At 42.4% G+C, this 72089-nt stretch overlaps 1 protein-coding gene across 1 annotated transcript; it reads right to left on the bottom strand.

Annotated features, from left to right (window-relative positions):
- Positions 1-17318: 17318 nt before the first annotated feature.
- On the bottom strand, positions 17319-36917 carry LOC115195828 (5-hydroxytryptamine receptor 5A-like). Its single transcript, XM_029756122.1, has 3 exons — positions 36822-36917; positions 23062-23855; positions 17319-18080 (listed from the first exon to the last, which is right to left on the bottom strand). Exons 2-3 carry the CDS (start codon positions 23788-23790, stop codon positions 17748-17750), a joined length of 1062 nt encoding a protein of 353 aa, XP_029611982.1. The 5' UTR covers positions 23791-23855; positions 36822-36917; the 3' UTR covers positions 17319-17747.
- Between the last annotated feature and the right edge of the window lie 35172 nt (positions 36918-72089).

Here is a 72089-nt window from a genome sequence, read left to right as displayed (position 1 = left end):
CAGACTATGTGGTATATGGCCAAGCATGATCCTGATTTAAGTGATAGTCTGGTTGTCCTGTAAAGAGCCGAGTTGTTTGGCTTGGATGAATTCAAACATAACGCCGAAGCAAGAAACTCATAACGATGATGATTTTTGTTCCCCGGGAGTTTGATCTTCTTCGTCTTGTTTGCTCTTCTGTCTCGTATATATCCCAGGAGGTCGACGTTAAAAAGCATGAGATACAAGTAAAAAGAGAAGAAGCATACAAGAACTCTGAATCTGGCAATCAAACAACAACAGAGTAGTTAACAGCTGAGGGAATGGAGCTGAAGGTTGGGACAAATCACAACAACTGATAACAAGATAACTAATGTACAACATACAGCTGAGGGATAGAGCTGGAGACATGTAGCCAGTCTCAAATTCATAGACAGAGCAATGGATGCAATCACTAATCATGTATGAGATCAAAATTCTGTTTTAATTCTGTTTTGAAGCTATAGAGTGTTTGTTCATAAACATTGTTTACAAATGATGGAGTAATCCTAAACGAAAAAAAACCACATGAATTTCACCTGATCACGTGATCTCGGGTGATCTCACGTGATCACGTGATTGTATTTGAAGTTAATGTGATACCGTTGAAAACATGATCTTGTGAAATAAATGACACGTGTAACCGATGTGAAATGGCTAGCTAGTTAGCGGGGTGCGCACTAATAGCGTTTCAATCGGTGACGTCACTCGTTCTGAGACCTTGAAGTAGTTGTTCCCCTTGCTCTGCAAGGGCCATGGCTTTTGTGGAGCGATGGGTAATGATGCTTCGTAGGAGGCAGTTGTAGATGTGTGCAGAGGGTCCCTGGTTTGAGCCCAGGTATGGGCGAGGAGAGGGACGGAAGCTATACTGTTACACACGTCTATGCAAAATTTCAACATGTGATAACATGAAACTACACGTGAAAACCCAGGTGTCAAATGTCATTGAGAATATTTTACTTTAATTTAAAGTCATGGTCCACTAGTCCCCGGGACATCCCCAAGAAGATTCTTTAGAACGTTGTGTCATGGTCCCCTGGATTACTTGGGACTCAACTCACAACCTCTTAGTTACTAGGTACCAGATATGTCACGTCCTGACCATAGTAAGATGTTATTTTCTATATGGTAGAGTAGGTCAGGGCGTGACAGGGGGTGTTTTGTGTTTTTCTATGTTTTGAATTTCTATGTTTTCTATTTTTCTATTTCTATGTTGTTGTTTTTTGGGATGATTTCCAATTAGAGGCAGCTGGTCCTCGTTGGCTCTAATTGGAGATCATACTTAAGTAGTTTTTTTTCTCCCCCACCTGTGTTTGCGGGTAGTTGTCTTCTGTTTAGTTTTCTGTACCTGACAGAACTGTGCACTTTCGTTTTCTCTTTGTTATTTTTTCCTTAGTGTTCTGAGTTAAAATAAATATTCATCTTGAGCAATCAACACACTGCGCTTTGGTCCCCTGTCTATGACAACCGTTACAAGATGTTCCTGCTGTGCCACCAGCTCTGGGTCCTACTACACCACCAGGTCTGTGATCATAAAACAGATATGGCTACAGACTTATTGACAAGAATAAATTCCTGCACTTTGCTAAAAGCTGCCCAGAAACAAGTAAATAATGATCCAATTATCACTACCAACGTTACATCAACATAGAACTAGCAGTGCTCAAGGACACTTCACATAGAGTATACATGACTGCTTGGGGGATTTGAACTTGCTATTGCTTGGTTTAGTGCTTCAATGTTTCTGTAGTGCCACCAGGGTCATACTTATTGCTTGGAACATGCTAAACAAATAAGGGTATGATTAGGGTACAGTGTTGTTCCCTGGGGTACAAAAAAGTCAAAGGTACACTTCACAGGCACATACTGTATATGAACTCACATGGTCCAGTTTGGCACCTTGTAAGTATAATTGGACAACTTTCTACCCAATATTTGGAATATAAGACACCATCATCACTGAGTATGTGCCACTAATGAACTGCACAGTGAAGTGGTTATTGTGCATTTGCCAATAATTTAATGACAACTTGTTGCTGTGAATCTGTCTTTTCTTAGCTGGAAACCATTTGGCAGTCATTTATTGTAGAATTCACAACAGCTTACAGGCAACTGGCTGCCACTAGCAATACATGCTAGTAACCTATTGTGCCTTCACTGACTCTTCTGTGGACAACATGTAACACTACATGCTAATTGGCAGAGTACTATCAGAATATTGCAGGTGTGGCTTATTGGAGGAATGGCTTTTTGAAGGGGTGGCTTTCAGCTAGCTCTTTTTGGTCTCCCATGAGAGTGAATGTCATCCCAGTTAATTTGATCTGTTGTATTCTGTTCAAAAACATTAAGGTCGTATACAGGTTAAAGGCTGCCATTCAATGCCTTCAGAAAGTATTCACACCCCTTGACTTTCTCCGCATATTGTCTTAAAGCATGAATTTTAAATTGCTTAACCAAGAACAATGATGTAACTGGCCTACATACAATTCTCCATAAAGTTAAAGCCAAAAAATGTTTTCTTTTTTTTTTCTTACAAATTAATTACAAATAAATCTGGAGTGTCTTGACTCAATAAGTATTCAACCCCATTGTTATGGCAAGCCTAAATAAGTTCAGGAGTAAAAATATGCTTAACAAGTCACATAATAAGTTGCATGGACTCACTCTGTGTGCAATAATAGTGTTTAACATTTATTTTTGAATGACTACCTAATTTCTGTACCCCACACATACAATTATCTGTAAGGTCCCTCAGTCAAACAGTTAACTTCAAACACAGATTCAACCACAAAGACAAGGGAGGTTTTCCAGTGCCTCGCAAATAAGGACACATTGAATATCCCTTCGAGCACATGGACGTTATTACACTGAACAAAAGTATAAACGCATCATGTAAAATATTAGTTTCATGAGCTGAAATAAAAGATCCCAGATATTTTCCATACCAACAAAAAGCTTATTTCTCTCAATTTGTTCACAAATTTGTTTATATCCCTGTCAGTGACCTTTCCTCATTTGCCAAGATAATCCATCAACCTGACAGGTGTGGCACATCAAGAAGCTGATTAAACAGCATGATCAAATCAAATTGTATTTGTCACATGTGCTGAATACAACAGGTGTAGACCCTTTACCAACAATGCAGTTCAAGAAATCGAGTTAAGAAAATAATTAGTAAATAAACTAAAGTATAAAATAAAAAGTAACACAATGAACAACGAGGCTATATACAGGGGGTACCGGTACCAAGTCAATGTGCGGGGGTACAGGTTAGTTGAGGTAATTTGTACATGTAGGTAGGGGTAAAGTGACTATGCATAGATAATAAACAGTGAATAGCAGCAGTGCAAAAACAAAGGGGGAGGGTACGATTGAGATTGCGTCATCTGTGGATCTGTTGGGGCGGTATGCGAATTGGTTAGTCTAGGGTTTCCGGGATGATGGTGATGATGTAAGCTATGACTAGCCTTTCAAAGCACTTCATGGCTACCGACATCAGTGCTACGGGGTGGTAGTCATTTAGGCAGGTTACCTTCACTTTCTTGGGCACAGACTTTCTTGGGTATTACAGACTCGGTCAGGAAGAGGTTGTAAATGTCAGTGAAGACACTTGCCAGTTGGTCCATGTATGCTCTGAGTGCACGTCCTGGTAATCCGTCTGGCCCCACGGCCTTGTGAATGTTGACCTGTTAAAAGGTCTTGCTCACATTGGCTACGGAGAGCGTGATCAGTCATCTGGAACAGCTGGTGCTCTCATGCATGCTTCAGTGTTGCTTACCACAAAGTCAGCATAAAAGGCATTTAACTCGTCTGGTAGGCTCACGTTACTGGGCAGCTCGTGGCTGGGTTGACGCTTTGCCTGTTTGATTGTTCGTCTGAGGGCATTGCAGGATTTCTTTTAAGCGAACGGATTAGTGTCCCGCTCCTTGAAAGTGGCTCCTTGAAAGTGCCTTTAGCTCGGCGCGGATGTCGCATGTAATTCATGGCTTCCGGTTGAGATATGTACGTACGGTCACTGTGGGGACGACATCATCGATGCACTTATTGATGAAGCCGGTGACTGAGGTCCGCATTGGATGAATCCCGGAACATATTCCGGACTGTGCTAGCAAAACAGTGCTGTAGCGTAGCATCCGCATCATCTGACCACTTCCATATTGAACGAGTCACTGGTACTTCCTACTTTAGTTTTTGCTTGTAAGCAGGAATTTGGAGGACAGAATTATTGTCAGATTTGCCAAATGGATGAGGAGGGAGAGCTTTGTAAGTGTCTCTGTGTGTGGAGTAAAGGGGGTCTAGAGTTACTTTTCCTCTGGTTGCACACGTGACATGCTGGTAGAAATGAGGTGAAAAGGATTAAAGTTTGCCTGCATTAAAGTCTTCTGCATTAAAGTTTTCTTCACGCAAACAGGGATTTGGGAGAAGCAGTATATCCTTTACGTTGGACTCATTAAGGAAAAAATCTTCGTCCAGTTCGAGGTGAGTAATCGCTGTTGTGATATCCAGAAACTCTTTTTGATCATAAGAGATGGTAGCAGCAAAATGATGTACAAAATAAGTTACAAATAATGTGAAAAACACACAAAATAGCACAGTTAGTTAGGAACCCATAATACGGCAGCCATCCCCTCTGGCCCTATAAATGCGCTTGTCCACCTTGTGCTGGAGACTAAAAGGCCACTCTAAAATGTGCAGTTTTGTCACACAAGACAATGCCACAGATGTCTCAAGTTTTGAGGGAGCGTGCAATTGGCATGCAGGAATGTCTACCAGAGCTGATGCCAGAGAATTGAATGTTAATTTCTCTACCATAAGCCGCCTCCTCGTCGTTTTAGAGAATTTGGCAGTACGTCCAACTGGCAGGTCCACTTTTGGATATGCTGAATCCTTTCAGCAAGGTTGTTTCCCCTCCTCTCTAAGGAGTGCTTTAATTACTCTTATTCTGAAGCCTGATAAATCCCCAACAAAACGTGAAAGTTACAGACGGATTTCTCTTCTGAACTCCGACTCAAAAAATATTGCTAAAGCATTAGTCAGGAAATTGGATAGAGTGCTCCCATATCTAATACTTCCCTGTAGCTCAGTTGGTAGAGCATGGTGTTTGCAACACCAGGGTTGTGGGTTTGATTCCCACGGGGGGCCAGCACAGAAATGAAATGTATGCATTCACTACTGTAAGTTGCTCTGGATAAGAGTGTCTGCTAAATGACTAAAATGTAAATGTAATACGCCGTCAAGGTTTTCACAATGTGAGGAGAGTACTAAACATAGTGCACATATGTGAAGGGTCCCCTGATACTGCCATACTCTCACTTGATGCAGAGAAGGTATTCAATAGAGTTGAGTGGTCTTATTTATTTGAAGTGCTTAAGAGATCTGGGTTTGGGAACTACTTCTGTAAATGGATTAAGATATTATATACCGACCCCACTGTTGAAGTTACCACTAACAACTTGATTTCACAACCTTTAAAGCTTTTACGGGGCACGAGACAAGGATGTCTGACCAGTCCAGGACTCTTTTAACTATAGAACCCTTTGCTATTGCAGTAAGGTCCCACCCGTCAATTAAAACATGGGATTCTAAGAATTCTATCTCTTCCCTCGCCAAGATAATTAATAACTTTGGTCAGTTTTCTGGGTTTGATATCTTGGTATTAAAATCATACCAGAAATTAGCTCCTTGAGTGTGTAACAGAATCCATCAACAGATGGACATCATTGCCTATATCTATTATTGTAGAATAAATATCATTAAGATTAATTTTCTGCCCACATTTCTTTACCTATTTCAGTCAATTCCTCTGGGCCCCACCACCTTCATTTTCCCCAAAGATCAGAAAGATACTCTCAAATGTTATCTGGAGCAACAGAAAACCAAGGCTTAGACTTTCTCTTCTTTATTTGCCCTATGATAGAGGAGGGTTACAACTTCCAAACCTACAGTGGTATTACTGGGCTGCACAACTTAGGGCTGCAATGTTTTGGTTCTCCAAGAAGCCATATTTACAATGGCTACAAACTGAAATGCTGTCCACAAAAGGCTTAACTTTGGATGGATATTTGTACTCTGCTCCCCTTAAGAAGCTAAAGAAGAATACTACTAATCCATTTGTTAAAAACACCCTAACTATATGGCACGAAGTACAGCAACATCTGGGCGAATCCCCTGTATTATCCAGTTATACACCAATTTGGGGCAATGACAATTTCACACATGGTAGAAATGACTTGGGGTTTAAAGAACGGGCAAGAAAAGGTATTGTAAAAAGTAATGGATTTATACAATGAAAAAGAGCTCATGTCATTTGAAGAACTAAAGGATAGATTTAACTTACCACAAAAGCATTTTTTCTAATACTTACAATTGAGGAGCTTTATTTTTTCCAGGCTAAAACAATCTGCCCTACAACCTCCTTTGACCCCTTTAGAAATGCTCTCTGTTAAGATGGGTTATGGGAGAGGTCAAATTACATCATTTCAAGGGAAAAGGGTAGCTTCTCATAAAGAAAGCTCTGGTAGTAAGATACTTCAGTGGATACAAGATATGCAAGGAGATATTTCAGCAGAGGACTGGGGTATGATATGCTCTAGAGCTCAGATACAGACAATAAAGATTGTTGAGATTGTTGCAATACAATTGGATAATGAGAACATATATCACCCCTGTTAAGCTCCACAAATTTGACGCTAATATCCCAGACCTGTGTGTTAAATGTAACACGCATTTAGGCACGTTGTATCATTGCCTGTGGGAATGTGCTGAGATACAAAAGTTTTGGAGCTCAGTACTGCACTATATCTCTAAGATTACCTCTACCCCAATACCATTAATCCCTAAACTTTGCATCCTAAATCTTTACCCAGGGAATATTTCTTTACAAAGGAGAGAGAATAAAATGTTTGATCTCTGTCTATTACAAGCTAGACGTTCAATTGCTCTCCATTGGCAGCATGTCAGCTTCCCCTCACTTGGTCATTGGTCAATAATTAACATCAAGCCTGGCTCTTGAAAAATGATCTTATAAAGCGAAAAAGAAAGCCCCAGAGTTTCATGATATTTGGGATCTGTTTTGTGAGTTTTTGCAAACCGGTGATATTGTAGAAGCATTGGAATTGTAAATCTGTATATTCTCTTTTTTTGTTGTGAATATTGGCTATAGTCAAAGCGTAATCTGTATTATCTGCAACTACATATTATACTTTTTATGTATTTGTATTATTAGAAATGTGAGGACTTGTCTGTGAATCTTTGGTTATGTTTTGTCTCTTTGGGTTGAGGGGGTGTGTATACAATGTGTGATTGTCCTAATTGTCTATTTGAAACTAATAAATATATGTGTTAAAAAAAATAATCTTAGAACCTCCCTTTAACCTAAAAATAAATGTTCCCAGAACAGGAAAGATTTTCACTTCTGTTCTCAGGACGTTTAAAAAACGTTTAGTTTTACCTGTCAGGAAACGTATGGCTTCGTTCCCACAATCAATGTAAAACCAAAAACATACGTTCCCACAACTTCCAGGGAACCAAATGCGCTAGCTGGGTATACTGTACACCAATCACTTTGTCCCCCCATGCTTGGGGAGGTGTGAGCATGCCATACCTGCACCTCTACTCCTGCAGTAAAGCCACTAGAACCATCTGTGCAGTAATATAGATGCCAGGCCTCCTGAATTATCAAATTTCCATTAGTCTCTAAGATCACGTGCTCTCCCTCCCTTCCTCCGCAACCGCTTTCTAATCTGACAGCTTGTGATCCAATTATCTCTCAATGTATTTTTCCTTCCCCATGCCAGCAGCAGGAGAAAACGCAGCGTTAATATAATAAGTAATCTTGCAGGGAGACATGCATGGCTTTCAGGCATCATCATTCATTCTAAAGAAATATTAATTCTAAAGAAATAGAGCTGTGTAGAAGTCCACTGGAGATCCATAACCACACTGTCACTCACTGTGAAGACACTTCACTGAACCACTGTATTCTAACACTCACAACACTCACAACTATTACACTCACAACACGTTCAACACTCACAACAATTACACTCACAACACTAACAACACTCACTTATACTTAATCTCTAATTTATTGAAGTATGAGTATACATTTCTGAGTACAATAGCACTTCTATAATGATACTGGACTTGTGGACCATGTTTGTATCCAGACCTGCTGGAAATGAAACAAGTAGCCTCTAGGTCAGTGGTGGGGAATATTTTGGGCTCGAGGGCCACATCGGGATAAAAAAATTCAGCGGAGGGCCACACAGATTTTCTTTCGGAACAATTTGTTTTTAAAAAGCAATTTGTGGGAAAGAAATAGAGCAGTTATTTGAAAAAGTATAGGTCCATTATAATTTCTAGATACTTTATATCTAGTTTTAGACTATCAGAAGTGGCCTGAAGTGTTTTGCAAACCCAAAATAATAATTTACCAAAATAATAACCCCCAAATAATATATTTTATATACATTGTTTTACCCAAACTTCCCACGGGCGAGATTGAATGGGCTCGTGGGCCGTATCTGTATGTTGCCCACCTCTAGGTACAAGCATGATTCCCAATTTAATTTCCGTACCACAGATGGTCTTTAATCCCCAACAACAACAACATAATTGGCTGGATATGAAACAGCAAAAGCTTGCTCTGTTTATGAATTAGGTGAGAGATTACATTTCTCAACAGTTTCTTTTTTCTGCTTCATGTCTGCCAATTTTGGAGGTACTGAGGCTTGAACATCCTCTGTGGGATATGTTTAGCCCAAATAACTAGGATGAGTTTCTATGGCCTAGCCTGTGGACAGAGTGGAGAGGCTGTATAGTAGCTTGACCAGTCACATCTGTGACAGAATTATTTATCTTCAGGACCACTTGTGTCTCTCTAGCCTCATTCATTTCAGCGTTTCACCATCCACGGGCAATGCAATCAACACATGAGTTGACAATATTCAATGGGTCCCATTCATATTGTAATGCTTTCAGATCTTCAGGGGAATTTAGACTAAAAGCGTTCACTTCACAATTCCATTATGTATTCGACGATAAAACACCATACATCAAAGAGGCCTACTTTATAAAAAAAAATGTATTGAAATGTTGGACATTTGGTGTGGAATTTAAATAAAAGAAGAGAAAGAGGGAAATAGTGAGGAAGAGAAAAAAGATACAAAGCATGCTAGCCACTACAGAGACGTCACCATGATGCCACTTGCCCTTCTAAAATGAATGATATTGTCACACATACTACACATTCTCATTTCAAATTAAATACTACCAGCACTCAGTTGATATGAATATATTTCATATCCCCTCCAGTGGAGGCTCCTCAGAGGAGGAAGGGGAGGACCACCCTTCTCAGTGAATTTCATAAAAATAAAAATTGTGAGACATTGAAAAAGTTCAACTTTTTAGATAAAACTATACTAAATATAGTCACGTCACCAAATAATTTATTAAAACACACTGTTTTGCAATGAAGGTCTACATTAGCCTCAACAGCACTCTGTAGGGCAGCACCATGGTGTAGACGGAGGACAGCTAGCTTCTGTTCTCTCGGTACATTGACTTCAATACAAAACCTAGGAGGCTCATGGTTCTCACCCCTTCCGAAGACTTACACAGAAATTATGACAACTTCCGGAGGACGTCCTCCAACCTATCAGAGCTCTTGCAGCATGAACTTACATGTCCACCCAATCAAAGGATCAGAGAATGAATCTAGTACTGAAAGCATAAGCTACAGCTAGCTACTAATGCAGTGCATAAAATGTGGTGAGTAGTTGACTCAGAGAAAAACAATAGTTAAACCGTTTTTAACAATTTAATTTCTTCAAAAATTAAGATGCAAGAGAGATTTTGTAATTTTTTTCACTTTCACTTACAAAGCTAGCAAATGCAGCTAGCTAGTTTAGCCTACTCGAACACCCGGTTCAAACAGAGGGATGCTATGTTATTTAGCTGGCTATGACTATCCAACACAACACTGGAACTCTTCCAAGTCAAGGTAAGCTTTTGGTTTTGCTAATTTATTGCCACTAGGGCCCGCCGGTGTAACTGCTTACTGACTGTACACTGTAACGTTACTACATGATTGTAGCGAGTTTACTAACACATTAGTTCTATTAGCTATGTTGACTATGATGTTTCTTTAGCTAATATGGTTACAACAATGTAGGCTATGTGTGGCGGTTATGATATGGTTTGGCTTGGAAAGGTTTTTCCGCCTGGTCACATACAGCTGATGTGTTGTGCATTGAAGTCCACAAGTGAAGGGAAAAGGTGAGCGGAGGAGAGCGCGTAGATGAAAGAAGGAATACAACGAGCTGTTTGTATGTGGCTATGAAAGTGAACTGTTTGCGTGTGATCAGGGGTGTGTTCATTCCGCCGATTCTGTTGAAAAACGTTTCTTAAACGGAAATCAAACGGAACGAAACCGGGATAAACATACCTGAATTTGTCCTAATCATTACACCCTAGATCAGTTAGAGACAGGCAAGAGTGTGCATGGCGGTATTAAATGTGTCACTGTCTGTCCATGTGTAACTAGCCTAAACCTATCGATGTTCCATTGAACTGGGTGAATGGAATATGAATGGCAGCCATCCAGTATACTGTAGAAATAAGGCCATGCTCATGAAAAAAATATATTGTCCTCCCTCATCTTAAACGGCACCGACCGCCACTGATCCCCACATGGGTTTGATAGTATAATCAGGGCTAGCTGGCGACGGCACCTAACATATTGCCTTTCATCTGAAATTGCCTTTGAACTATCATTGCCTTTGAAAAATGTTTCTTTATATCAATGACATTTAAAGATGCTACATCTAGAATTTCTGTGGAAGCTAGGTGAATTGCAACAGCACTAGGCTATATTCAAAACAAATATCCCCCCTCCGCCTGCATCCCATTTAACATGGAGGAGACTAGTGCTTGAGCCTTTAACTTTTTGTTTTGGTCCACCAGCTTCAAACAGCTGAAAAAACAAGATTTTTTTGTTATTGAAAATATATTTCACAGCGATTTAGTTGGTACATTGCTTCCCTACACTATTCAGTGCCTGTTCTCTCACATAAACTAAAATTGAGTGAACAGTGTAGAATTTTAGCAAGCAGGAAATGAAAGAGTGTTTTCTGCACTTGACCTGATTTCCACTAGATAACACAACCACAAAGTCAAAACAGCTTTCCTATTTGCCGCTCCAGTGGGAGAAATCAATAGACGAATATCACAGCCAATCACAATACTGGCGTGTAAGTAATACTGTGAAACACTATCATTCCACTATTACTGCAGATATATTATGGACATTTTCTGAAATTACAATGTAGCACCTTTAAACATCTCCAATTTCATATCAATGATGCTATATATTCAAATGCGAATGCAGTACTGTTTGTCACTGAACAGTAATTGAGAGAGCCTTTGCCAGTATACCCCCTACTTTTCCATATACCAGACAGATGAAAAAGAAATAAGGCAGTCTATTCTTTCTAGCACAAGTACTATAGTCAACCTCATATACAGTATCTCTCCAATGACACCAAACACTAAATCTCAGGATAACCAGAAAATGTTCGAATTATCTAGGTGTCCTTGGCTGTAGAACTAAAAAAAGGTATCGACACTTTAATGGTATCATGACTCCTGCCATGCCTGTCCATGCATCCACTGATTAGTAAAAAGATCTAACATTGACAGGCCAGATTCCACTACATAAAGTACATCTATTAGTTGTCAGTTAAAATGAAAGATGGTTCATGCTTTAAGGGTCATAACAATGGATGTTTTATAGAGAGAGAGAGAGAAAGAAGGAGAGAGCAGGGGATTTATCGAAGAAACAAATCTGCTCAAGATGTGCACGTGCACTCACGTCAGAAGGATTACAGACAGATATCCTTGACTACAGACGTTCATATCAGAAACCCTGGCCCTGACACAGATCTAGTGATCTGGGGATCTAGTGCTATACAGGATTTAGGGTGCCATTTGGGACACAGGAAGAGTCCTCTTCGCACCACAGCATGGGGGCAGGCAGGTGGCAGACGTCTCATCCTACGGTTTCCTAATTACCCAGTTCAAGCAATCAGTACACTGATTGGTTCAGGTCTGATTATCTCTGCTCTTGAAGCAACCCAGACAGCGGCAACATCTTGCCCTGCGTGCGGTCCATTCAGAATCACTGATCTGCACAGAGTATTGGATGAGATTCTATTGCTATGGTCTAGCCTGTGGACAGAGTTGAGAGGCTGTATAGTAGCTTGACCAGCCACATCCATGACGAAATGATCTACAGTGCCTTCAGAAAGTATTCACACCCCTTGTCTTTTTCCACATTTTGTTGCTTTCCAACAGACACTGGGAGACAAATTCACTTTTCAGCAAGACGACAACACAAGGCCAAATATACACTCGAGTTGCTTACCAAGAAGACATTGCATGTTCCTGAGTGGCCTAGTTATAGTTTTAACTTAAATTGGCTTGAAAATCTATGTCAGGACTTGAAAATAGCTTTCTAGCAATTCCTGTTATTAAGGTTCCTTTCTGCTCTGTTTCCCAAATGGCACCCTATTCCCTATATAGTGCACTACTTTTGACCAGGGTCCGTAGGGAAGGTAGGGAATAGGGTGCCATCTGAACATACCCTGTGTTTGTCTTGATTTATCTGAGCTTGTTGAGATGTAAAATTGAACTGCAGACTGAGAAAACATGAAAGATAACACTACCTTTTCCCTCCCAGTAAAAGGTTCTTCCACCTCCAAATGAATAAAACACTAATTTCATCTAGATTGTGGAAATGCATATATTATTTTCCCATGTGGCTTTCTATCATTTCCAGGACGAAGAGGTAGTACTTTGGTTGATGAGGCTGCACACGTTGGGCTTTTATTTCAATTGTCACACAGCCAGAGTTTATCCTAGCCTGGGCACCAGTCTGTTTACAGTAACTAACATTGCAGCCCTTGTACTATGTGTCATTGAACAACAATTTGGCGATGGCAGTACATGGAGTGGAATGTCAGCTAAAGAGACTGGTAGCCAGGCTAAGTTTATCCTTATTCACAAACATTGGAGGGGGCATCAACTGAATTTTAATGCGGTACACATGCATTAATATTCATGGTCTGCTTGGTATTGTTAATAATGGCAGTTGTAGAGAATGGCGAACAAAACCGGAGGGAAAATGTAAAGGATAACTGGATAGGAGGTGATCGGGGGATGGTAGCTAGTCATTAGCCAATAGTTGCTACTGGATGACAGAGGTGGGTTGTGAGTTTGAAAAAGGTGAGTCTCCTTTAAGAAGGGATGGGTGTAACTGGCGGCCCCCCTTTTGAAGACCCTCCCAGTCGGGGTCTCAACTTCCTGTTGCGCGTTAGAATAGTAGACGGCACAAGGTGCAATTTAGAAATGTGGTTGTACATCAGCAGTTTTACTATTGTTATGTCAGTCACTAATAGTCAGTCAATTAGCCCATGTCAGCTAACATTTTGCAGGAAATTAGCTGTAAAACAGCAAATTTTCCTCTCCGCCCCATGGCAAAATTAGTAGAATTGCACGAAATTAGTTATAAACTTGCAGAATCTTCTCTCTGCCCTATGGCAAAATGTGTAGAATTGCAGCAAACTTGCTTTAAAACTGCAACATTTGCTCTACACCCCATGGAAAAATGTCTAGAATTGCACGAAATTAACTCAAAAATGTAAAACGTTTCTCTCTGCTGTCAAGAAGGGGGCCACTAAGATGCTTTGCTCTCAATGTGGGGAGGTATATGGATGTGGGTACTCAGACCCGTGAGCAACTGCGGCCCCTCATGATGACTTTTTTTGTGGCCCCCACCCCCATAAAATTGGCTCAGCCCTGCCCTAGAGACTGTAGTTGCACTCCAAATGGCATCCTATTCCCTATATGGTGCACTACTTTTGTCCAGAGCCCTAAAAGTAGTGCACTAAATAGGGAATAGGGTGACATTTTGGGATGCAGCTGTGTGTAGGAGTACTGAACTGTGGCTCATGTCTCATAATATATTTCCATTTATTACAGAATATCCAGTGTCTCCACTATTTCAGTGATTCCGAAACATGACCTTGAACAGGAGACGACACATACAAAAGAGTTGTTCAGAACCCCAAACTGCACTGTCTGTTCACTGGACAATAAAGGTTATTTCAGGTTACTCCCACTGCAAAATACATATATTCAATATCATGCTGTTTCCTCTCAACTGTCTTGGCCTTGTATAAATAAATGTATAAATGAAAAGAGAGTGAAAAAGAGAATGGCAGAGAACATAATTGTGTTCAGATAAAAATGAAACAAGGCCAGAACATGATTATCAATTTTCTTTGCCTCACTGTAGCAACATGTCCTAATAAACCATGTGCTCATATTATCGGCTTGCCTCTTACATTTACATTTTAGTCATTTAGCAGACGCTCTTATCCAGAGCGACTTACAGTGCATTCATCTTAAGATAGCTAGGTGGGCAACCACACATCTCAGTCGTAGTAAGTACATTTTTCCTCACTAAAGTAGCAGTCAATCTTAGTTCACGAAAGGCAAGTCATTTTTTTTTTTAAAGCACACACAACTTACTGGAATCAAACTGGCATACTGTAGGGGAAGCACTTTGATATTTTTGAGCTAGTTCCTATAACTTAGCTAGATGTGGTGGTAGGATCTTGGCATGCACTTGCAGAGAGGGAGGGCATCTTGACAAGTACAGTTATGGAAAGAGGGCAGGCTGGCAGGCATTTTAGCATTGCTTTTTAGTTTTTCATTTAGTTTTATTTTGTTTGCACTGTACATGGCAGCTAAAAGCTGAATTGCGCATACAATTACAAACAAACAATTACAAATATAAATCAAAACATTGTGACAGTAAGGAACTCGAAGGGGTGATTTACATTAACATTGAATGTAAAGTATATATATATGTGTCGCTTTATCTGTCTTCCCAGATAACATAACAGACATATGAGATTGCCAATGCTTACTCAGTGCTTGAGGTTTGACTGAGGGTGGGCAAAGGAGAGATGACGCCATCTGATGTTAGCTAGCTTTACCTGGCAAACTCCCTAGGTCATGCAAACCCTTCCTCGGTATGTGGTGTGTGAGACGTTGAGGAAGGTGCAAGCTGAAACGTACGCGTGTGGTTTATTATCGCTTATAATTCATCATCAAAATATTATCAATTGCAAATCATATTCAAGTGTGGACCTTTTTAATTTTTTATGATTTTGGTTCGATCCAACCACCCCTTCGATTTGTTAATGGAAGATGCTGGTTTAGCACGTTATCTTTTCCTTTACTGAATATATTATGTTGACACTCTCTGGATCCCCTCTCTTCAATAGCCTACTGTTCTGTTAGGAAACACCTGAGCGGTAGAGGACACGGACAGCCAGGTAGATGAGTCAGACAACCCAATTCGAACACCTCTCCCATCCGCCGTCCCACTCTACCCAAGGAGGAAGTGCCGTATCCCCTTTGAAGTGGAGATGTGAGGGACTGTTGCCGGAGGTAAGGGCCAATGGTGGGTAACCCCCTAATCCTCTATCTCTCTCTCACACACTCATGCACACACACACACACACACACACACACACACACACACACACACACACACACACACACACACACACACACACACACACACACACACACACACACACACACACACACACACACACACACACACACACACACACACACACACACACACACAAGTACATGCACACACACTCTAATTTTTGCTCTCCACCATGCAGCTGACACAATCACATCCCCCATACTATAAGGATATGTTGTTGTGGGGATGGCTCACTGGGCATTTCCAGCTATTTGCATTTCCAGCTGGGGATCGGAGTAGAGCCAGAGAGTAGATGTGGTAAGTAAATATCAGCTATCATGGGGGAATGTGTGGAGTCATGAGAGGCACTTCAAATGTGACAGTCCGTAAGAAAGAACGTTGGCTTTCCTCTCTCCCGTCACCAATGTCTCACTAAAACCTACTACTCTCAAACTAGCTCAACCAATTCATCTGTGTAGGATCAAAGACACTAGAGGAGTACAATGCCTGTCATACTCAATATCCAACTTTGTGTTCAAACAATTCATCAACAGTCAGAGTAGATTTCTCTATAATATGAAGACACCTGTGACATTTATGAACTCAAACAATTGAGAGTAAAGATTATGATCAACCCCTGTTTCATTTTGATACGTTTATTTCATTTTTAATACAGTATTATCTTATTTGGACAGAGCAATCTAAAACTGTACTTTCTCAATATGGTGTATGTCAGTTACAAGATGATCACAATAACGCTTGATGAATTCAGTTTGTGGACCACAATCTGTTTTATTCACATTGAAAATCAATAGTTCTTAAAAAGCTATGGAGTGAATTGACGGTTGTCAAATCCACGGATTGTAATGTGGTTCCTAGTTTGTTATCTACTCCATATTTTACAATGTAGTCCACGGTTTGTTGATTATATACCCATCTAGCACATAACGTTCTGAGAACCATATGTTTCTTAGAGCTTGGTGAGAGCGTGGTTGTCCTATAGTTATTTTGCATACAACCTTCCCATAACGCTTCCTACAGGTTTCCTCATGGTTCTATTAAAAGTCATGTTCTCAGAACATTCAGATAACTTCAAGAAACAATATTCTTCTGTGGACATGTCAGTACTTCAGCATAACGTTTTCTACAGGTTTCCTCATGATTCTATTTAAAGTCATGTTCTCAGAACATTAAGAAAACATTCCATAAAAAAAACACAAGAAAACGTTAGTAACGTTCCCAGAACGTTCTAAGAATGTTATTTAAAAACATATACATTCCGTTCTCACAATCAACAAAAATCTTGTTAAGTCTGTTCAGGTTTGTTGGCCGCACCTACTAATTAGCCCACACCTGATCTTGAGGGCTTGTTTCCTTTGAAATAGGGTCTGTTTAAATGAATAGCTAGTTCCATCCTGGTGGTGCAGTGGACAAATTCCATGGATAGAGAGCAGAAGATCATAGGTTTGAAACTCACTGACGTCATGCCACAAGAAGAAAGAAATGAGTTTGCATGATTAATGCCTGAGCAAATGATGTTCCATCTGTGCTTGGAGTTAAACTAGCAGTGTTATTTAACATTCAGGGAACAATAGAAAAATGTTCTCAGAACCTCTCTGCAACCTAAAAATGTAAGTTCCCAGAACAGGTGAAATTTTCACTTCCATTCTCAGAACGTTTAAAAAACATTCAGTTTTAACAGTCAGGAAACGTATGGCTTCATTCCCAGAACCAATGGGAAACCAAAAATGTACGTTCCCACAACTTCCAAGGAACCAAATGTGCTAGCTGGCCATGGTTTGTAGTTGAGTCCTATGGTTTGTAGTTGAGTCCTATGGTTTATGAGATCACCATATTTATTTTGTTTTCAGTCTATGGTGTATGTAAGGAAAGTTACCCCCCTCAAAACCATTCCTGTGACATCAATTTGATCATGTGATGGTGTGTTTTTTCAAGACAGCCCCATTCTCCACCTCTGCCTTATCCCCAGCCTCAGCCTTAGTTTTAAATTAACAGAAAATGATGGCCAATGTTCTGTGGTCAGAGACAATTGAACGGCCACCCGCTGATTTTAACCACTATTTGGCATGATCTGTTTTGTCCTTTAGCCCTCGTTGTCCTTTAGCCCTCACCTTTAGCCCTCACCCTTTAGCCCTCAGCCTCAGCGTTGACGGGAGAACAGGTTCCTAAGGGCGTTGTTGTAGTTCTTGTTAAAGGCGGTGTAGATAAGCGGGTTGAAGAAGGAGTTGGAGTAGCCCAGCCACAGGAAGATGCTCTTCCAGATGGGCGGGATGTCGCAGTGGCACAGTGGGATGATGAGCTCCGTGAGGAAGAAGGGGATCCAGCAGAGGACGAAGACGCCGATCAGGATGCCCACCATCAGCGCCGCCTTCTTCTCCTTCTGCTCGCGCCACGTGTCGCCGTCCGTCTGGAAGGTCACAGTGGCGTGGCGCACTGTGAACACCATCTGGGGCTGCCGTGACGTTTCCTTCACCTGTCAATCAAATCAGTCAGCCAACCAGTTAGTCAGTCAGTTAGTCAATCAAATCAGTCAACCAATTGATACTCGCATTACTAAAATAAGTTAAAGAACAGACCAATCAGTCAGTGTTTGTCGCCGGCTTTCAGTTTTACCGTTTTTGAGACACTGTAATCCACAATTTATTTTGTTCTCAGTCAATTAGTCAGTTAGTCAATCAGTCAACCAATCGATACTCACATTAGTAAAAGCCACGAATTAGTTAATTGAGCAACCAGTCAGCTAGCTGAATCCAATAGGCAAATTAACAAATCACGCAAAATAGCCTCTAATGAATCAATCATTGAGCCAAACGATACGTTTGCATAAACTACAACCCCCTGCCAGAACTCAAGCCATCAACCTTCACTTGTGACTCATACAGAGAGTGCTGTTAAATGGAAGTAATGGAATGAAAACACCATGCTTCAATCTATCCTCCCATTTCTCCTCTCCAGACAGCTGCACTGTTATGTTGAGCCTGATGGAGTAGTGTTTCTCTCTACACCTGACCCCTGCAGGTCATTCTGCATGAGCTGTTTATAAACCTACACTTTCCTCCCAGCAGATCACATCTGGGGGGCTGCGTCCCAAATGACACCCTACGGGTCCTGGTCAAAAGTAGTGCACTAAATAGGGAACAGGGTGCCATTTGGGAAGTAGACCTGGTCAATTAAAACAATAAAACAAACAATCAAAATAATCAATTTGCAGCAGAGGGTAGGAGGTTAAAAGCACAGTGGCTGGGGGTAAGTTGCTGATGCCAAATTGAAGGGCAGTGTAATATTGCAGTTTAAAGGGTCAATCTGGCATTGACGCATCAATTTGTGTACTTCGAAATGAATGATATATAGCCATGGATTCTTGAAGAATATAAATGATAAAATGCCTCACACGCTTAGTTTAACTCTCATACCACACATCACAGCCCAAAATAAATGATGCACATAGTTTTAACCATCATTTTTGATCCCATGCATGGCCAATCTGGGACCGTGATATATGAAAGCCCGACTCCAGTCAATAGATTAAGGTTTTCTTGGCAAAATGTAAAATGTACTTTTTGTTTGTACAAAGAGGAAGCTAACTAAGTTACTGTTGAGTTTAAGACATGCAAACTTAAGCCATACACAATACATAAGCAATAGTAATGTTGTTTGATGTTGTTTCATAGGCTCAACTGGATTAATCATAGCGGTACCCTTTCGCATACTAAGTAATGGTAGAATAAATATCAATATCATTTCCTATTAGATCACAGTGGTTCTACTCCACTGAGCCACACCAGGGGGTTAAGGGATTGCATTTAGAGATAGGTCTGACCTTACTTTCAACCCACCTCCAATCCACTCAGAGGTAGGCTAGGCTACCAGAAATGTTCATGTTAAAACATGTTGGAAATACAATAATTACATTGTAACAAATTTCATTGTAACACAACTTGAATTGTACCGCGTAAAAAATGTATTAAACCCGTCTTTATATTCACAAACACCTGAAAAGCTATCTTTTTTTTGTTCTTAAATACATTTAAAATGCATTGGAAACAGGTTAATAACATGGAACATGTTAGAATTGCAAAAGGAATGTGCACTATAGGCCCAAACTGGTTGAATCAGCATTGTTTCCACTGTCATCAACATAAAGGAATTTCTGTATTTTTGGTATTTTTATCACCCAACTTCTAAAGTAAAATCAATGACATGGTAAAGTTTTTGTTGATTTAATGTTGAATTCATGTTAGTTGACAACTCAATCAAATGTCAATCAAAATGACTTGTTGAACTGACATCTGTGACCAGTGGGTGTAATTGTGTGAGACATTTCCGGTAGGGCTCCCCTCCCTATTGTGGTATGCATGGTCCGTTGTGCTTAGATGTTTTCACGCCTCAGAGTCATGACTCCTTTTGTCCACGCTGTTAACTGGGCTGACCTTGAGCCAAAGACCCATGTATACAAACTGTAATGCCAAATAGAAAACAGCCTAACTTTTCTCCATAGAAAAGGAATGATGTGACAAAATAAATTCAGCTGAAAGACCACAGTCCAAGGGGGTGATATCTGACTGTCAAATACATTTCTATGAAAACTAGATGTATTTATTTTTTACTTAACCTTTATTTAACTAGGTAGGTCAGTTAAGAACAAATTCTTATTTACAATGACGGCCTACCGAAAGGCAAAAGGCCTCCTGCAGGGACGGGGTCTGGGATTTTTTTAAAAATAGGACAAAACATACATCACGACAACAGAGACACCACAACACTACATAAAGAGAGACCTAACACAACAACATAGCATGGCAGCAACACATGACAACACAGAATGGTAGCAACACAACATGACAACAACATGGTAGCAACACATGGCAGCAGCACAACATGGTAGCAGCACAAAACATGGTACAAACATTATTGGGCACAGACAACAGCACAAAGGGCAAGACGGTAGACACAATACATCACGCAAAGCAGCCACAACTGTTAGTAAGAGTGTCCATGATTGAGTCTTTGAATGAAAAGATGGAGATAAAACGGTCCAGTTTGAGTGTTTGTTGCAGCTCATTCCAGTCACTAGCTTCAGTAAACTGAAAAGAGGAGCGACCCAGGGATGTGTGTGCTTTGGGGACCTTTAACAGAATGTTACAACACCCGTTCTGCCAGTATGTGGAGGATGAGGGCTGCAGTAGATATCTCAGATAGGGGGGAGTGAGGCCTAAGAGGGTTTATAAATAAGCAATTACCAGTGGGTCTTGCGATGGGTATACAGTGATGACCAGTTTACAGAGTATAGAGTGCAGTGATGTGTCCAATAAGGAGCACTGGTGGCAAATCTGATGGCCGAATAGTAAAGAATGTCTAGCCACTCGAGAGCACCCTTACCTGCCGATCTATAAATGACGTCTCCGTAATCTAGCATGTGTAGGATGGTCATCTGAATCAGGGTTAGTTTGGCAGCTGGGGTGAAAGAGGAGCAATTTCGATAGAGGAAACCAAGTCTAGATTTAACCTTAGCCTGCAGCTTTGATATGTACTAAGAGAAGGACAGTGTACCGTCTACTCTAGCCATACTCCCAAATATTTGTACGAGGTGACTACATCAAGTTCTAAACCATCACAGGTAGTAAACACACCAGTGGGAGATGGGCATTCTTATCAAACCACATTACCTTTGTTCTGGAGGTGTCCAGAACAAGGTTAAGGGCAGAGAAAGCTTGTTGGACACTAAGAAAGCTTTGTTTTAGAGTGTTTAACACAAAACCCAGGGAGGGGCCAGCTGAGTATAAGACTGTATCATCTGCATATAAATGGATGAGAGAGCTTCTTACTGCCTGAGCTATGTTGTTGTAGATGGGGTGTCTACAGCAGGTGTACGGTGATAAATAGTCGTTAGGCGCCAATTCGTTTTTCTATTTTATGACTGCTCAGTATTATGCGACTCATTGTTGTGGTATAATTGAATCAAACCTACAAAAGCTAAAATAATATTTTCTATATTGTGTGGACTAATACATGAAATTCCAAAGACCTACCGGGCGATAAGAAGTCTATTTTTAACTGACGAATGAGGTGTCTCCAAATCAGTCGGTGGATGCCTGAAATAGCTGTCTATAGTCTTAATAAGTTGTTGCTGTTTTGTACCAGCCAATTCTCTCCCCTTAGTCTCAAAACAAACCAGCCAAGCTCAAAGGCCTATGTTTTCTGTTTCCCTATTGTATATAACATGAGAGAGTGAAGGCAACATGGAGGCAGCTCCCTTTGAACAGAGTGAATAAACGGCATGATTTAATAAATTAGTTTGGGCTTGTTGAGTGAGTCTGCGTTCCAAATTGCACCCGATTCCCTATATAGTTCACTACTTTTGACCGGAGCCCATTGGGCCCTGGTAAAAAAAAGTAGCACACTATATAGGGATGGGGTGCCATTTAAGACACAGCCTGGGTCGCTGGACTCTGTCAGAGTCCTTGCGGATTAGAGGGAGCTGCTGTGGTGAGGACAGCGCAGTGGTCCCTAGCCTTGTTAAACATGTTGGGTGTTTATAGGCCACTGTGCCTATAGCGATTAACAGGGGTTATACCAACCGCCTCCCTCACTTGTTACTGTCTTTTTGTTTCTTCCCTCTGTGTGTGTGTGTGTGTGTGTGTGTGTGCGCACGTGTGTGTGCGCACGCGTGTGTGCACTTGTATGTGCGTGTGTGTGTTTGAGAAAGAGATTGTGTGAAAAAAAACAAAGATCCTTGAAAAAAAGATTATCCTTCACATCAAGGGATTGTTTTTGCATGGCGACTGTGATTTGTGTAGTTGTGTGCGGATGTGCACGTGTGTGGGGGCCTATGTGCATACATGCACTTGTGTATGCCTCTAGGTGAATTGGTCTGTTGAGTATGAGATACAGTACACGCTGATAAGCGTTAAAGAACAATCCACAGCCCTGCAGCAGCATCACAGCACCATCAGAACAGCTCAGAATATATTATACAGATGACATGGTTTTCCACTAATTGCCCAGCAACCAATTTGAGAGCTACAGTAGTCTCATCAGTCAATGATAATGTGATATGCACTCACGAGCAGATGTGATAGAGCTATAATGACACTGATATCATTGAGGTGCATTCAGAGAATTTATTTTGATCGCGTTCGAATGCGCAACCATTATCAGAACATTGGTCAAGGTTGATTGATTAAGTCTGGCAAAATTGACCGAGGAGCTTTAGGAGTGTGTCAGTGTAATAACAATATAATAAAATCAACTGAATATTAATGCCAAGCTAGTCTACTGGTAATTCATCATGTGGATCCCACATGAAACATCCAACCACCCAGCAGGCAAAACTGGTTGAAGAAGACATCATCACAACCAGACACTGGTAGGAATAACATCGTTTTGATGTAACTTCAACCCGTTTTTACACGCTGGGTAAGACTATACCGTAGCAACAAAAGTACCTCAATCACCTCAGCCATAGGCGTGATGGTGTTGGTTTTGCACGAGCCGATACGGAACTTGGCGGCCTTGTAGATCTTCCAGTAGACGAAGAGCACCACGCACAGCGGCAGGTAGAACGCTCCGAAGGTGGAGAAGATAGTGTAGGAGGGCTCCTGGCTCACCTGGCACTCCATGCCCTCCTCCGAGTAGGTCTCCCCCCAGCCGAACAGCGGCGACAGGGAGATGACGGAGGACAACAGCCAGGTAAGCGCAATCATCACATTGGAGATCCTCTTGCGGGTCTTGAGCGTGTACTCCAAGTGTCTGGTGATGGACCAGTAGCGATCCAGGGCGATGGCCGTCACGTTCCAGATGCTGGCCGTGCAGCAGAGGACGTCGAAGGAGATCCACACCTGGCAGAGCACGCGACCCAGCTTCCACAGCCGCCCGTTGAGCTCGTGCACCAGGCTCAGGGGCATGACCAGGGCGGCCACCATCACGTCCGAGATGGCCATGGAGGCCACCAGGTTGTGGGGCACACGGTGGAAGGTCCGCACCCTCAGGATGGTGAGGAGAACTAGGAGGTTCCACACGAAGGTGGCCACCACCAGCATGGCTAGCAGGGTGAGAGTTAGCACGCTGAACACCGAGAACGGACGATAGAAGTTCCCTGCTCCATACCCCAGGTCGTCACTTCCGGCCCTGGCCCAGGCCCCGCTGAGGTTGGCAGTCACCAGGCTCACATTGGGCTGGGTCATATTCAGTAGTGTTCAGCAGAGCTCAGACAGGTCTGTCACAGGGGAAGCTTCTGATTTGAAGCATCCTGCAGTGTATAGAGAGAGAGAGAAGAAGAAGCTTTTAACTCATGCAAACAGAACACATGACACTTGATAGTCTTGACACATGACAGATGTCACAACCATATCTATGGAAGGGGTGAAGTGAAAAACAAAGGAAATTGTGAAGGGCATTGAAGGAGAATGATTTTATTCAGATCATTATTCTGATTTTGTTCACGTTCCCTGTGAAGGTACTACTGTATTCATGATGTGTCATAAACACTACAACCTGGTTGAGAGTCTCATTTCAACTGTCAATGAACCTGCCTACAACTTTCCTACTTGATTGTGATGTCGACTATATCAACTGCTGTGGTAGATCTGTGATTCTGACGAAGACCATTAATATTCAGCTCCAAAGCTCCAACCGCCAATTTTTGATTTGTATTCATTGTCACCGAAATTGTATTACATATGAAAAGACTTGCACGGAATACACAATTTAGCGTTTGTTACTTTGGTTTCACATGATTATTTAGACAAAACAGGGATCCTAGGGATGTTACAAAATCAAAATAAATAATTATGAATGGGAGTATGTTGGAAACCCATTTCTGTTAAATATGTCTATTTACATAAATCAAATGAAATAAAACAAGCTGAGCTAAAGTTACATGCAGGAAGAATACTCAAGGGTAAAACATTTTCAACACGTTGTTGTTTCTGTAGCTACACTGAACAAAAATCTTACAATTACAGTTCATATAAGAAAATCTGTCAATTGAAGTAAATTCATTAAGCCCTAATCTATAGATTTCACATGACTGGGAATACAGATATGCATCTGTTGGTTACAGATACCTTAAAAAAAAAGGTTAGGGGGCGTGGATCAACAACAAAAAAACACTCAGTATCTGGTGTGACCACCAATTGTCTCATGCAGCGCGACATGTCTCCTTCGCATAGAGTTGATCAGGCTGTTGATTGTGGCCTGTGAAATGTTGTCCCACTCCTCTTCAATGGCTGTGCAAAGTTGCTAGATATTGGTGGGACCTGGAACATGCGGTCTTACACGTCGATCCAGAGCATCACAAACATGCTCAATGGCTGACATGTCTAGTGAGTATGCAGGCCATGGAAGAACTAGGACATTTTCAGGAATTGTGTATAGATCCTTGAGTCATGGGGCTGTGCATTATCATGGTGAAAAATGAGATGATGGCGGCAGATGAATGGCATGACAATGGGCCTCAGGATCTCGTCATGGTATCTCTGTGCATTCAAATTGCCATCGATAAAATGCATGTGTTCGTTGTCCTTAGCTTATGCCTGCCCATACCATAACCCCACTGCCACCATGGGTCACTCTGTTCACAATGTTGACATCAGTAAACCACTCGCCCATGAAGAGCACACTACTCCAGTGTGCCAGTGGCCATCGAAGGTGAGCATTTGCCCACTGAAGTTGGTTACGATGCCGGATTGCAGTTAGGTCAGACCCTGGTGAGGACGACAAGCATCCAAATGAGCTTCCCTGAGATGGTTTCTGACAGTTTGTGCAGAAATGTTTCAGTTGTGCAAACCCATAGTTTCGTCAGATGTCCGGGTGGCTGGTCTCAGCCAATCCTGTAGATGAAGAAGCCGGATGTGGAGGTCCTGGGCTGGAGTGGTTACACATGATCTGCAGTTGTGAGGCCAGTTGGATGTTCTGCCAAATTCTCTAAAATGACATTAGAGGCGGCTTATGGAAGAGAAATTAACATTTAATTATCTGGCAACAGTTCTGGTGGATATTCCTACAGTCAGCATGCCAATTGCACGCTCCCTCAACTTGAGACATCTGTGGCATTGTGTTGTGTCACAAAAGTGCACATTTTCGAGTGGCCTTTTATTGTCCCCAGCACAAGGTGCACCTCTGAAATCAGCTTCTTGATATGCCACACCTGTCAGGTGGATGGATTATATTGGCAAAGGAGAAATGCTCACTAACAGGGATGTAAACAAATTTGTGTATATTCTTTTTGAGAAATAAGCTTTTTGTGCTTCTGGGATCTTTAATTTCAGCTCATGAAACATGGGACCAACACTTTACATGTTTCGTTTATATTTTTGTTCAGAATAATTAAAATAGGAAACTAACATTAATCTGGTATCCAGGGAACTCTATTTTACTCTTAGTGTTGCATAATTTAAGAGTAGCCTTGGGAGTACTAAATGCTATAGCCTATATACTGTATTTCACAAAGGCTAGCCAGTCTGTAATAATTACCTCATTATCTATATCGTAATTTGTCTCAGGACTTGCTGTGATATGGATTTTTTCATTGACATTCACTCACTCACTCACTCACTCACTCACTCACTCACTCACTCACTCACTCACTCACTCACTCACTCACTCACTCACTCACTCACTCACTCACTCACTCACTCACTCACTCACTCACTCACACACTCACACACTCACACACACACACACACACACACACACACACACACACACACACACACACACACACACACACCAAGCATATCCAATTGTTTCTAGTCTGTTATCATTGTGTAACTGTAAAGTATATTATCCCTGTTTCACCTGTCCTATTATGGCTATGACCCCTTGACTTTGTTAGAGCTCTTTTCTTTAATAGTCAATGGGCTCATTTATTTTACAGTGCCATTGTAGTGCAGTGTTCTGGTCGCAGTCTGTTCCAAGCCAGGGACAGACTGGGACCAGAAGTCGGCCTGGGATTTCTAACACACATTTTTACCTCGATGCCCCAACACTGGGCCATTTGGCTTTTGCACAAACTCCCTATGACCAGTCCTGCGCATGTCAATATTGGGATTAAAATGTAATTATTATACCTGAATCAAAATTATCATATCTTTGTGTCTGCCCAGAAAACAGGGGACGTTAGGTGACGTTTCCATTAGTTCCCTTTTAAGGCAGTGGTATTCAAACTTTTTCAGCGTGAAACAATTTTCTTCACTCGAATTTCTGGGGACCCCATTATTTTCCAAATAAATGTTTGTTTCTTCTCATCATTGTCACGAAGCCACACCCGTCCCCCTCGCGTTAGAAGTTCAGAATGAGAAAGTGTAGCCAAAATATAAATAATGACACTCAAATAAATAAATAAATAAATAAATAATAGAAAAAAATTAGGATTTTTAATCAGCGTAATCGAGGTGGAGATTACATCTCACATTCCAGTGTTCCAACTAAACAAGGCTGCATGGGATTTCTCTTAATGCGACTCCTTGCAGTCAATGGCAATGTCAGCTTTCGGTATAATGCCAGGAGCTGCTTGTGGATTTGACAACTCTCACGCAGTTCCACATCTGACAGCACCAAAACAACCTCTGTGGATTTTGGCTAAAGCGGATCTGATTGAATAGAGCACAAAGTCTTGTTCCAACTTTCGAGGCTATTGTTAAACTGCTAAAAATAAGAAGCCAGTGAAGGACATTGAGAATGTATTATGCTCTATGATGGCTTTGGGAATCCGTCAGTCGTAAGTTATTTATGAAACTATTGACTTTCTGGATGAGTGTTCATACATTTCGGGGCCATGCAATATGTTTCTCAGAATGGGTTTGCGATGAAACAAAAATCTCTGTTCTATGTAGGGAATAGGGTGCAATTTTGGACACAATGCAAATCAACTGTGGTGTTCCAATGCTGCTAGCAGCTCTCAAAACCCCAGAGATGAGAGAGAGTGTCTCCCGCAAATTCATGTGCATGTGATTACCCATTGTGCATCTAATTACCCCGGGGCTCATCAATAATCACCCCCCGCTTGGCACTGTCAGCAAGCAGTGCTGATCTGTGTTTGAGATACGCTCTGGTTACGTCCCAAATAGCACCCTTTTCCCTATATAGTGCGCTACTTTTGACCAGGACCCTATGGTGGCCCTGGTCAAAAGTAGTGCACTATATAGGGAATAGGGTGCCATTTGGGACACACCCCCTGTCTTGCCATCGCACTCTCCAGCCATGACTTCTAATCACAGAGATCAACCGTCAAACCATGACAAGGGCCTACCCGGCAGGCGGTCACACACACACACACACACTCTTCTTTTCTTCTCTTTCCTCTCTCATTAGAAAGTACTCAGAGAGAGCCATGAAATTGGACGCACACATATTTGAGAGGAACACAGCAATCAAACATTCGGCCTTCACAAAAGAAGCAAGGATCCAAAGAGTCGACTGCTAATCACGAATGACAGTCCACGGAACCCGGGGCATCTTGTCTTGTCTCCTGAGATCATACAACAGGTGCCTCGGAGGCCTGACAGTTCACACACACACACACACACACACGTACACACACACACAAATCCAATCAAAGAAGTAGAGCGACTGGGAGAACCTTTCCTTTTATTTAGCTTGGTCCTGTGTGGCTCAATGGATTGAGCATGTTGCTTGAATATCAGGATTGTGGGTTCGATTAAAAGCGTTGGCTAAATTATATATATTTTAATATACAGTACCAGTCAAAAGTTTACACACACCTACTCATTGCAGGGTTTTTCTTTATTTTTACTATTTTCTACATTGTAGAATAATAGTGAAGACATCAGAACTATGAAATAACACATATGGAATCTCTTGCACTACGCTTCACTCCACAGGTAATATTACACTTCACTACATTACAACGGTTTGATTTGTTTGATCCGAGCAATTCTTTTCTTAGCTAGCTACATAGCCGTCTTTGTATCAAAGATAATCGTGTAGCTTAGAGTAATTATCGAAGTTAGCTATCTTCGTCCTCCTAACGTAGTCATCACTGCTAGCTATCTAGTCAACACTGCTAGCTAGCCAACCAGCCAACTTCCACCGACTAGCAGCACTGTAGAATCTATTACATTACAACGGAACGACTTGACTAGTGTAGTGTTAGTGAGCCAGCTACATAGTTGTCTTTGCATCTAAGATAATTGTGTAGTTTAGAGTAATTATTAGTAACTAGCCAGCCGCGACGCCAGACTTAGTCAACACACCTAGTCTTCATTAACCCACTGCTAGCTAGCTAGCCAACAGCTAGCCAACCGTTACCGACTAGCAGCGCTCTAGACACTAATACTTTACAATGGAACGACTTGATTAGTGTAGTGTTAGTGAGCCAGCTACATAGTTGTCTTTGCATCTAAGATAATTGTGTAGTTTAGAGTAATTATTAGTAACTAGCCAGCCGCGACGCCAGACGTAGTCAACACACCTAGTCATCATTAACCCACTGCTAGCTAGCTAGCAAACAGCTAGCCAACCGTTACCGACTAGCAGCGCTGTAGATACCAATACTTTACAACGGAACGATTTGACTAGTGCAGTGTTGGCTAGCTAGCTACATAGTTGTCTTTGTCATAGCTTGATAATTGTGTAGTTTAGTAATTACCGAGGTTAGCTAGCCAGCTATTGCCGTCCCCCGCGACGCCATTTTTTCCTAACCCAGCCAACTAGTAACACTGTAGAAACTAAATACATTACAAAGGAACGTCTTGATTAGTGTTATGTTAGCTAGCTACAAAGTTGCTTTTGTATCATGACAAGGTGTAGTACTGAAACTATCGAGGTCACCTAGCCAGCTACACCTAGCCAGCTACACGGTCAAACAAAGTCAACAACGCAGCCACTGCTAGCTAGCCTACTCCACCAGCCAGCAGTACTGTATCATTTTCGTCATTTTAGTCAATAAGATTTTTTGCAACGTAAGCTTAACTTTCTGAACATTCGAGACGTGTAGTCCACTTGTCATTCCAATCTCCTTTGCATTAGCGTAGCCTCTTCTGTAGCTTGTCAACTATGTGTCTGTCTATCCCTGTTCTCTCCCCTCTGCACAGGCCATACAAACGCTTCACACCGCGTGGTCGCTGCCACTCTAACCTGGTGGTCCCAGCGCGCACGACCCACGTGGAGTTCCAGGTCTCCGGCAGCCTCTGGAACTGCCGGTCTGCGGCCAACAAGGCTGAGTTCATCTCAGCCTATGCTACCCTCCAGTCCCTAGACTTCCTGGCGCTGACGGAAACATGGATCACCACAGATAACACTGCTACTCCTACTGCTCTCTCCTCGTCTGCCCACGTGTTCTCGCATACCCCTAGAGCATCGAGCCAGCGGGGTGGTGGCACTGGAATCCTCATCTCTCCCAAGTGGACATTCTCTCTTTCTCCCCTGACCCATCTGTCTATCTCCTCATTTGAATTCCATGCTGTCACAGTTACCAGCCCTTTCAAGCTTAACATCCTCATCATTTATCGCCCTCCAGGTTCCCTTGGAGAGTTCATCAATGAGCTTGACGCCTTGATAAGTTCCTTCCCTGAGGATGGCTCACCTCTCACAGTTCTGGGTGACTTTAACCTCCCCACATCTACCTTCGACTCATTCCTCTCTGCCTCCTTCTTTCCACTCCTCTCCTCTTTTGACCTCACCCTCTCACCTTCCCCCCCTACTCACAAGGCAGGCAATACGCTTGACCTCATCTTTACTAGATGATGTTCTTCCACTAATCTCATTGCAACTCCTCTCCAAGTCTCCGACCACTACCTTGTATCCTTTTCCCTCTCGCTCTCATCAAAAACTTCTCACTCTGCCCCTACTCGGATGGTATTGCGCCGTCCCAACCTTCGCTCTCTCTCTCCTGCTACTCTCTCCTCTTCCATCCTATCATCTCTTCCCTCTGCTCAAACCTTCTCCAACCTATCTCCTGATTTTGCCTCCTCAACCCTCCTCTCCTCCCTCTCTGCATCCTTTCATTTTCTCTGTCCCCTATCCTCCAGGCCGGCTCAGTCCTCCCCTCCTGCTCCGTGGCTCGACGACTCACTGCGAGCTCACAGAACAGGGCTCCGGGCAGCCGAGCGGAAATGGAGGAAAACTCGCCTCCCTGCGGACCTCGCATCCTTTCACTCCCTCCTCTCTACATTTTCCTCTTCTGTATCTGCTGCTAAAGCCACTTTCTACCACTCTAAATTCCAAGCATCTGCCTCTAACCCTAGGAAGCTTTTTGCTACCTTCTCCTCCCTCCTGAATCCTCCTCCCCCCCCCCCCCCCCCCCCCCCCCTCCCTCACTGCGGATGACTTCGTCAACCATTTTGAAAAGAAGGTTGACGACATCCGATCCTCGTTTGCTAAGTCAAGCGACACCGCTGGTCCTGCTCACACTGCCCTACCCTGTGCTTTGACCTCTTTCTCCCCTCTCTCTCCAGATGAAATCTCGCGTCTTATGACGGCCGGCCGCCCAACAACCTGCCCACTTGACCCTATCCCCTCCTCTCTTCTCCAGACCATTTCCGGAGACCTTCTCCCCTACCTCACCTCGCTCATCAACTCATCCTTGACCGCTGGCTACGTCCCTTCCGTCTTCAAGAGAGCGAGAGTTGCACCCCTTCTGAAAAAACCTACACTCGATCCCTCCGATGTCAACAACTACAGACCAGTATCCCTTCTTTCTTTTCTCTCCAAAACTCTTGAACGTGCCGTCCTTGGCCAGCTCTCCTGCTATCTCTCTCAGAACGACCTTCTTGATCCTAATCAGTCAGGTTTCAAGACTGGGCATTCAACTGAGACTGCTCTTCTCTGTGTCACGGAGGCTCTCCGCACTGCTAAAGCTAACTCTCTCTCCTCTGCTCTCATCCTTCTAGACCTATCTGCTGCCTTTGATACTGTGAACCATCAGATCCTCCTCTCCACCCTCTCCGAGCTGGGCATCTCCGGCGCGGCCCACGCTTGGATTGCGTCCTACCTGACAGGTCGCTCCTACCAGGTGGCGTGGCGAGAATCTGTCTCCGCACCACGTGCTCTCACCACTGGTGTCCCCCAAGGCTCTGTTCTAGGCCCTCTCCTATTCTCGCTATACACCAAGTCACTTGGCTCTGTCATATCCTCACACGGTCTCTCCTATCATTGCTATGCAGACGACACACAATTAATCTTCTCCTTTCCCCCTTCTGACAACCAGGTGGCGAATCGCATCTCTGCATGTCTGGCAGACATATCAGTGTGGATGACGGATCACCACCTCAAGCTGAACCTCGGCAAGACGGAGCTGCTCTTCCTCCCGGGGAAGGACTGCCCGTTCCATGATCTCGCCATCACGGTTGACAACTCCCTTGTGTCCTCCTCCCAGAGTGCTAAGAACCTTGGCGTGATCCTGGACAACACCCTGTCGTTCTCCACTAACATCAAGGCGGTGACCCGATCCTGTAGGTTCTACAACATTTGCAGAGTAGGCTCCTGTAGGCTCTACAACATTCGCAGAGTACGACCCTGCCTCACACAGGAAGCGGCGCAGGTCCTAATCCAGGCACTTGTCATCTCCCGTCTGGATTACTGCAACTCGCTGTTGGCTGGGCTCCCTGCCTGTGCCATCAAACCCCTACAACTCATCCAGAACGCCGCAGCCCGTCTGGTGTTCAACCTTCCCAAGTTCTCTCACGTCACCCCGCTCCTCCGCTCTCTCCACTGGCTTCCAGTTGAAGCTCGCATCCGCTACAAGACCATGGTGCTTGCCTACGGAGCTGCGAGGGGAACGGCACCTCCGTACCTTCAGGCTCTGATCAGGCCCTACACCCAAACAAGGGCACTGCGTTCATCCACCTCTGGCCTGCTCGCCTCCCTACCTCTGAGGAAGCACAGTTCCCGCTCAGCCCAGTCAAAACTGTTCGCCGCTCTGGCACCCCAATGGTGGAACAAGCTCCCTCACGATGCCAGGACAGCGGAGTCAATCACCACCTTCCGGAGACACCTGAAACTCCACCTCTTTAAGGAATACCTGGGATAGGATAAAGTAATCCTTCTAACCCCCCCCCCCTTAAAAGATTTAGATGCACTATTGTAAAGTGGTTGTTCTACTGGATATTATAGGTGAATGCACCAATTTGTAAGTCGCTCTGGATAAGAGCGTCTGCTAAATGACTTAAATGTAAATGTAAATGGAATCATGTAGTAACCAAAAAATGGTTAAACAAATCAAAATATGTGCTATATTTTTAATTCTTCAAAGTAGCCACTCTGCCTTGATGACAGTTTGCACACTCTTGGCATTCTCTCAACCAGCTTCATGAGGAATGCTTTTCCAACAGTCTTGAAGGAGTTCCCACATATGCTGAGCACTTGTTGGCTGCTTTTCTTTCACTCTGCGGTCCAACTTATCCCAAACCATCTCAATTGGGTTGAGGTCTGGGGTGATTGTGGAGGCCAGGTCATCTGATGCAGCACTCAATCACTCTCCTTGGTCAAATAGCCCTTACACAGCCTGGAGGTGTGTTTTGGGTCATTGTCCTGTTGAAAAACAAATGATAGTCCCATTAAGAGCAAACCAGACGGGATGGCATATCGCTGCAGAATGCTGTGGTAGCCATGCTGGTTAAATGTGCTTTGAATTCTAAATAAATCACTGACAGTGTCACCAGCAAAGCACCCCCACACCATCACACCTTTTCGTCCATGCTTCACAGTGGGAACCACACATGCCGAGATTATCGGTTCACCTACTCCGCATCTCACAAAGACACGGCGGTTGGAACCAAAAATCTCAAATTTGGACTCATCAGACCAAAGGACAGAAATCATGTAGTAACCAAAAAAGTGTTAAACCAATCAAAATATATTTTAGATTTGACATTCTTCAAAGTAGACACCCTTCGCCTGGATGACAGCTTTGCACACTCTTGGCATTCTCTCAACCAGCATGAGGTAGTCACCTGGAATGCATTTCAATTAACAGGTGTGCCTTGTTAAAAGTTAATTTGTGGAATTTTTTTCCATCTTAATGCGTTTGAGCCAATCAGTTGTGTTGTGACAAGGTAGGAGTGGTATACAGAAGATGGCCCTATTTGGTAAAAGACCAAGTCCATATTATAGCAAGAACAGCTTAAATAAGCAAATTGAAATGACAGTCCATCATTACATTAAGACATGAAGGTCAGTCAATGCGGAACATTTCAAGAACTTTGAAAGTTTCTACAAGTACAGTCACAAAAACCATCAAGCCCTAAGATGCAACTGGCTCTCATCCGGACCGCCACAGGAAAGGAAGACCCAGAGTTACCTCTGCTGCAGAGGATAAGTTCATTAGAGTTACCAGCCTCAGATGCTTCACAGAGTTAAATTAACAGACACATCTCAACATCAACTGTTCAGAGGAGACAGTGTTAATCAGGCCTTCATGGTCGAATTGCTGCAGAAACCACAACTAAAGGACACCAGTAATAAGAAGAGACTTGCTTGGGTCAAGAAACACGACCAATGGACATTAGACCAGTGGAAATCTGTCCTTTGGTCTGATGAGTCCAAATTAGAGATTTGTGGATCTAACCGCCGTGTCTTTGTGAGATGCAGAGTAGGTGAACAGATGATCTCTGCATGTGTGGTTCCCACTGTGAAGCATGGAGGAGGAGGCGTGATGGTGTGGGGGTGCTTTCCTGGTGACACTGTCAGTGATTTATTTAGAATTCAAGGCACACTTAACCAGCATGGCTACCACAGCATTCTGCAGCAATGTGCCATCCCATTTTATTTGCACTTAGTGAAACTGTCATTTGTTTTTCAACAGGACAATGACCCAACACACCTCCAGGCTGTGTAAGGAATATTTGACCAAGACAGAGAGTGATGGAGTGCTGCATCAGATGACCAAGCTTCCACAATCACCCGACCTCAACCCAATTGAGATGGTTTGGGATGAGTTGGACCACAGAGTGACGGAAACGCAGCCAACAAGTGCTCAGCATATGTGGGAACTCCTTCAAGAATGTTGGAAAAGCATTCCAGGTGAAGCTGGATGAGAGAATGCCAAGAGTGTGCAAAGCTGTCATGAAGGCAAAGGGTAGCTACTTTGAAGAATCTGAAATATAAAATATATTTTAATTTGTTTAACACTTATTTGTTAACTACATGATCCCATATGTGTTATTTCAGAGTTTTGATGTCTTCACTATTATTCTACAATGTAGAAAATAGTAAAAATAAAGAAAAACCCTGCAATGAGTAGGTGTGTGTAAACTTTTGACTGGTACTGTATAGCTTGGAGTTTCATTCAATTCAGAGTGCTGATTCCTTTATAAATGTATGTTAACATACATGTGTGATGTTCACTGACTGTTACACATCACCATACTGAACAGAACCATGACATAGACTCCTGAATAGGGATGAGGTGTACAAATTCACAAATAGTTTCAAATATGGTATATTCTTTATGTTTTTAAATAGGCTATCATATGGCTTGTCAAATGACAATTTACATAACAGCTTTTGTCTCCACAGAGGATGTGCATGTGCTGTAAGAAATAATCAATATGTTATTGCTTCCATTTCAAATACTCTTCATAATCATCATGTTAATTGTTTTGTTCAGACAGACAGAATGGCAAAACTCCCTGCCCTTTTTGCCTGTTTACCCAGACTTCTTGCTCGGGCCAAACGCTAAGCCTAGCCCACAGACGTTAGTTTCTTCTCCACAATGAGTCTGGATCTGAATACCGCCATAACGATTTCTAGAACACAAACACATTCTAACCATTCTGATTGGTCCCAAAAACTGATGGGTTGGGCCAGAGCCAGAACACACGTAGGTATGCAGCGTTGTAAAAATGCGTCATTAGCTTTGATACTCCGATTGGTTAGAGATGATCCAATCGCTGATGACTTTGTTTTGTACAGCACCCCTCATGTTGACGACATCACAAACAACTTCCAACGATGGCAGTCTCAGACTGAAGTATGTAGCGAACATTGAGCATGGGAAGAATTCCGTTTGAGTAGTCAGGCAACTGCCTTTTAGGGGTGATGGTGAAGTCCACTAAACTACCAGAGTGAAGTGGTATAAAATGGAAGTGCATAGTATAAACCTGTACTGGTGCCTAACAGAACAAAGTGGCTATGTCAACGCTCTCTATATAATGATATTAATCCCTTCTATACCTAGTCTGCCTTTCAGCGGTGAAGTACACTACATCACCAGAGTGAAATAAGCTGTATAAACCTGTACTGGTGCCTAACGGAACAAAGTGGCTATGGCAACGCTATAATGATATTACCCCATGGGGATAGGGGTAATAGCTACAAAAGGTCTATAGATTTGCATTCTTCACATGTCTACTGTGTTAGTACCATTTAGTATGGTCGTCTCCCAAATGGCATTCTATTCCCTATGTAGTGCACTGTGTAGGGAATAGGGTGTCATTTGGAAGGAAGCTAGTGTCATGTTGTCCTTAACACCAGCAGCTGGTTTCTATTCTGGTCAACAACATCTTCGTATAAAACTGTCAGTGATGCAATAACAAACTTCATTCTCCGAGGCCTTTCTATTTAAAAAGATTGCTGGATCATTGCTGACACGTTATGTGATGGACAAAACTTCCCCCCGAGACGTCTGAGTATAGTCTATCTAATATCTGTTGATTTGTAAATTAGGAGATCAATGTTCGAAACAGGTAAAACTACGGCTTTTGGGATTTGATGAAATCTCTTTGTTGTATGGTAATTATGACATGATTCCCATACAACAAAGAAATCTCATCAAATCCCAAAAGCCGTAATATTATCTGTTCCCGAACATTGATTTCCTAATGTACAAATCAACAGATCTATAAAATAGACTATACTCAGACGTCTTGGGGGAAGTTTAGTCTAATAGTTATTGATGTATTATCTGGGATAAAATATAGAATACCCATACCAATAATACACATAAGCCTAGGCTATTATCCATAAAAACCATAACCTATTTGCAAATGGTCAACACAGGACTGTTGAACGGACGTTTGCTACACTCCCAGTCGCGGTCAATAAAACAGAACTTGACTAATTCGACAGAAAGTCAAACGGCCCAACCCGATTTGCCTTTGACGATAACATATCTGTTTGTTTCCAGTTATATAAACTTGCAATATTAGATGTGGAGCGATACGGTCACACCTTTTGATTGACTGAACGCTCGCGATCTCGTTAGAATAAAGATACCCAACGACGCATTCAGTAGGCTATATTAGATATAACTTACCCCAAATCTCAGAAAAAAACGAGTCCTACATGGGAACAGAACGGACAGTTCGGTCAGTCTTTTGCTTTTCCATGTGTTCACTTTGTTACTCCTCGTGTGGACCTACCTACGGTGAGTGTTTATGATAGCAGCGTCTAAGAGATACAGTGCCTTCGGAATGAACCATAGCCAAAGAAAGGGGGAGATATGTCTATCGCAGTGGTTGTTCACTATCATAAAATACATGTATGTTATAACATTTAATCCGTATGCTATACGAAGGATATCATTTGGAGGGGAAGGTATTGTTTCTTGATTGCATTTGTTTGTACATTTCATGCCATTGCCAGGTATTCGCTCTAAAAAATGTATAGGTGCTAAGTAAACTGTACACTGTAAGATTAATAGTCTATTTTGTGCGCGAGATGAACGGTGGTAATAGTGTTTGAAAATGACATATTTTAAAATGCCAAACAAACGCGACCACCTATGGCGATTTACCCATCCCTCACCAGAACTTCTATAACATTGTCTATTAATTTTCACACAAAAGCTATTTTAATTTAATCTATCTCAGCACAAGTGGGTGAATGTTATTTATAATCAAGTTTCTTTTGACTGACCGCCATTAGTCTTCCCCAGCAGGACACTGTAATGGAAATGGTTTAAATCTCTCTGGATGCTTGCTTAATTAAATCCACATAATTCATTACCAGCACCCACCTTACAAAATACAACACGGACTAAAAAACTTAAAACTCGACACTTTATCATGATTTTTGAATAGAATAGCATACAACTTTACTGTGCATCCAGGATGGACATTTTTCTTTGGCATCACCTGCCATTTAAATGATCACATAGACATACATGTTCACATTATACACATTTAAACCAGTCAGTCCAACATGTTGCATACATTAAAAACATAGAGGACATTGGTACATTCACTCACAACCGACCGCTGTCCCAACTGCACTGGATAGATATGTACATATGCTGATACAATTTACATTGCATTTAGTAGTCCAACAGCACAAGGAAGGAATGAATGTTTGAAAACATTCTTCTTGGCCATGGGCATTCTGAAGTTCCGGCCAAAGGGAACCCTCTCGAACTGAGGGTGTAGAGGGTAGGGGTTGCCAACGACTGCCAGAATGAGAATTAGGTTTTAATTATTGATCAAGCAGTCAAAGTGTATCTCTTATTGTTACTTGGTTTGTCAAACCACATGCTTTCAAGGTGGCGAGACACCGTAGCTTTGAGTTGAACATGGTTGAGAAGCCCTGTGAGTAGAAGACAGCGCTAGAAACCAGAGGTGCCGCGGGCAGCTATCTGTGTGTAAGAGTGTTGCTCTCGGTTCAGCACCACAAGCTTGTCAAATCAGCACCATGGACAGCAACCACCCTGTCTCTTTCTCAACAAGCGCCCACTTTATGGGAATTCTGCAATTCACTTGGCAGCATGCAAGCAATCACTTGCTAACACACAATTATATATATTTTGGCCACTCTTAGGCTTTGAGAGGAAGTGTCTGGTTGAACGAGATAACTTAGGCCAAACTCTGCAATTTGTGCTCCCAGTGCTCTACACTCTACCCTACAGCACTGCATTAAAGACCTACAGTGTATTCCAGGCTAATGTAGCTCCAAGAAAGAAGATGCCTCCAGCAAGTGATTGCTCTTATATTCTACTCCTTTACCTGTGGGTGCTGAGTCTCCACTTTGGACTAGTTACACACAAGGAATCTCTGCAAGGCAGCATTTTCAGCAACATACTGCTTTTATGCTTTGTAGTTATATTAAATAATTTGGGCTCACCTATAATGAAAGCTATGCTGATGAAGCTTGATTGTTCTGTGCGACCTTGTCTTGGACCTCCCCATCTTACCTCTGAAGTCCAATGTACAGCGACACTCTTAGAAAAAAGGGTTCCAAAAGGGTTCCAAAAGGGTTCTTTGCAGAGGGGTAGGGTTCTATCAAGAACCGTTTTGATCAGAATAACCTTTTTGGAAGACAAGGGTTCTTTGTAAGGCAAAGGGTTCTACCTAGAACCTTTAACATGTTAAGAACTGTATTGGAAGAAAGCATTCTTTGATGATTCTTTGGAAGTCAAGAAGTGTTCTACATAGAACCATATATCATATTTCCCAGCATGCTCTGTTGCAGTGAGACTTTCTGAATTGTTTGTTTTACTGTAATATCTGTGTTTTTGCATTTACATTGATTAGTTAATACATTTTATGCTACATATAAATAAATAACATACAGTTTTCTAAACTAATCCAATTTGTCGGATTTATTGCACCCGTTACTAAGATGGTCATTCCAGTTTAGATGATTGAGGTAGTCTCAGTATTCAATCTTCCCTATCCTGGCAGTCATTTTGAATGCAGGTTGCAGGTGATTAACAATTCCACTTGTTGGATATCCTAACTCTGGCTGAAGTCTTTTAGAAATGACACATCACTTTGCCAGCCAGCATAATGCGACTTGCAGGTCTGATGTGGCCTGTAAACCAGGAGATTCCTAACACCACTGTGTTAGGGTATAACTACACCCACAAAGAAAGACCTTATGATATATGTATTGTTATAAATAATAACATTTTAAAGGCTAATATGGGTGGTGGAACCGTTCAGAGGGTTCTAGGAAGAACCTCAAAGATAAATGGGTTCTCGGTAGAACTCTTCATAGGCGGTTCTGGGAAGAACCTTTAGATGATAAAACAATCTTTGGTAGAACCCTGCATAGAGGGTTCTAGGTAGAACCATATACAGGGGGTTCTTTGAAGAACCCTACGTAGAGGGTTCTAGATAGAACACTCTGCAAAGGGTTCTACCCAGCACAAAAAATGGTTCCCCTATGGCAGGGCTGCCCAACCCTCTTCTTGGATATCTACTGTCCTGCAGGTTTTCAGTCCAACCCTAATTTAGCATATCTAATTCAGCTAGTTAAGGTCTTGTTGAGCAGCTAATTAGTAGAACGCGGTGTGTTAAATTAGGGTTGGACTGAAAACCCACAGGACGATAGATCTCCAGCAAGAGAGTTGGGCAGCCCTGCCCTATGGGGACAAACCGAAGAACCCTGCACGGTTCTACTTAGCACCTTTTTTTCTAAGAGTGTATTCCTGCAAGGTCCCTTCTTTCCACAATCACTTCCCGTTTCTGGGGAGATCCATTCCTTGTGTTGCCTTCTCCTGTGTGCTACGGCTTTCTTGCTGCTTTCATTGGAAGCTTGAACCACTTTTTCCCATTTTCCTGTGTATATTCCCCTCAGTCTCCTCCTTATCTATTTCTGTGTTACTTGAGAGGGCTTGTGAACTTGCATTATGAAGGTTTTCTTAAAGGTTTGGTCTGTTAGTACGCCAACATCAAAATCTCAGCGTTCCCTTTGTTGGTGCTCGTCATTTCAGCTTCAGTTTGGTGTCAGCATTAACAAGGGGGCTCACACTGGCAACATCTGCGAGCTCTACTCGTTGTGATGAGCAGGTGGTCCATCCGATTCCATTGGGAGAGCGCCATGTGAGCTTGTGATGTTTTGTGAGGAAACAGGCTGCCTCCTCTCACCAGGTTGTTTGTGAAAGAATGTAGCCCTTCTCTCAGGGGACACTGCTAGTCAAGTCCTCGCCCTGTGTTTGTTTATATGATGAAACCAACTCTGTTCATGAATTGTTATTTGAGGCAATGCAGATGTCAATTACACTGAGATAACAATCAGTGTGGTTTATTACTTGCAGAACCATTTTCAGGGAGAAACAATTTCACAGATTAAAGACCTCCGGTGGGGTGTCTCTCCATTATTTATGTGTCATGCCACTCTATTGGTCCGTGGTACAGTAAATGTAGTGGTCAGATAATTGAATATGACCCAATTACGTTGTCAATAAAAACTTGTCGTCTTTTAACCCAGCTGTTCACGACATCCTTTGGATGAATCGGGTCAATTGCTGACCCGTCTTTGCAAAAGAAAAAAGTGTTGAGAAACATTGAGAAAAGCAGGAGAGAAAAATCAGCCATCCTTGGAGAACCAGCTTGGCGAAAAGGACAACAGCACAGGGAAGGAATCCTTAGACAGAGAATCTCTCTGAGACGGGTGCCCACTAGGAAGGTGCCTCCTGGTCCAGACTCTCCAGGTGGTAAACTATAATGTACTGAGTAGGCAGTAGGCACCATCCAGCATATCTGGCAGAGAGAAATGAGATTGCCTCTTGGTAGGAAATGGAGATAAACAAGTCACATGCAATACTTGTAGCTCCATTTGTGGATAACTTATGAGTGGAAAACTGTACAGTCAGGTCCCAGAAAATGCATTTTCCACATAGTATTGCGACGTGGAATCTTCGACCAATTACATTGAAACAACGTTGATTCAACCAGTTTGTGCCCAATGGGAATGCTGTTTATCAAACTCGAGGCAGTGCTATGGTCAGATGACATGAAAATAGAGCTCGTTGACCACGCACACCAGTGGTGGATTTGGCGTCGAAAAAAGTATAAAATATGCAGAAAAGTACCTCACACTTACTGTAAAATATGGAGGTGGATCTTTGATGTTATGGGGTTATTTTGCTTTATGAACTAAACCAAAGACCAGTTCATTTTTGCCAAAAACCTAGTTGCCTTTGCAAGGAAGTTGACACTTAGCCACAAGTGACACTTAGCCACCAACAAAACAATAACCCCAAGCACACATCAAAATCAACATTTTGCAATGGCTGTCTCCAGACGTGAACCCCATTTAAAACCTGTGGTTTGAATTGAAGAGAGCAGTCCATAAGAGCAGACAAAATATGTCAAGGATGTGGAAAGATTCTTTATGGAGGAATGGTCCGTCCCAATGTGTTCTCCAACTCATAAAGCATTGTAGAAAAAGGCTCAGTGTCGTTATCTTCACAAGGCCAGGGTGCTGGAGTATTGAAAACAGGGTTGCCATTAATTTTGTCCCCTATCTTCTTGAGACTTTTTGTATTACTTGTTTAACTAAATCTCTGAGCAATTATATAGGTTATACAATATCATAACTGTCTCATTTCTTTTAGAATACAATATAGTTCAGTATTTGTATTATTTATTTTTATAGTATTTTTTGCTCTTTATCAAGGGTCCCAATCATTTTGGACCTGACTGTATATGAACAATGAGGCATTGGTACTTCACAACTGCATCAAGATCTTTATATCAAAGTCTACAGATGTAATGCATAGATAACCGACAGGGTTGAGTAGTTTACTTTCTAAATGTAATTGGTTACAGTTACCTGTCCAAAATTGTAATCAGTGATGTAACATTTGGATTACCCAAACTCAGCAACGTAATCTGATTACTTTTAGTTACTTTTCGGCTACTTTCCCCTTAAGAGGCATTAGAAGAAGAAAAAAAGGATCCATCAAACGCATTTGGTGTGTCATCACAGTAGTCTGAGCTGTGGTCAGACTCACTCAGGTTAACAAACTTAAAGTTATGCCTTTTTCAATGCTGAACTGAATGTCATTGAGAAAACAGAATGGTGTCAATATATTCTTTGCAAACATTCTTTCTGAATTTAAAAGTAATCCAAGAAGTTGTTTTTCAAAAGTATCTGCAATCTGATTATAATATTATTGCTGGTAAAGTAACTGTTACAGTTTTTTGTAATCAGATTACTGATTACATGTAGTCAGTTACTCCCCATCCCTGATAATAGATCACCCAGACCACCCTGTCTCTTTCTCAACAAGCGCCCACTTTATGGGAACTCTGCAATCCACTTGGCAGCATGCAAGCAATCACATGCTAACACACAATTATATATATATTGTTGGCCTTTCTTAGGCTTTGGTGAACGAAATGTGTTCTCCCAGTTACCAACTCTATGTTCTACCCTATAACACTGTATTCAACGCCCTACAGTGGAATCCAGGCGAATGTAGCTCTAAGGAACAAAGAGTATTGCTGTAAAAGGCCTCCAGCAAGTTATTGCTCTTATATTCTACTCCTGTCCCTGCGGGTGCTGAGTCTCCACTTAGGACTAATTACAGGTGACGCACACGGTATCTCAGCATGGCAGCATTTTTAGCTAAATGTTTAGCAACATCCTGCTTTTATGCGTAGTAATCACGTTAGATAATTTTGGCTCGCCTATGATGACGGAGCTATGAGAGAATTAACGCTGACCACTTAAAGTGTCTGTGTAAGTGCTACTTAATCATGTGTACCGCATACCTGTGAGTCAGCCGGATAAGCATAATGAGGTTCAATTTAGCAGTAAAATTAGATGAAGTAATTAATTTTCTGATCGTAATCATCATCTCTGCTAAAATTGCAAGTGGAACCTAATGATGATAAATCGTCAACCTCAGTGGATATTGTAAGCTAAATTAGGAATGCGATGTTATGTTGAACCTAAGAAGTATCAAAACTGCAATGTGTAGCACTTGCCCGGAGATCCATTTTGTTTAATGGTTATCCACCACAGAGATATCTCCCAGTGTCTGACACTAAGAAGTGTTTGATAGAGAAATATTTACAGAAATGTGAGTTATAGAACTGTCATTCTCATTGACAGCAAGTCTAAGAAGCATTAGATCTGTTCTATTCTATATGCACGATTTCTATGCTTAGTGGTTTCTTTGCAGCAATTTGACCATGGCCTGATTAACGCAGTCTCCTCTGAACAGTTGATGTTGAGATGTGACGGTTACTTAAGCTCTATGAAGCATTTATTTGGGCTGCAATCTGAGGTACGGTTAATTCTAATGAACTTATTTTTTAATTTTATTTTTTAACTACATAATAATTGTAAAAGGTTATACCCTACTGGGTTTAAATGTATTATTCTGTTTTAATGTTAATGTTACTCCTGAATCACTATGATAAACAGAATGTTTTTTCTTTAGTGTATTTTTAACAGAGCTAAGATTTACTTTGAAGTCCAAAGTGTAGGAATAGAGGTGAAACCAGTTATTGCCACAGACATGGTGGTGTAGCAGGAAGATCAGAATGCTGTGAACCAAGATGGTTGTGAGTTCATATCCCAGGAGGACATGTTGAATAATAATTTCTGTATAAATGTACTCAATGTAATCATATATGTCAAATATGGAAGTTGAAAACACTATGTTAGAAACATTGTTTGTGTGTGTGTGAATGGATCAGTGGTTCACCAATCAATTCCTTGATGGGCTTGGCAAAGGGTGCTGTGTAATGGAACTAGCGTGTGTCTGCCCTGGCATGAATGTTTCTTTGCCCCTGGGACTAGACAAAAAACTCCAGGGCACAATGACACAACATCCCAAAAATGTCCTTGGGAATAAAATGTTTTATTTGTCATTTTTATTATATTTCTATTATTATCTGTATTATTATTATCACAGCATTGTTGGGAAAGAGCTCTCAAGGTTAGAATTTCATTGTACTGTTTTACACCTGTTGTGTCCTGTGAAAGTGGAGATAAACTTTGAAACTTGAAACTAGACTAAACCTCCAGTGGACCATGACACAACATCCCAAGAATGTCCTAAAAACTTAGTCAAGGAAGTCCCCGCGAAACAAACCGGGAACTAGACAAAAACCTTGAGGAGACCATGACACAACGTCCTGACCACTTTATGCAACCGTTTCGTGACGTTCCGGGGACGTGCTAACAACTCATTTTTGGTCCCGTGTGGCTCAGTTGGTAGAGTATGGCACTTGCAACACCAGGGTTGTGGTTTCGATTCCAATGGGGGACCGGTACAAACAAAATATGAAAATGTATGCACTCACTACTGTATGTGTCACGTCCTGACCAGCAGATGGAGCTAGTGTTTTAGTTTTGGGGTCAGGACGTGGCAGGTTTGTGTTTGTATATGTTGGGTGGATGATTGGGACTTCCAATTGAAGGCAGGTGTGTATAGTTGCCTTTGATTGGAAGTCCTATATAGGTGTGTGTGTTTGTCTTTGGGGTTGTGGGGAATTGTTGTGAGCACTGCTTTGTTTAGTTTAGCCTGCCACACGTCACATCGTGAGTACCGTTCATTGTTTTGTTTATTGTTTTTGTTTTTTCAGTGGATGCTCTACTCCTGTTTTTGAACATTAAAATATGAGTATCCACACTTCCGCTGCGCCTTGGTCCTTCTCTCTCCCGCACAACTTATTCCGTGACAGAATTCCCCACCAACACAGGACCAAGCAGCGGAAGAAGGCTGGCAAGGACTGGGAGACCGAGAGGCACCCCCAAGAATTTTTTAGGGGGGGGCACAAGGGCTGTGTGACGGGGCAGGAGCTGCCCGCCAGTCAACAGTCGTCAGAGCTGCCCGTCAGTCAACAGTTGTCAGAGCTGCCCGTCAGTCAACAGTCGTCAGAGCTGCCCGCCAGTCAACAGTCGTCAGAGCTGCCCGCCAGTCAACAGTCGTCAGAGCTGCCCGCCAGTCAACCATCACCAGAGCTGCCCGCCAGTCAACAGTCGTCAGAGCTGCCCGCCAGTCAACAGTCGTCAGAGCTGCCCGCCAGTCAACCATCACCAGAGCTGCCCGCCAGTCAACAGTCGTCAGAGCTGCCCGCCAGTCAACAGTCGTCAGAGCTGCCCGCCAGTCAACAGTCGTCAGAGCTGCCCGCCAGTCAACAGTCGTCAGAGCTGCCCGCCAGTCAACAGTCGTCAGAGCTGCCCGCCAGTCAACAGTCGTCAGAGCTGCCCGCCAGTCAACAGTCGCCAGAGAGGTCAGACTGCGCTGAACTGCCGGAGTGGCCAGACTGCGCTGAACTGCCGGAGTGGCCAGACTGCGCTGAACTGCCGGAGTGGCCAGACTGCGCTGAACTGCCGGAGTGGCCAGACTGCCCTGAACTGCCCCGAGTGGCCAGACTGCCCTGAACTGCCCCGAGTGGCCAGACTGCCCTGAACTGCCCCGAGTGGCCAGACTGCCCAGACTGTCCCGAGTGGCCAGACTGCCCAGACTGTCCCGAGTGGCCAGACTGCCCAGACTGTCCCGAGTGGCCAGACTGCCCAGACTGTCCCGAGTGGCCAGACTGCCCAGACTGCCCCGAGTTGCCAGACTGCCCCGAGCTGCCAGACTGCCCCGACTGCCCCGAACTGCCAGAGTGGCCCGACTGCCTGGAACGGCCAGAACCGGAGCCACCTCCAGGATAGGTGGGTTGGGGAGGGAGGGTGTAGCACAGTGCCGTCGGTGACGGCAGCCACCCTCCCTTCCCTCCCTTATGGTTTAGGGGTTATTGTTTGTTGGTTTTTGTTGGGGTATTGGGGATTTTCTTGTGTTTTTCTTGTGTTTTTCTTTTTAGGTGCATTCCGGGGACTGCACCTTGAGGGGGGGGGTACTGTCACGTCCTGACCAGCAGATGGAGCTAGTGTTTTAGTTTTGGGGTCAGGACGTGGCAGGTTTGTGTTTGTATATGTTGGGTGGATGATTGGGACTTCCAATTGAAGGCAGGTGTGTATAGTTGCCTTTGATTGGAAGTCCTATATAGGTGTGTGTGTTTGTCTTTGGGGTTGTGGGGAATTGTTGTGAGCACTGCTTTGTTTAGTTTAGCCTGCCACACGTCACATCGTGAGTACCGTCCATTGTTTTGTTTTTTGTTTTTTCAGTGGATGCTCTACTCCTGTTTTTGAACATTAAAATATGAGTATCCACACTTCCGCTGCGCCTTGGTCCTTCTCTCTCCCGCATGACTTATTCCGTGACAGAATGTCACTCTGGATAAGAGAGTCTGCTACATGACTCAATTGTAAATGTTTACAGGTTTCACTACTGCATCTACAGACTAAATATGTACACATTATTTTAAATGAAACAGTGTTGAAACAACATTTTCACATATTACTCTTTTCATGTGGTTAGGTTGTGGTTTTACGCATGCAGACAGCAACACGTCAAATATGAATTCTCCTGGTGTTACACTAGAGTCTAATATTTCAAGGTCAAATGTAGGGTTGACACTAATTGTTGTTTGGATTGCAGCGCCATGGACTCCTATACTTTTCTTGTCAACCTTTTCTCTGTTGTCAACCGTGTTGTCCTCCTTTGTCTGCGGAATTTAGGTCAGAGTGTTGAGTTGCAGCACGTACAGTATGTAGTAGGGAGATGGAGGTGTCATTACACTGCTCATCACTCTCAGAGGTACTGTGACCTACCACCGAAAGGAACAACAGGAAATATGACTGTCTTATATATGTCACAAGAGTGTCACCCTGCTACGGAATGAATGAGGGAGGCTAAGGAAATGTGTTTTTCTTTCTGCCATGAAGATTATATTCTGTGGGAGAAGGACATGCATATCAATTAGGAGATCAGTAATAGGATGTGTCTCCCAGGCTTTTCAATGTGGCTGTCCACATTGAAAAATCCGAACTGGAGTGATTGAGTTTCCAAGGTGTTATTGCTAAAACCTCGTGGATTGAGATAGACATCTTTCAAATCGGAAACATACGAGGAAAGCAATGCAAGGTATAAAGATTGACAGCACGGGCTTTATTTCCATCAATCCTAAACACAGTAATCAAACACCCGCTCCCACATTCTTACCAATATGGAATTGTCACGTCTTTCACCACTGATGGAAGTTATTTTTCTTTGCCGCAGCAGAGCGTCACTACGTTTACGGAAGTAATGCCTTTCCATGTGCAGTGTTTTGACAAATTACACAGGTAGCTAAGCGCTTCAAAAGTATTCATAGAGCCATTATACAGTCGTTACAGTCTCACTGTGTCCCCATTTACTCTGGTCTAAGAGCTGAAGCTTCCACTATGCCACAACAATTATAAAAACAAATGATTTGTACAGTACAGACAATGTCTAACCTTCCTCTGTCCATCTTTAACACCACTAATAATACATTTATACCCTGGTAACACCATTTTACACAGACTTGATACAGACACCATTTATGCAGACACACATAATATACAGACTTTATGGAGGAGTGATCACATACTTAAAACGAAAAGAAAAGCAGTGGAAAATAAAAAAAATTGAACACATTTTCAAAATAGACCAAAAGAGAGTTTTTAATTTCATCAGTGCTGTGTGAGAATGAACTGTTCCAAAACAACTTGCAATAGTTTTGCATCATTTTATTAGTGGTTGTGTGATCTTGGAGCTCAATGGGATGTCTGTCTGCCAGTAAAGGCTCCTCTCTTGAGCACAAAGGACCATATTAAGTCCAAGTGCCTTTCAGACTCCAGTCCAAATCCAATTATAATCGATGTCCTTGAGGTCAATTATGTTGGATTGGAACCAAGTGTTTTTCATGTTTATGAATTGGACTTCATTAAGTGGACAAATGGCACGTAAGCTTTTAGTGCTGCTTTTTAGTCTGGCTCCATTAACATAATTTCCATTTTGATCTCACCTCCACTATAGAGTATTTAGGTTGAGTAATCTGAGGTTGACATTACTTTTTTTTGTAATGTAATATAGTAACATTTAGATATAGAGCAGACATGAGACAAAATGTACACACCTCTTTCGAACTAAAAATAATCAGCTAATGTTACAACTCATTCATACAGTTTCATCTCACCTAATGTATGGAGTGTAATCTTTCTGCATCTCGTTGAAACTTCATTTCTTTTCTAGCCAAATGTTTTCATAATTGAAAAGGTCACCTTACATATCAATTGGAATAGCACATTTTATTTTGAGAATTTAATCATTCCTTACAGACAATTCTTAATTGAAATTGTTCATGAATTATTGAAGGACTTTAGAATTAAGAAAGGAAATTGCCTAATTTCAACAGTTTTGCCTGTGGTGATCCCCTGGCTCTTTTGGGTGAATTTAATATAACAAGCCCACCAAGGTCATGTGCCAGAAAGCCGTTGAGGGAACCATCAATCTGAAGACTCATAGCCAAGTCCAGGTAATACAGGTGACTCTTTTATATCTGCCACAAATTACATTAGCATTTTTAAGACAATTTCTAGGAGCCTTTACAAGATGTATTCATTCCGACAAATTCAGACCTAATCTTAGGTTTTCTGATTCACCCGGTCCATAGCCTTACTTTCTAAGTTTGCACAAATTTGTAATATTGGTAAAGTTTCCAATAAAGTACTTAAAAGTGCTGCTCCATAGTTTAGGAAATGACAGTAGGCAGGCATACCAATTCCGTACAAAGTCAAGTCCCCCTCTGCAGTGTACCAAATTATGCCAACCCTGGAAAAATATGCAGCACTTAATATTTTTAATCAGAGCGACACCTCTGACAAATGCCCAATCTACTGAAAATATTCAGCACAATATTCCATTAGACCGGGAAATAGTTACTTTTTTCAACCATTGCTGTCCACAGAATATGCACTCATGTGATAACTGCTACACTGTTCTGTGTTGTCCATCTTGACCCCATGTCTAGTGTAGGAGGTCCAGTACTTCAGTAGCGGTGGGCAGGGTACACAGGTCACCACACAGACCTGTGTACCATAACAAGCTGTCAGACTGGGACTGGGAAAATCACAGAATGCAACACTCGGTCAGAACATTGACCTTGTTGTGGGCTTTTCCTTCATCCTTGTGACACCGTAGAAGGCTGCTGATCCGATTCATTTGAGTTTGAGACTTTCTGTTCTGTTGTAAACCACAGCTGTACATTTGTGTTTTGTTTTTTTGCTTTAAAAAAAGCATTTACCATCACGCTCAACCTTAAACAAAGTCTTTGCTTCGTTACGTTGCAAACACCATTGCAAACACCATGCTATACCAACCGAGCCACAGGGAGGCTTCGATCTGCTGAAATAAAAGAACACTGAGAGCTGTGGGAACAATGTGTCAGAGGCACAGGAGACTGTCTAACCCCTCAGGACCTGGTCTGATGAGTTTTTGAGTTTGAGATTTTTACAGGGAGAGTGCAACATTAACCAAGGTTTCATTAAAAGTGTTGATTTAGCCAGCCGGGCTAATTTTCAACCGCAGTCCCTGGGCAGGTCATTAAAAACAATTACAATAACAACACAGACAAACAATGAGCAATGAGCACATGCAGAGCAACATAAGACAAGCAACGCGTAGCACGCAGACAGAGCAACATAACACAAAAAGCAACAAAACAAAATGCATAAAAGCAACTGTGTCTCCACACCTCACAAGCTACAGGCTACATGGAAAGCGGCAATACACAGCGAGGGATTATGTTCACAAGTCTGATTGGCCTTTAGCCTTGTCTTTATGTTTTTTTGTGAAGGTGCGAATAATGGTGCAGCTCTGTGCGTCTGATGGCAGTTTGTTCCAGACATGGGAAGCTCTCACAGAGAAAGCAGATTGGCTAAAGGTGCTTTTCCTTAAGGGAACTATACAGTCACCTCTCATGGCAGACCTTGTGGATCTGCTGCCGTGGGTTTGGGTTTTCTGTTTAACAAAAGTACTAAGTGGAGGGGGAGCCAGGCCATTTAGGATCTTGAATACAAGACGCGTCAGTGTATTGCACAAGATTTTCCCAACTCAGGAGCTCATGCTTTCTGAGGATGTAACAGTGATGATGGCTATTGGGCTTTATATCAAGCACTTTGAGAGCTTGTTTGTAGAGAGACTGAATGGGTTTTAATGTGGTACAGCAAGCTTGGGCCCAACTACTCAAGCGGTATGTTAGGTGGGGGAGCATCATAGATTTGAAGTACAGTTTTGCTACCTCTGTAGTCAAACAATTTCGTATGAATCGGGAAAATTAGCTAGGTTGAATTTGGTTGAGTGACCATTTTCACCTGCTTTTTAAAAGAGAGGTTGGAATCAAGTATGCTGCCAAGGTACTTAAAATCGGATACCAGTTGGAGCTTCTCCCCTAACACATAGCTCAGTAGCATCAGTTGCGCCCTCTTTGTGAAGAACATGCAGGCTGTTTTTTTCAGATTGAGATGCAAACATGAGTCACTGAGCCACTTTGTAACCTGAACCACTACAGTAGTGAGTTATTGTGCAGCTTGTTGTTTGCTCTTTGCATGCACATATATCACTGTATCATCTGCAAACATTTAAACTTCAGACCCAGTACAGACAGAAGACAGACCATTAAATGTACAGACTGAACAGGAGGGGCCCCAGTATTGACACCTGGGTCACGCCCACATCATAGCTGAGAGTGGGTGACAGCTCATTGCTCACTCTGACACACTGGGTTCTGCCTTCAAGGTATGATTTCATCCATCTCAATGCATCAAGGGAAAAGTTGAACTTGGACAGTTTTTTGATGAGAACCTCATGGTTAACAGTATGAAAATATTTCCTTAGGTCTAGAAATACATCCCCAACAATGCCACCTTTGTCCATCTTGGACTTCACATTTTCCATAAGAACGCAGGTGGCCGTTTCTGTGGAGTGTTTTGCTCTGAAGCCAAACTGTATGGATTGTAACATAAAGGGCTATTGCTGAGGTGGGCTATCAGTTGCTCTGCTACACACTTTCCAGCAACCTTCGACACCACAGGTAGTATACTAATGGGCCTGTAGTTACTCACGTCAGCCTGGTCACCTGATTTAAAGATGGCCGTTATTATGGCCGACTTCCAGACCCTTGGAAAGACCCCCTGACCAATAGATGTGTTGGTGAAGTTAGTAATGGGGCCAATGAGTGACTCTTTGTAGTTTTTAAGAAAGGTAGAGTCCAGCCCAAACACATCTTTGGCTTTAGAGTTCTTTAGTGATCTAATTACCTTGTTCACCTCTGACTCAGAAACCTCCCTTATGATGAAGACAGGTTGAGTGTCATTCACTAGCGCTGAGCCCAAGAAACCAGTGGAGGGGTTCTGTGTCAGTACCTTGACAGAGTCAGCAAAGTAGGAATTGAAGGCTGTTGCTATTTCAACTGATCATGATTTCTAGTCTTTTTGCAGTGTTACTATGGTCTTCCCCTGTTAACTTTTTTTTAGATTCTCCCAGATCAATTTAGAATTTCCCTTTGCTTCACCAATTATGTTGATAAAAAAGTTTGCCTTGGCCTGTCTGATTTCTTTCATCACCTTATTTCTCAACATGATAAACCTACGTCTGTCACGCTCTAATTTGGACTTTAGAGCTGTTTTTAGAGCATGATCTCGTTCTTTCATCAGTTTCCAGATTTCTCCATTTAGCCAAGGAAGAGTGCTCTTTTGGCCAGGTTTGGATTTGATTTTCTTTAGGAAACCATTTATTGTATCCTGGGTTGTGGATCGAAAAACCTGACTCTCAGCTTCCACATCTGTACAGGACAAGAGATCATTCCAGTTAATTCCCTTTATTGCGTTTTCAAAAACATTTAATTCACTCTTAGGTATTCTGAGCTGATCAGGCTTTCTAACAGTAAAGAGGTTAAATCTGTTCTTGGAATGCTTTCTGGCTATAAGTGTCGAATTATGATCAGACAGCCCAGTAACCATATTGAATGAATTAGTCACTCTCTCTGGTTTATTACTGAACACCAGATCAACGTGTGTCTTAGAACAACAAGTCACCCTGGTTGGCCCTTTAACTAGCTGTGTAAGGTCAAAGTTATTAGTGATCCGTTTGAGGGATTTCCTACAAGACTTGTCTTCATAATTAATATTAAAATCTCCCATTAAGATGACCTCTTTCCCAAAATCAAATTTCCTAAGCATGTTATTAGACTGATAAAAAAAAACATTTTTGGTAGAAGTTGGTCTATACATTCCAATAAGGGTAAAAGACATTTAGGGAGACAGTGTAGCGTTCAGGCCAATACATTCTAGTTCATTATCACATGACCACTCAATTTGTTTACATTGGATCTGTTCTTTAATGTAAATCATCAGACCCCCCCCCCTCTTCCTTCAATCCTGTCTCTCCTGAAAACATTGTCGCCAGGCACAATTAAATCAGCAGATGGAGAGTTATTATGGAGCCATGTCTCTGAAAGGCAGAGGAAGTCAAGGTTGGAGTCTGAGATGTTGAATTTGATTACTTTTTGGAATGACACTGCGAATGTTCAAGTGCCAGATGACTGGAGAGTGATTGACACGTTGAATAAAGTTACATTTTCTGTGTTTTCTGACGGCTGGGTTTAGGCCGTTTTTGTTTCGTTTTGATTAGGGGCAGTTCGGTAGTGCAATTAACTATCCCTTCCGCTTGCACTGGATGCGGGGAACTAACTAAAACAGCTTGCGTGCCAGAAGCATAGTCAGGGATCGCGTATAGCGACTTGGATATGTTTGGAGAGTCAAATTTCATATTGGAGCCGCATGACTCGAGAGAAATCATGGGACCATAACACTCACCCACTTCCATGGCGGTGATAATTAGAGGATGCGGCCATCCACTACTCTGGTGAGTATTGCTGGTTCAGTGATGTTAGGCCCAGGGTTGAGTTACACATCTCCGGAGAGCAGGAGGGTAATGAACAGGTAGTTTAGTAGTTTCCGATAGATGTTGGATTTGTGTTTGTTAGTCCTAAGTGATTCAGTCGGATAAAATAACAGCATCTGGAGGAGAAGCGGCACCTGCCGCACCACACTCCCTTCCTTCTGCCATTGTCTTTAATCTCTGGATAGACCTGAAAATAGCTGTGCAGCAACGCTCCCCATCCAATCTGAGATCTGTATCCCTTACGGAAAAAACACATGAGTTCACATGTAGAAAAACACATGTTTTGGACAGTGGTGTAAAGTATTTAAGTAAAAATACTTTAAAGTACTACTTAAGTATTTTTGTGGGGTATCTGTACTTTACTTGACATCTTTTACTTTTACTCCACTACATTCCTAAAGAAAATAATGTACCTTCTACACCATGCATTTTCCCTGACACCCAAAACCCACCCAGCACGTGACGTCCACGGACAGCAAATTTTCAGCTATATCAGGTCCGTCTGTCATGGACTTTACCCAAAATGGTCTTCCCAAAAACTGGCCTGTAATTTAGTCCGTCTGTTTTGGTCCAAATATAGCCGAAGGTCAGCCTGATCAGCATGTACTCACTGAATTGCATGAGATACATGAATACAATTATACAATATTGCATATAGTATTAGTTTGATAATTTTTGGGATATACACACTATAATAAAATATATTAATTTAAAATCTTTTTTTTTCGAATAGTTTGTTAATGTTATTATATATACAGAATTACTGAAAATTACCTGTAATTTCAAATCATTAGTGTACAATGTCACAACAGAATTTATTGCAATTTATAACCGCCATGTCTCAAAACTGGGAGAGGCAGAACGAGCAAGTCATTCACCCGCCATTTGTTCCTCAAGACGGTAACACTCGGACACTCGGATAATTGTAAAAGTAAACATTTATGAAAACTTTTATAATTTTATAAGGTTGTTATATTAATGATCAGTTTCTGTTAATTTCGCAAACTATTATTTTCTCTAGGTTAACATTAGCAACTCTGCCTGTATACCTGCATGCTAGCCAACTAGCTAGCTAACGTTAACACTAACTTAGTTGCTAGCTCGATAGTACAAGGCGGGAAAGCAGGGCTAACAGATTTGATGGTTGTACTAACTGTTAGCTAGCTTAATGTATCGGTGTAGCTAACTACGGTTAGCTATGTTTTCTGGTAATGGGTGTGGAGTCATTGTTTTTTCACAGGAAAATGTAGAGAGGGCATTAATGTGTTACAAATAAGACAGGAGAATGAGTGGAAAATGCATTGACCAAAATTAACTAACTAAGAAGCCTGTCAAAATGTAGTTCAAACTTGCTTTCACTATATTTATTACTACAGTATGTTTACTATTTACCTTTATGAAAATTTTTGCAGAAAATGAAAAAGAGTGTGAAGATTCTAATTATACATCCACAACTGCTTAAGGCCAGAGCTGTTTCCCATGAATAATGCCAGTAAGTAGATTGTTCCACGAAATGTGTGCCTTTTGATTCCCTCTGATATTTTATGTCTAAATGATGGGTTTTGATGTGCATCTAATAACATTGCATGCATGATTTACTGTATGTGTCATGTGCTTAAATGTTTGTTGCAAGACAATCCAGAAGTTCACGTGGGCAGTCCCAAAAAAGGCAGAAAAGCCAGTCTTATTCTTCCTCTACCCCAGCCCAGGATGAATTTAATGGGGACACGCCTAGACGAGGTAAGAGAAACTGAAGAGTCATTGGGAAATGTCAAACCTTTCACAGGATAGCATAGATGGGTTTTTCCTTATTGTATCAGGCATCTCTGCCTATCAGGATCATTATTCACACATGATATACAGTACATATACATTTATCCTATCCAAATCCTTGCTTTTAAGTTTTCCTGATCACACCCACATCAGGGCAATCCAGGGATCCAGCCGGCCGTTCCAGATGCTCTTCATCTCACTTCACAGACGGTGGGTCAAGAGTACAGCTTGCCAGACAAGTACAGAAATCTTAATCAGCTAACCTGTCAACTCCTTAAGAAGGTTTATTCATTGGGTTTAAATGTTTGTTGCAGGACTATCAACAACTTCACCAGTCCCAAAAAAGACAGCGAAACCGCTCTCATTCTTCCTCCTCTACCCATGTTCGGGATGTAGTTGGTAAGAGACGATCGTTAAGTAATCAAAAGTGTAGTCCACCTACAGACCGAAAAAGGTTTAGATAATGTTTGTGTTTCAGGACCATCCAACAGCTCGAACTTTCCCTCTGCCATTTGGTGTATACATGTTTGCTATCTGGACCAAACACAGATTGGGTTTTTATTTGTGTTTCAGGGCAATTCAGAGATTCAGCTGGCCGTTCCAGATGCTCTCCTTCCCCATCTCACTTCACAGACGGTGGGTCAAGAGTACAGCTTGCCAGACAAGTCCAGAAATCTTAATCAGCTAACCGGTCAAGTCCTTAAGAAGGTTTATTCATTGGTTTTGAATGTTGCAGAATCATCCAAGGCTTCTATTAGCCAGACTCTCTCCATATCCATCCTGTTACTCTACCAGACAAGGTGAGAGCAGTTATGTAGTAACTAAAGAGCACACACAGACAACATGCACATGACGGGGACACGTTCGCTCATCAATGCTAGTTTCCTTACAATGAGCAGAATTTATGCACCTTATGTTCAGTCTTGATAACTGAAGATTAAAACTATCCTTAAAATATGTATTGTAGTGTGTAGGTTTCCAAAAATCAAGTGCTATTTATCTTTTCTGTTTACCTCTGGGTTGACACTGAGTTGGCTTTGAATTTTGCAGATTCATCCAGGGTTTCTACTTGCCAGTACCAACAGAGCCAAGAGCATCACAGCTCTCACCCTCCCATTCCCTCCGTTAGACCAGAGCTGTTTCCCATGAATACTGCCAGTAAGTGGTGTGGAAGGACCACCAGGGGGCAGGCTGGTCCCACGGATAGTAGCCCAGCCCGGCATGTGAGTCAAGGTGATCTGAGTCAATTAAGCCAGCTGATGGTACTAATGACCTATTCTCTTCCCCTTACAAGAGATAGCAGGGAACCGGCAGTGAGGAGGACTGGAGAAAAAAAAGAGTGATTGCTTCTCCAAAGGAGAGGACTTACCGGACGGAAGGGAGAAGAAGAGGACAAACTACCTCTTGGGAATGGCAACCACTGATCCGCACCACCACCCGAAGGGATCTCTCCACGAACGGATAGTTAAGGCGGTGACACACCCGTAATTTATGTTGTAATTTATGTTATACCCGTCATCGAAACAACCGAGCCTGCTCCGGACATGGGAGAAGTCATCACCCACACAACAGGGTCGGTGCTATAAATGCCAGTCTCCGGACCATCGCTGCCCATCCCCACGCATCCCTGTCCAAGAGGGCAGGATCGCCCCTGTTGGTTAGCAGAAATAGCCCCAGCCCCAAAGATGCCGGTTCGAATAGAAAGACGAGACATGGTAGCCATTCTCGACTCCGGAAGAATGGTTACATTAGTGGAGGAACAGACGGTGACCACAGCAACACTGCTACCAGACAAAGTAGCCGTGTCCTGTACCCATGGAGACACCCACTATTACCCCACCGTGAGTCTGTCCATTCTCACCCCTATATAAGGAGCTTCGACAGACGACTTCACGCACCGTACAAAGGGGATCAGGTCTCTCACACGCCAAGGCCACCGCTGGGGGGCAGGAAAGCAGAGAAAGAAAAAAACACGTCCAAGCCCGAGGAAGTAGTCCTACAAGGAAAAATAGCCCCGGCCTCTGGAGCAGAGGAACAAATACAGACCCAACGCCTCCGACAGCTATTCCAGGAAACCTCAGATGAAGACACCTGTGACGGGTTATACACAATGGAGGAAGGAAGGAGCGACCAGAGGCTATGATATATATTTGAAGCCCAGTCAGAGGGGGGAACCTGGAAGGGATTCTCTTCTGGCACCCCCGACGGGGATGGGGGAACATCCTCCACACCCCTCTACCGAGGTCGACCTGCCCCAAGAATTATAGGGACAGTTCGGCACCGCTCAGCATAGAGACCCAGACCTACGGGATGCCATGAGGAAGGTGAAGGTGATCGATGGGAGAAATGCTGACGGATCAGGTGAGCTCTCTCTATCCTACTATGCTATCAGGCGGGGCCTCTTGTATTGGGTTGTGCAACAAAGGGGGAAAAACAGGAATTACTAATGGTGCCTAGAGCATACAGGGATACTGTCCTACAGCTAGCCCATTCCCACATCATAGGAGGACACCTGGCACAGGACAAAACAATCGAAATAATCATGCAGTGGTTCTATTGGCCCCGTAACTTGAGATGTGGCCAGGTAATGTAGGACGTGTGTTCGATGTCAGCGTACGGCCACCCCTGCGTAATCCTTTGATTTCTCTTCCCATTATAGAGACCCCCTTCGAACACATAGCTATGGACCTTGTGGGACCCCTCCCGAAATCTGCCAGAGGACACGAGTACATCCTGGTTGTCGCTACCAAGTTCCCTGAGGCCATACCCCTTCGCAACATATCGTCAAAGGGAATCACCAAGGAATTGTTCACGCTGTTCTCCCGGGTGGGCCTTCCCAAGATGATCCTAACCGACCAGGGAACCCCGTTCATGTCCCGGTTGATGAAAGACCTTTGTCGATTATACCAGGTTCAACAGATACGCACAAGCATATTCCACCCACAGACAGACGGTTTCTGCGAATGCCTGAACTAAATGATTAAAAGCATGTTGAGAAGAGGGGTGTCCAGAGACGGAAAAAACTGGGACATGCTTCTGCCCCACTTAATGTTTGCCCTGTGAGAAGTACCCCAGGCGTCCACAGGGTTTTCCCCGTTCAAATTGCTGTACAGCAGACCATGTTGAGGGATCCTCAACTTAGCCAAGGAGACCTGGGAGGTCCAACCCTGCCCATTCCAGTCGACAATAGAATATGTTACCCTGATGTAGGACCGCCTGTCGGCAGTTTGGCCCATATGGAGAAGGCGCAACAGACTTAAGGCCGGGCCTACGATAAGTCAGCGACACCCAGGGAGTTCACCGTGGGAGATAAAGTGATGGTACTCATGCCCACGGCCGAACACCGCTTGCTGGCACAGTGGAGGGGGCCCTACGAGGTAACGGAAAGGGTCTTACCGGTCAATTACTGCATCAAGCAACCTGACAGGAGGAAGAAGGTCCAACTCTATCATATCAACCTGCTGAAGTACCATGGAAGACAGGAGGGTGTGTCTTTGATGGCAGTGGAAGACAAGGAAAAAGAGGAGGCTCCACTACAGGTGCGCCATGGCCGAACTCTCAGCAAGAAGGTGCATATCCAGCAAGAAGGTGCATATCCGGCCTTACAGGATTTCCGAGACACGGCGCGTCATCGCAAAGAACGAGGTAAGGGAGATGCTGAGGATGGGGGTGATTGAGACCACTCGTTCGTAGATGGTCAGTCCCATAGTCCTGGTTCCCAAACCCGACAGTAGACTTTAGGGGCATAAATGCCATCTCTACGTTCAACGCGTATCCCATGCACTGCGTGGACGAACTCTTGGAGAGTTTGGGAAAGGCCAAGTTCATCACCACCCTGGATCTGACGAAGGGATATTGGCAAGTGCCGGTGGCTCTGGAGAACCGCCCAAAGACTGCCTTCGCCACACCGGAGGGGCTTTTTCAGTATGTGGGAATGCCCTTTCGGACTGCATGGTGCTGTGGCAACTTTCCAACGCCTCATGGATGCCATTCTATGGCCCCATCAAGAGTACGGAGCGGTATACATAGACGATGTGGTCATCCACAGCGAGGACTGGGCTAGCCACCTCCTGCGACTGCGGGCGGTGCTCATGAGCCTGGAGGCTACAGGGCTGACAGCCATTCCCAAAAAATGCTTCCTGGGTCTGTCTGAAGCGGAATACCTGGGATACACCATGGGGAACAGAAAAATACTCCCATAGGCAGAAAAGACCAGGGCAATTTGGGACTGGCCTCGGCCCCAGACGAAGCGGGACGTCCGAGCCTTCTTGAGGATAACGGGATATTATCGCAGTTTCATCCCTGGATATGCAACCATTGCCACCCCCCTCACAAACCTCATCAAGAAAAACCTGCCAAACCATGTAGCGTGGAAGGAAGAGACGGAAGACGCCTTCCAGTTGCTAAAAGATAGCCTGTGCTCTGATCCCGTCCTGCAGGCTCCTGACTTCTCCCAAGAGTTCACTGTGCAGGTAGACGCCTCAGATACGGGGCTCAGGGCCATCCTAGCTCAGGGTGAAGGCAAAGCAGAGAGGCCTATTCTCTTTATAAGTAGAAAGCTCAGTGATCGGGAATGGAGATATGCTACCGTAGAGAAAGAGGCCCTAGCCTCTTCTCTTACCCCTACAAGAGAGAGGAGGGAACCGGCAGTGAGGAGGACTGGAGAAAAAAAAAGAGTGATTGCTTCTCCAAAGGAGAGGACTTATCGGACTTAAGGGAGAAGAAGAGGACAAACTACCTCTTGGGGATGGCAACCACTGATCCCACCACCACCCGAAGGGAGCTCTCTACAAACGTTTTGTTAAGGCGGTGACACACCCCTAATTTATGTTATAGTTTAAAAGTTACTCACCTTGTGTTCCTTGTTCCTGTAAAGAAGATTTGTGTTTTCATTGTGAGATCATCCTTGATTGTGTGGGATTGTTTGAGAAGAAAGAAATACCCCAATAGAGAACTTTGTCAATGAAAGAGAACCTGCTCCCGACTCGTTTATTCCACCTTTCCGCTTTAGAGCAACCTCAAAGTACTTGAAAGGTGTGGGTTTTGATACCCTCTGATATTTTATGTATAAATGTTGCAAAATTTACTACAACATTGAAACTTGTGTTAAAGTTAAATACTGACTACATAGAATATTATTGAAACGTTGAACTATATGTATTATTGCAAGTACAATTTCACTCTTATTTGCAATCACAATCTTGTCTGTCAGGATCCTCTTGCGTGTGACAACCCCATATTTCCACAGTGTCAACAAAATGTTCTTCTTTCAGAATTTCAGAAGTGTGTCCAAACTAAATTGGTGGAGATATTGGAGGAGGTGAAACGTGTTGGGAGAGCAGAGCCCCAAGACTCTGAGTTCCATGTCAAGAGGATGGAGACAGAGCAAGACTTCGAGCAACTAGAGAAGCAGCTCCAAATTGTGGATGCACAGAATCTGATGGTGAAATTGAAATGTATTGACATTTCATTTACACTGTAGATTTAGTCAGCCTATTTCACACCACCTAAAGCTATACAATTAGTTAATTCCACTCTTAAAAGAAATGCCTGTAGATTATTTTTATATGTAGTCATACTGAGACAGTGGTTATTGCATAACTTCCGGCATTTCAAACAAAGTCTCTTGACACAGATTGCAAGGCTAAGCAAAATTGGTGGTAACAACACAAAGGACTGTGCCAATAAGGTCATGGACAGGTAATGTCATATCTTTAGAATGGATCCAATAAGAAAGTAATTTTAAAGGTATCATTAGTGATCAAAACTGTCTGCAACCAAGACAGTAAATCCAAGAGCCTTATCTCCTCAGCAGTTTGAAAGTGTTCAATTCACAAAGTACATCCTATGTGTGCTTGACCTTCAGGCTTTTTACCAATGGCCTGGTGTCCTTGTTAAACTTCAACGGCCATCGCGCAAAGCGTGCATTAGGAAACACAACTGTGTACTCTAATGTCAACGCTACCTACAAACGTCATTATTCTGAGTATATTTTGTATTAATAACTGGGTTGTTTGAGCCCTGAAAGCTGATTGGCTAACAGACATGGTATATTTAAGCAATAATACCTGAGAGCCCATGTGTTATGATGACATTTTTGTCATGGCTGTGGGTGTCATCGCCATAAAAGCAAAGTCCTCCGGGTTTTGTGGTACCGTAACCACACAATACATGGTTACAGTCTGTATCCAGGCACACTGAGTTGCGTTGTGCATAAGAAAAGCCTTTACTACACCCTCCCATTGCTTAAAGGGTCACTAAGGTCGCACAATCAAAATGACCTGATCTCTGTTTTAATAGGCTAGATTCTTGTTTTGTCTTCTAAACCAATTATTCATTTGCATGGTGGTAATTTGTGTGGTCCTTTTTGAGAAGAATGGTTTCAGGAGCTTGGCAATTTTGAATGAGGTGATCATGGGACCTTAATGGCCTTTTAACCTATTGACGCGCATGTTTGAAAAATGTATAACGGTCCGTCCAGCGTGACATTTTCTCAAATTCTGTTCTTTTTTTATTTTGCTATGCTGTAGCCCTAATAAATGCTTTACCGTTTTTTTTCTTCTTCGTTAGAGCAGACTCTCTAGTATGTCATTATGCTGGTTTTGTTTTGTTTAGCTTTCTGGCCTGTTATCGATTAGGCCTTATTACTTCATTTCATCACACAGTCTACTAGTCATGCATTTTAAATGCAGTCAAGCATTCTCTTGAATAATTAGCCTACAGTATACAATGGCCTAATAATAATAATAAAGGCTTTTTCCGCTTTTTTTTACTTAAGCACAGATCAACTCTGGTACACCTATAATGTATTTTGTGGTGTTTACACCGTACCAAGCAATCAGAAAACATATATAGTAGCCTAGAGCACGCAGCGCTGGGTCCTTCCTCTTTCTATAAGCTCAAGTCAAATGTCTTCCTCTTTCTACAAGCTCAAGTCAAACGTCTTCCACACGTCTGACATTGCCTTTGTCTCCTGAGCAACCAGTCGGCCAAACATTCCCCCATTTTAATTTTTTAACTTGTGATCTCCGCATACTGACAAATATATTAGGCTCCAGTGTTCAGAGTTTACCAGTGAATGTGATTATAATAGTCTATAAAGGAAGGAGTGAAAGAGACAACTTGCGCCATTCAAACAGGCCCTCGTCTTTTCTACACTGCATGCAAGTTTGAGCCCGGCCCTAATTAATTGTCAGCCCCTGAGAAGGACAACTTTTTTTTTTGTACATTTATTTTTGTCTTTGATAGACACGGAAAAGCAAACACATTTATCCACTTGTAAATTGTTCTGAATAAATGTAATACATTATCATTATTACTGCACAACACAAAATAGCCACCATTGTTTTTTTTCATCTTTATTTAACAAAATAAAGCAAAGCAGTATGACAAAAACAACAGAGTTACACATGGGATAAACAAATGTATAGTCAATAACACAATAGAAAAATCTGTATATGTCACAGGCGTCGTAAGGATTGGACCAAAACGCAGTGGGTATAGTGCTCATCTTCTTACTTTATTAGAAAGAACACTCAAAACAAAATAAACAGACGACGAAACAGTTCCATAAGGCACACAGGCTATACAGAAAATACCCACCCACAAAACCCAAAGGAAAACAGGCTGCCTAAGTATGGCTTCCAATCAGAGACAACGAAAGACACCTGCCTCTGATTGGAATCCACACTCGGCCAAACCTGGAAAACGGAACATAGAAAATGAAAACTAAAACCAAAATCCCCTAGACCAAAAACCCCAAAACACACAAAACAAACACCCCCTGCCACGCCCTGACCATACTACAATGACAAAAGACCCCTTTACTGGTCAGGACGTGACAGTATACAGTGTATGCAAATGAAGTAAGGAGGTAAGGCAATAGTGGCGAAGTAATTACAATTTAGCAATTAACACTGGAGTGATAGATGTGCAGATGAGGATGTGCATGTAGAAATACTGGTCTGCAAAAGAGCAGAAAAACAAAAACAAATATGGGATGAGGTAGGTAGTTGGTTGGACGGGCTGCGTACGGCTGCAGCGATCGGTAATCTGCTCTGACAGCTGATGCTTAAAGTTAGTGAGGGAGGTAAGTCTCCAACTTCAGTGATTTTTGCAATTCGTTCCAGTCATTGGCTGCATAGAACTGGAAGGAAAGGCGGCCAAAGTAGGTGTTGGCTTTGGGGATGACCAGTGAAATATACCTGCTGGAGCGTGTGCTATGGGTGGGTGTTGCTATGGTGACCAGTGAGCTGAGATAAGGCGGAGCTTTACCTTGCAAAGACTTATAGATGACCTGGAGCGAGTGGGTTTGGCGACGAATATGTAGCGAGGACCAGCCAACGAGAGCATACAGGTCGCAGTGGTGGGTAGTATATTGGGCTTTGGTGACAAAACGGATGGCACTATGATAGACTGCATCCAATTTGCGGAGTAGAGTGTTGGAGGCTATTTTGTAAATGACATCAACGAAGTCAAGGATCGGTAGGATAGTCAGTTTTACGAGGGTATGTTTGACAGCATGAGTGAAGGAGGCTTTGTTGCGAAATAGGAAGCCGATTCTAGATTTAATTTTGGATTGGAGATGCTTAATATGAGTCTGGAAGGAGAGTTTACAGTCTAGCCAGATACATAGGTATTTATAGTTGTCCACATATTCTAAGTCAGAACCGTCCATAGTGAAGCTAGTCGGGCGAGTGGGTGCGGGCAGCGATCGGTTGAAGAGCATGCATTTCGTTTTTACTAGCATTTAAGAGCAGTTGGAAGCCACAGAAGGAGTGCTGTATGGCATTGAAGCACGTTTGGAAAGAAGGGCCAGCTGTATACAGAATGGTGTCGTCTGCGTAGAGGTGGATCAAAGAATCACCCGCAGCAAGGTTAATGATAAACCGCTGGTTTGAGCCCTAAATGCTGATTTAAGTGCAGTGGGAAACCTGTAAGATGCTCCATATCCATCAGTCATACTATAACTTACTGTGTTTATTTTGGTGTTACAGCTGCAGTCAAGAAATGGAACAGCAAGCCCACTGACCATGATGTTCGGAGAACTGTGGCAGACCACCTCAAGCATGCTCCTGCTAGAGCCAGAGGTGGTGGTTTCCACATCACCACCACACAGGGCCATTGCTAACGCAGCGAAATATATCTATCATTTTGATGGATAATTATTCAATGAATGAAATTAATTATATTAATTTGAACTTAACTGTATTTTGTCTGTTGTCACTGTACTTGACTGAATGTTTTCTGCAAATACCGGAGTAATGTAATGAGTCGTGTGAATGTTAATGTAAAAAATGACAGACCATTTTTTGGTTACTGCGTCCATGTGTATAGGCTACAAGTACATTGAAATTCTGTTCTTTGCAAGTCGTTAAAACAACGACCTGAAAAATATATTTACAACTTTCACTTTTAAATGAAACGGGCCGTAGACAGACGTTTTTTTATAGATGTCTTTTCAACGACATGAAAAAAACGTCTTTTCAACTTTCATTTTCAACCAAAACCGAAAGTATATTAGCCGTCGGCCATAATCCTCTTTTCAACATATTTTTTGTGACAGTTTGCTGGGTGGGAAGTACTCGTTACATTCTGAATGCTTAGCAGGACAAGGAAATGGTCTAATTCACACACTTAATGATAAAATCCCTGGTCAATCCTACTGCATCTGATCTGGCGGACTCATTAAACACAAATGTTTTATTTGTAAATTATGTCTGAGTTAAGTGTGGGAGTGTGCCACTGGCTATCCATAAATTAAACAAACAATAAAACTGTGCCGTCTGGTTTGCTTAAAATGACGAATTTGAAATGATTTATACTTTTACTTTTAATATTTAAGTATATTTTAGAAATTACATTTACTTTTGATACTTAAGTTAATTAACTAGATTTTTTTCATTTACTCAAGTAGAATTTTAATGGGTGACTTTTTCACTTTTACCTGTCATTTACTATTAAGGTATCTTTACTTTTACTCATGTATTACAATTGGGTACTTTTTCCACCACTGGTTTTGGAACACTTCCACATGTGAAAATATGGTTTGGAACATTACACATGTGAAAACAAAAATGAGTCATTATGATACACAGTGCTTTTAAACTTACATATTTGACACTCTTTGACATACATGACTACATTGTGTATGTGTACTTACACAGTAATTGATTACTGAACTTATCCTAACCTGCTATTTGAACTCACAACCTCTTGGTTCACGGCATTCCAATCTTTCTGCTACAGTGTTAATAACTGATTTCATCTGTATTCTTACAGGTGAAATGTCAGCTTTGTTAAAAATAAATAATTATATTTATCATAGTGATTCAGGTGTAACATTGAAACGGAATTATATGCCCCACCAACATTAGACAACTATACAGAAAACCCTCAAATTGCTGAAATATGTCAATGATGAGAGAACAGTCAGATTAACTGATAACTAAAATAAAAGTGCAGATGTCCCTCTTTTGCTAAGTGCAGGGATGTATTATAGGTAATGGATGTGTATGGGAAACCACATGTTTTCACATGTGAAATGTCACGTGAAGTGTTCCAAAAACACGTTTTCACATGATTTCACGAAATCATGTCGTTTTTCCATATGGGGCATGCCAGAAATCTGAATTTCCTGCTATGCCGCTAGGTCTGTGGCCATGACAGAGATTGGCAGTTATAGTCAATGAACTAATCACTGATCATAATCTTGATGTGATTGTCCTGACTGAAACATGGCTTAAGCCTGATGAAGTAACTGCGTTAAATGAGGCCTCTCTTCCTGGTTACACTAGTGACCATAGCCCCCGCGCATATGTGTTGCAAACATTTACGACAGAAAATTTCAATTTACAACAAAAAAATGACTGCGTTTTCATCTTTTGAGCTTCTAGTCATGAAATCTATGCATGCAGCCTATTCATCACTTTTTATAGCTACTGTTTACAGGCCTCCTGGGCCGTATACAGCATTCCTCACTGAGTTCCTTGAATTCCTATCAGACCTTGTAGTCATGTCAAATAATTGTCCAATTTTGGTGACTTTAATATTCACATGGAAAAGTCCACAAGACCTACTCCAAAAGGCTTTCGGAGCCATCATAGACTCAGTGGGTTTTGTCTCCGGACCTACTCACTGCCACAGTCATACTCTGGACCTAGTTTTGTCACGTGGAATAAGTATTGTGGAGCTTAATGTGTTTCCTCATAATCCTGGACTATCGGACCATACATTTTTCATGTTTGCAATTGCAACAAATAATCTGCTTAGACCCCAACCAAGGATCATCAAAAGCCATGCTATAAATTCCTGGACAACCCAAAGATTCCTAGATGCCCTTCCAGACTCCCTCCACCTACTCAAGGACGTCAGAGTACAAAAATCGGTTAACCACCTAACTGAGGGACTACATTTAACCTTGTGTAATACCCTAGATACAGTCGCACCCCTAAAAACAAAAAACATTTGTCATAAGAAACTAGCACCCTGGTATACAAAAAATACCCGAGCCCTGAAGCAAGTTTCCACCAAACTGGAAGTCTTCCGACAAGCTTGGAAAGACAGCACCATACAATATCGAAGAGCCCTCACTGCTGCTCGATCATCCTATTTTTCCAACTTAATAGAGGAGAATAAGAACAATGCAAAATGTATTTTTGATACTGTCGCAAAGCTAACTAAAAAGCATTCCCCAAGAGAGGATGGCTTTCACTTCAGCAGTGATACATTCATGATCGTCTTTGACGAAAAGATCATGATCACAAGAAAGCAAATTACGGACTCCTCTTTAAATCTGCGTATTTCTCCAAAGCTCAGTTGACCTGAGTCTGCACAACACTGCCAGGACCTAGGATCAAGGGAGACACTCAAGTTTTTTAATCCTACATCTCTTGACACATTCATGAAAATAGTAATGGCCTCCAAACCTTCAAGCTACATACTGGACCCTATTCCAACTAAACTACTGAAAGAGCTGTTTCCTGTGCTTGGCCCTCCTATGATGAACATAATAAACGGCTCCCTATCCACCGGATGTGAACCAAACTCACTGAAAGTGGCAGTAATAAAGCCTCTTAAAAAAGCCAAACCTTGACCCAGAAAATATAAAAAATGATGTGCCTATATAGAATCTCCCATTACTCTCAAATTGTTTTGGAAAAGCTGTTGCGCTGCAACTCACTGCCTTCCTGAAGACAAACGATGTATAGGAAACTCTTCAGTCTGGTTTTAGACCCCATCACAGCACTGAGACTGCACTCGTGAAGATGATAAATGACCTTTTTATGGCGTCAGACCAAGGCTCTGCATCTGTCCTCGTGCTCCTAGACCTTAGTGCTGCTTTTGACACCATCGATCATGACATGCTTTTGGAGAGATTGGAAACCCAAAATTTAAGTTCAGAGATGACATATATTTTTCCCCTGCCCCTGTTTCGAGACAGGTGCATGATAATGTTCAATTCTAAATCAAAATGAATTTCAAACATATATTATTTAGTATATGTAAAGACAAGATTAAATCAAGAATAGTCAGATGGGTGACAATATTAGCCTATCACTCACTATATTCTAACTTGTGAACGATGTCCAGTTTAAGGCAAGAAACAATGCCTTATTTGTGTGACTCTTGCGACTCAAAGTCGCATACCTCATGGAGACTAGCCCACAGGCCTATATGTTTTGATAAGGTTTGTAGCACAACTAAAGTGGCCAAATAAACATCTTGGTTAGGAAACTAAAAAGATTTGGCATGGGTCCTGAGATCCTCAAAAGGTTCTACAGCTGCAACATCGAGACCATCCTGACTGGTTGCATCACTGCCTGGTACGGCAATTGCCTCCGACCGCAAGGCACTTCAGAGGGTAATGCGTACGGCCCAGTACATCACTGGGGCAAAGCTACCTGCCATTGAGGACCTCTACACCAGGCGGTGTCAAAGGAAGGCCCTAAAAATTGTCAAAGACCCCAGCCATAGACTGTTCTCTCTACTACCGCATGGCAAGCGGTACCGGAGTGCCAAGTCTAGGACAAAAAGGCTTCTCAACAGTTTTTACCCCCAAGCCATAAGACTCCCCCCCAACCCCTCTTTTACGCTGCTGCTACTCTCTGTTTATCTTATATGCATAGTCACTTTAACTATATATGCATGTACATACTACCTCAATTGGCCCGACCAACCAGTGCTCCTGCACATTGGCTAACCGGGCTATCTGCACTGTGTCCCGCCTCCCACCAACCCCTCTTTTTACACTACTGCTACTCTCTGTTCATCATATATGCATCGTCACTTTAACCATATCTACATGTACATACTACCTCAATAAGTCTGACTAACCGGTGTCTGTATATAGCCCTGCTACTGTTATTTTCAAATGTCTTTTTACTGTTGTTTTATTTCTTTACTTACACACACACACACACACACACACACACACACACACACACACACACACACACACACACACACACATTGGTTAGAGCCTGTAAGTAAACATTTCACTGTAAGGTCTACACCTGTTTTATTCAAAGCACGTGACAAATAAACTTTGATTTGATTTGACTTACAAGGCACCCTGACCTATGTCCCAGATATCTCTTTCTCTTCTTGATGCGAATGACAGGGATTTGGGCCTTGTCGGGTGTCTGAAGTAAATCCTTCACGTCCGACTCAAAAATCTTTGTCCAGTATGAGGTGAGTAATCGCTGTCCTGATATCCAGAAGCTCTTTTCGGTCATAAGAGACAGTGGCAGAAACATTATGTTTCCTCCGGCACCATTCTTTTATTTTTTATTTTTATTTTTTTTACATACATAATCGCATTTGTGGTCACTTTTGATAGTGTTTTCCCGCTGATGGAACATTCACGTTTATAGCCTACTGTCGTGTGCGCAATGCTGTGCTTATAATGGGAAGAAATAGCCTAATTATCACGTGTGCTCTTTCTCCGGCCTCTAGGTCACCAGGCTGCTCGTTATGGCGCACACCTGTCACCACGCGCACCTGTGCGTCATCAGACTCACCTGGACTGCATCACCTCCTTGAATACCTGCCCTATATATGTCACTCCCTTTTGTTCCTTCCCGAGGTGTTATTGTTTCTGTTTCAGTTTCATGTATATTGGCTGTTAGTGTTTCTTGTTTTGTATTGTGTTCTGTTTACTTTACTAAAACACTCACTCCCTGAACTTGCTTCCCGACTCGCAGCACACATCGTTACAGAATGAATATTTAATTCTCACACAGAATAAAATAGGTCAACTATTGTACTATGGGGGATAGTAGATTGACATAGGCTAGTGCTTTTGCTGTTCGTTAGGCCTACTCATCTTGTTGGCTGATAAAGTAAATGTGGACAGTTCTTCCAATATCTTCAATATGCACCTCAGAATTGGATAAGGACGCACACAGTTTCATCCCCAATGTGTCTGTCTTCACTTGTAGCCTGTGAGAAGTCACGTGATGGAGAGCCGTGTGAGTGAGATGAGAGGTGCTTCGGAGCAGGCCGCACTCAGGGAGAAGGGCTACAAAAAGCATGGATTTTTTTAGGGTCCATTAAGGCCACCCAAAGGGGATGCCACTGGGAAATTCGAGCCATTATCAAGCACTTGTCAAATTGTGAATGACAGCCTGATGAAATGTGTACAGCCTACACAAAAAAAAGCAGAGCTCATGCCTTTGAAGCGACTTTTTTCAAATCGCATCATGCAGCCTGACAATGTATTAAAACTCTAAATTAAGCATATAGGAGTACCTATTTCTTTGTTAACCGCTCAACACAGAATAGCCGCATGTGCGCACCCCCTCAAATCGTTTGAAGAAAATATCCTTTCTATTTTATTCAGCTTTGCTCAATTGAATTCTTCATACTATAAAATAATGCCACGGAATTCTAAGCAAATCTTGTCTGCTAACTGAACTAGTGTAGCCCACAGCCATATGGCATAGCCAGATCAAGACCTAACATAAGGACAACTCAGAGTATGCTATTCTGTTGTTATGAAGAAAATGTTGTCTATTTCAGATCATGTTTCTTTAGACCTGTCTAAAATAAATAATGGATTTATTGTGAAGGTGTAGGCTATATTACATGGATTTATTAGCATTTTTTAAATGTAGATGTTCCAAAGGTCTGCATCAGTGATTCCTGGAAGCCATGAGATGCTAAATGTGGTTATGTTAATGAATGGCCAATTACCATGAGACTGACTGTTATTTGCTTGACAATCACCAGCTAACAAAATTCCGTGACCACCACAGCCCTAGCTGAGAACTCCTGTCACCATCTGATACTCCTAAAATGAGGCATGACCAAGAATTACCTTATATTATCATTATATTCTCCAAGAATACAATCAATGGTTCAAAAATGTAAATGACCATTATTCCCAGACTGTAGCTTTAAGTTTAAACTGCTGTAGCTACTGTAGGTCTACCCATCAATTCAAGATGAAACGTTGTATCATTCACTGAATATACTGCAAAATTCACATGAGCTCTGTAGACTGGTCTTCCCTCTCATCTTCTGATCCTGCTAAGACATGATGAGCATACAGTGTTGTGCACTGACTTCACTAGAGGGCTGCATTCCCACGGGATGCCTGCAGGACCTGAGTGTACCGACAGTGATCATTGCAGCATGGGCAGCATTTTTCATGCTGCGGGCGGCTGCAGGCGGGAGTGTTCGGTCAGGCACACCACTTTGGGATGAAAATATTTTTGTTGTCCCACAGATTATTTTGAGAAGGTCCCCTTTGTAATTTGTATGCTTAAGCCTACCTATTGTATTAAAAGCACATATTTTTTCGCATTATTCACACACTCAGAATTCGCTGCTTCAACTTCAGTAGCCTACCTCTCCTAGTTGGGCGTGAGAGTCCAAGTGCACTTAGTATCTGTGGTCTCATTGACATAGAGTAGGCTGCCTACATGGGCGGAGAATCACGTGGCAGTTAACTTGAATATGATTATACTGTAGTTTACTACAGTGTCTGTAAATGAATATTGATAATGAAAAGAAGTGGAGGGCGCCCAACCAACGTGAGTCGAAGTGCAATCAAAAAATGTAGTCATCATTGAAAAGAAAAAGGCACAACGTGAACATAAGGTAGGTAGGCTATGGTGAGCGAGCATTGCTCCTTTTCATTTTCAATAAGTATGGATTACCCATTTATTTCCCTCTGCCTGCAAATCGTCATCCTAAAAAAGTAGGCTATATCCTATAAGACTACTCAAAACGTAACAAGTGTCGCTGTCGTCATTCTTGCTGCTTCCAGTTCAGTAGCCATACCTGCAAGATCAGATGTGTGTGTGGTTTCAATATAGAGTAGGTGGGGAAGCACGATACAGTTATCTTTCCAAGGAAATGTACTTCCTAAATAGGCTTATGATTAGGCTATAGTTTACTAAGTTGCATAGAAATATGCCTAACTATTGATCACCCATGTTTCTCCAATCTTCCACTCCTAAAAGGTAGGTTATAAAATAGCTTAAGAGAAAGTGCAAGTCTCTCCAACTCTGCTCTCTTCAAACTACATCTAGCATATTGACTGATATAGCCCAGTAATACAATCTAAGGTCGATGTGAGAATCTCTGGTAATTTAACCTATTTCTTAAGTTATTTTTGCGCATTTTATATTGCCTATAGGGCGCAAAATTGCTGGGACCATGGCTGGCAAGTGAGCTGCATCACATATGCCTAAAATGACATTCCGGGACTGCGGTTGAGTTTGGGACCAGTTCTTGCAGTAGTGGGTTGGAGTCAGACAGAAAGGAGTGGGATGAAGATATCAGTCCCATGCAGCAGACCTCTACTGTGCACCATGACAGCAAAGCCTGTAACGTTAGAACTGATTATTACTGTGTCAGTGTGAAAAGTAGGGAATTAGCTAGGGAAGCTGACAGGTCAATAACATTACATTGCCATACTGACTAATACAACTCACATTGCACTGAAAAAACATCAGAATTCAGGTCTAGTTAGATTGAGGCAAAAATAAATCACTAATGTAAGACAACTTTTGGCCAGCTCTCTCTAACAGTACATCAACTGGCGAAGGCTTGCCAAGTTCATGTACTTCTGAAACGGGACAAAACGAAGGCCACAAAATATTTTCATACAAACAACTGTTGTTAGATAGTAATAATGGCCACCTCATATCGCTATCTGACAGATAACTAGTGGCTAGAGCAGTGGCAGCTACTCACTAGCGTAGCTTATTCATTCACCTCAGTCAAGAGGGGATGAAACATTAGCTAACG

This window comes from Salmo trutta, chromosome 6 (assembly GCF_901001165.1).
Source record: "Salmo trutta chromosome 6, fSalTru1.1, whole genome shotgun sequence".
NCBI lineage: Eukaryota > Metazoa > Chordata > Actinopteri > Salmoniformes > Salmonidae > Salmo > Salmo trutta.
Note: the sequence above shows the minus strand (reverse complement) of the source record. Positions and strands in the feature narration are given on the sequence as shown.

Excerpts from the sequence above, each read along its gene's own strand:
- LOC115195828 (XM_029756122.1), bottom strand. The coding sequence starts at position 23,790 with ATGACCCAGCCCAATGTGAGCCTGGTGACTGCCAACCTCAGCGGGGCC. Across the intron at positions 18,081-23,061 it reads CCATCACGCCTATGGCTGAG|GTGAAGGAAACGTCACGGCA; the intron begins GTGATTGAGGTA and ends TTTGATTGACAG.